Below are 61,866 nucleotides of genomic sequence, written 5' to 3' on the forward strand. Positions count from 1 at the left end.
AAATGCAATATTGTCACAAAGTTTTTATCAAACTCATGTTCAGTAACAGGAGAATCAATGAAACCATATTTAATCGTCATATGTTTTAATTATTAAAATTATTTGTAGCCAATCTAATCCTGGTTTATGTTGAATGTCAGTGATTGTGTTGGGTTTTCTTTTATGTCAGATTGATTTGACAATACACAAAAACATGACTGTCAGGTTAATTGGTCTGTCTAAATTGCCTCTAGGTGTGAGTGTGTGTGTGCATGGTTGTTTGTCCTCTGTGTTGCCCTGCGACAGATTGGCGACCTGTCCAGGGTGACCTCGCCTTTCGCCCGGAACGTTAGCTGGAGATAGGCACCAGCAACCTTCCTGACCCCATTAAGGGACAAGGGTGTCAAGAAAATGGATGGATGGATGGATGATTTGACAATAAAGACATTTGATATTTTAGTGTCTTGGGAGTGCGGTGCCTGTTGGGGCGTTCACTTTTTCTTGGATTTATAATTGGCTCTGATCCCTTATATTTGGCTACATGTTGAATTTTAGTTCTGCAACACCATTAAATCTGTTTCTGCTGTGAAAGACTGATATATCTTTGCCAATCAGACTGCAAATAATAGTGGAACTTTGCAAAAGGTGAGATATTGGGAGGTGGAGGGGTTAATTATTGTTATCTAAGAATTTTATTGTGAGCGATCATCTCAAGTATTCCCAGATATCAGAGATTTTCCTCTTGCTGGCTCCATTTCAGACAATTAATCAAGTTTACTTGTGTAGTACATGTAAGCAAAAATGCAGTTCAAAGAGATTTACATCATAAAATCACAAAAATCTAATTATAAAAAAACAACATAATCTACGAATGAGAAAAGCAGTAACAAACATTACATTTTGATAACTGCCATCATCTTTACACATCAAATATGTCGGTCAATGTTCATTTTATTTTGGCCACTGAAGACAAATATTCTCCTCTGACGCGAGACCAAAAGGACAACAACCCATGATGCAGCACGACTCATAGTGAAAACCGACACGAAAAATGAAGAAGTCACGTGACCCATGCAATGCGAGGCCTCGTTTGTTGCCAGTCACGTGGTTTTCAGTAAGATGACACAAGCCTCGAAGCGGGGCTTCATCGGACACGCCCCATTTTTACTCGGTACAAGCCTCGAAGCCTGGATTCAGATAGCCCATCACTAGTTTCCGATGCTTTTTTCAAAAGCAGGAAGCAAAGCTTCAGCCGCGCTGCTCATAGAACTTCTCCATGAAGAAAAACGATGGCTGGACAAAACAGCTCTTATAAGAAAATTCACTGCAGGTAGACGAAACCTTCCACATCAACGCCGCTTGGCACACTGATTGAGAAGGCGTGGTTGAACAAATACCTAGTGGCAGAATCGTGTACTACGAAAACTGCGCGTACAGCAGCGTCATTCTGGAAACCTTTGGGTACCCCCTCATATATCCTTGTTTGGTGCTTGAGCATAGAATATAAGCCCATATGTCTGATGGATTTGGGAAACCTGAACAACATTCATGTTGACACACTGAAGTTGTGATGGAATACGAACAAAACTGGTGGGCACTGTAGAGAAACATGTGAATCATAAACATGTTCTTCACTCGACCTTCTCTGTAGAAACAGAAACAAAGATTTTATTCTCATAGCTTCAATATTTCTCTCACTTTGAACATTACTGGGGCTGATTGTCGTTCCTCCCTCTCCTGCCAGCAGAACAGTGTCGCCTCTAAAACACATTAGGAATAAAATGGAAAAATAGAAGATAACAATGTAGAAAATTAATTGTTATGAAGAACAATGAAAGAACAGAAAATAAATCCATGATCCACTGACAGTGGATCATGGATTGTCCACCTCCAGTCCACCTCCAGTCCTCAGTGACGGTGTCCTGCGTCCTTTACATGTGTCTCTGGTCCAACACACCTGAGCTAAACGGGTTCTGGTTCTGCTGGTGGCCTGATTACCTGACTCAGGTGTGCTGAAGCAGAGGCAGCAGGACTGGAGGAGTGGAGACAGAAAACGTGAAGTCGTGTTTTTGATCAGAGAAAGACTTATATTTTAAGATAATATATGCAGTCTGGTAGCTGACCAACTTGGACATCTGATACTGGTGTCTGAAGCTTCAGTAACATGTCATGCTGCTGGCCGCTGTGAGAATAAATCACAGGTCTGTCTTAGATTACCTGAATCTGCTGCCCAGCAGTCCGTGGATGAACCTTTAATGTTGCTACTTTACTCCTGAAGAAAAGGTTAGATTATAATGAACAGTTTTTATATGCAGAAAAAACTGTCTTCATGTCTCTTTCCTACCATCCTCGGATGCAACAGTGAGCTGCAGTCAGGATCCACCGAGGGTGGATCAGAGATCCTCCACAGCGGATGTTTGCTTCTTCCTTCCTGCTCTCCAGCTGAACATGATAAAGACGCTCCCTGTCATCACAGTTTCGACCTCCAATGATTCTCTTCTGCAGAAAAACACCTGAATTCACTGAAACACCTGAAGAAGAAAAAGGAGGACTTTACTCAGAAATCAGGTGCAAACATGGCTGCAGGAACAGAAAGAGGATAAACAGTTAAAGATTAAAAGCATCACAGTTTATATGCAAAGAAGTTTCAGTCTGAAACAGAATCAGAGGGAAGTTTGAGAGTCACAGAGAGCAGCAGCCTCCCTGGAACCAGTGGAAGTGTCTCCAGTTTCCCCAGTGTTTCCAGTGTGTGCAGTGTTTCCGACTCACCCAGCCCCAGCAACAGCAGAACCTTCAGCAAAGCCATTGCTGGTCCAGCTTCCTGTGAATGTCTGCAGTCCTGCAGCAGCTTTTAAACTATTCACAATTTCCTGCTGGAAAGAAAGACACCAATCACCAGACAGACACTGATCTGCACTGTCATCTGCATGTAGAGGAACTTTAATATCTCATCGTTGAATGCACGTGTGTCTGCTATTTATGCAGAAGATATCCCTCCATGTCTGTCTGGATTCTAACATACACCTTGCAGGTCTTATGCAACAGCGGTCACCTACTGAACTAATGTTATGTTTAAAGGCGACTCGGAGAAAAAAGTGACATGATTTAACTTAGTCGATGTTTGGGTAAAAGTCCGTAGACATTAGAACTCGAGTGGCGCATGAACATACAGTAAACGTGTTCGGGAAGGGATAAACTAATGACAGGTATCTGCGTTATGAAGTATTGCGAGACTTGAATGAGACATGAGAATGCTACGTCTTACCCTGATGGCCTGAAACAGGCGTAGTGGGGGAAAACCAGAGGTGTTGCTGAGCAGGCTGACAGCGGCCATGTCCGTCACCTCCACGTAGAGCTCCGAATTTGACTACCTTGTCTCACAGACTGTGCGGGAGGTAATGCGTCGTGCGTCACTGGGCGAAGGTCAAAGTTAACGAGGTGACAGGAGGGTTTGTTATGTATTTTCGGAGGTTGATTGTGGAGTAAGTGAAACCCCGGCAGGTGAGAGATAGGTGGGAGAAGCTGCTTCAAATGATTGAGGCTGGGGCCAGGAGACGCCGAGGGGCGTCTGAATGGAAAAGAAAGGGCCAACGCAAGATGCGAGGTAGAAGGACGGGGAATCACGAGGCTGTGGAGAAGCTGTGGAGAAGCTGAGATGTGCTGGCTGAGAAGCTGAGACGTGCGATGAACGGATTGAACGCAGCTGGGAAGCAGCCGACGGCTTGGGTGTGAATCCTTTTACGCAGAGCCTGATTGCTGATTGAACGCGCCGGGTGAGGTCCAGCGCTGAGGTCGGAGATGAGCATGACGTCGATGGGCGAACGAAGGGAGTGGAGTCTTCCAGCTTGAACTTTCGCTAAAGCTCCATAATATGAAGAAAGTTACAAAACAATTTGTAAAAAATGTTTTCACCAAGTTTTCTTTCATTTAGAAAATAGAAATAACTTTAGTAATTCTAACTGACCTAAAACAAGAGAGGTTTTGTCTGATTTAACTTCAGATGTGATAAAAAAAGTCTTTTTATTTGGTTGATGTAAATATCTGGTTCTATCTTTACGTGTTAAGTTATTCAAAATTGAAAACTATTTTCTCCATGTGGAAATGGTTTTGTACAAGGGGGAAATAAGGTTAATACTAGCTGTGTACAAATGTCTCAGTACGTAATATCTAACATAAACGTCAGTTTTGTTTGTAACATACATGTTTGGTATAGTAAACAAATAAGCTCTTGTTTGCCATTCTGTAAATTTTTTTATGCAAATTTAAGAATAAAAAAACTGTAGAAATGAGTATTTGTATGTGCTGGATCATCCATCCATCCATCCATTTTCTGACACCCTTGTCCCTATTGGGGTCGGGAGGTGCTGGTGCCTCTCCAGCCAATGTTCCGGGCGAGAGGCGGGGTCACCCTGGACAGGTCGCCAGTCTGTCGCAGTTTACTGGATCAAAATGCAAAAATTATTCTTATTACGACTATTCAGTTCCTTTTAAGTCCCAAAAACAAAAACAGATGGATTTTGAATGCACTTCTGATTTTTTTTTTAATAATACATGCCATTTATTTCTTGTAAATGGATAAAGATGGCCAATATTTTTCCAGAAATATGCTGGAACAAATCTCACACCTTGAAAGTCGCCATTATAACAAGTTTTCTAATGGACTCAGGCTCTAGAGGCCGCGTCCTCCCTAAGCTTCTCTTTGGTCTCTTGAACATTGATCCCAAATGTTATAAGCATATTTTCAAGACTGTGTTGAGGATTTTTACCGATCATGTTGCTTGTGCAGTGTTGTAGTCAAGGAAGTTACAGTTTCAATAAACTTTGCTGAGGCGAAGCAGCCAGGAAACAATGTTACACTAATACACAGAATCAGAGGAGTTTCAACTAACAACTCTTGAATTCTACAATTTCACACTTTATAAACTCAGCACGGATCAAAAACTTCTGCATTATTCATACCTCTAACACACGTTGCTTCAATGTTACCTTATTAGCAAAGATATTTTTGCTAATAAACATTTGGAATCAGAATTTCTTATTGCTGTTTTTAGTTTATTCAGGAAGATAATTGTTTTAGTACACAACAAAAACAATGAAATATAGGGGTTGTTGTTAACTGCAAAATTTGCATGGTCTTTGTTTACTAAATTTACAGAGAATCAGCTCAAAGAAAAAGAGCAGACTTCTTAAATGAATTATGCTTAAAAAGAAAGCATGGCAGCAAAGCAGTTGTTTCTATGTGCTTCGAACATGAGACAGAAAATAACAGTGGCACCCATAGGACCAGCAGGGGGTGGTACTGGCACTGCTGGCGCTGTTGCAGGAGTCGCCCTGGCAGTAGCTGATCTGTTCTGCATCAAACAAATCCATCAATGAAGCTGACTGATCTGAGCAGATCAAGTCAGAGGCACATCCCTTCATCGTCAGACTGCTGCCTTCACTGTGAAGATGAAAATAAAGTAGTGTCGTCAGTAACATGTTTGGATCTGGTCTTAGCAGGTAAATACAGAGTATGTAAAACATAATATCCTCTTACCTGATACTGTGATGGAGTTTTCATTCCCTTCACAGTTAAGGGTTTATATGCAGTTTTCTCCCTCCCAGATGAAGCACTTTTATCCATTTGGATTGAACTTGTAGTCTGAAGAACTGCAGTATCATATGTTTTTCTTCAAAACTCACTTTTTTATCACGAACTTGTTTCACCCAAAATATCTGCAAATGTATGGAGCTAAATTGGGGCCACAAAGGTTAGCAATTTTAATGGCATTACAGGAGTCTTTCTCAGTGACATCAGTTTCAAAATTAAACACTTAGAAACAGAATAATGTCTAAACACATAATAATGTCTTTTAATGCATTTATTTAGCAAGATTTTTTTTCTATTTTAGTATACAACAGAAATGAAGTTTTTAGTTTAGGTTCTTGGGTATTGGCAAACAAGATGGTGTATCGGCCAGGATACATGAAGGAGGACAGGAGACTTCCACTAACTGGTGATGTAAACTGCTTTATTTTTGCCTTGACACTCAGTGTTTCTAGCAGTCTGTAATAACAAATAAATTGCTATTAGGCCAAATATATTACAGCAATAGGGGTTCAACTAATACAAATCAAATATATCTAATAAGACAAAAACTCAACCATCCATGTGATTTACAAATCCACAACATTAAACAAATAATTCAGTTTACATGAAGATTACATCATTTGACATAATCAACCTCAGTGAAACACTATGAGCACAAACAGCCTTTGGCTCAATTTATCATAAGAGGTCTTTGCCGCCATTATGTGGCCACATAAAGAAATGCATTGATCCATATCCAGTGTGGATCCACTCTTCATTCACTGTTTTATTTAACCAAACTGTCGCCAGACACAGAAAAACACGGAGTATTTTGAAAGTCTTGTTTAGGAAGAAGTTGGTCTGGAATTATTTTTCTTTTGTCTGATTTTGTTATTTTAAATTGTGTTATTTATATTCATCCATCCATCCATTTTCTTCCGCTTATCCGGGGTTGGGTCGCGGGGGCAGCAGCTTCAGAAGGGAGGCCCAGACTTCCCTCTCCCCAGCCACTTCTTCCAGCTCCTCCGGGGGAACCCAAGGTGTTCCCAGGCCAGACGAGAGACGTAATCCCTCCAGCGTGTCCTGGGTCTTCCCCGAGGCCTCCTCCCGGTGGGACGTGCCCGGAACACCTCACCAGGGAGGCGTCCAGGAGGCATCCTTACCAGATGCCCGAGCCACCTCAACTGGCTCCTCTTGACATGGAGAAGCAGCGGCTCTACTCTGAGTCCCTCCCGGATGACTGAGCTTCTCACCCTATCTGTAAGGGAGAGCTCAGCCACCCTGCGGAGGAAGCCCATTTCGGCCGGTTGTATCCGTGAAGTCGTTCTTTCGGTCATGACCCAAAGCTCATGACCATAGATGAGGGTGGGAACGTAGATCGACCAGTAAATCGAGAGCTTCGCTTTTTGGCTCAGCTCTCTCTTCACCACGACGGACCGGTACAGCGCCCGCTTCACGGTAGATGCTGCCCCAATCCGCCTGTCGATCTTCCGCTCCCTTCTTCCCTCATTCGTGAACAAGATCCCCAGATACTTTAACTCCTCCACTTGAGGCAGGACGACCCCCCTGACCCGGAGACGGCACTCTACCCTTTTCCGGCTCAAGACCATGGCCTCAGATTTGGAGGCATTGAGCCTCATCCCGGCCGCTTCCCACTCGGCTGCGAACCGATCCAGTGAGAGCTGCAGATCACGTTCCGATGAAGCCAAAGAGACCACATCATCCGCAAAAAGCAGAGATGCGATCCTAAGGCCACCAAAACAGATCCCCTCAACACCTCGGCTGTGCCTAGAAATTCTGTCCATAAAAGTAATGAACAGAATCGGTGACAAAGGGCAGCCTTGGCGGAGTCCAACTCTCACTGGAAACGAGCCCGACTTACTGCCGGCAATACAGACCAGACTCTGACACCGGTCATACAGGGACCCGATAGCCCGTATAAAAGGGCCCGGTACCCCATACTCCCGGAGTACCCCCCACAGGGCACCCCGAGGGACACGGTCGAACGCCTTCTCCAAGTCGACAAAACACATGTAGACTGGTTGGGTGAACTCCCAGGCACCCTCCAGGACCCTGCTGAGGATGTAGAGCTGGTCCAGTGTTCCACGACCAGGATGAAAACCACACTGCTCTTCCTGAATCCAAGATTTGACTATCCGATGGACCCTCCTCTCCAGGACCCCTGAATAGACCTTACCAGGGAGGCTTAAGAGTGTGATCCCCCCGTAATTGGAGCACACCCTCCAGTCCCCCTTTTTAAACAGGGGGACCACCACCCCAGTCTGCCAATCCAGGAGAACTGCCCCCGATGTCCATGCGATATTGCAGAGTCATGCAAGCCAACACAACCCTGCAACATCCAGAGCCTTAAAGAACTCCAGGCGGATCTCACCCACCCCCGGGGCCCTGCCACCGAGGAGCTTTTTGACCACCTCAGCGACCTCGTCCCCAGAGATTGGAGAGCCCAACCCAGAGTCCCCATGCTCAGCTTCCTCAACAGAACGCATGTTGGTGGGATTGAGGAAGTCTTCGAAGTATTCCGCCCACCGGCCCACAACGTCCCTAGTTGAGGTCAGCAGCGCACCATCCCCACTATAAACAGTGTTGGTGCTGCACTGCTTCCCCCTCCTGAGACGCCGGATGGTGGACCAGAATGGCCTCGAAGCCGTACGGAAGTCTGTCTCCATGGCCTCTCCAAACTCCTCCCACGCCCGGGTTTTTGCCTCAGCGACAACCCGAGCCGCATGCCGTTTCGCCCGCCGGTACCCATCAGCTGCTTCAGGAGTCCCACAGGTCAAAAAGGCCTGGTAGGACTCCTTCTTCAGCTTGACAGCATCCCTCACCGAAGGTGTCCACCAATGGGTTCGAGGGTTGCCGCCACGACAGGCACCAACAACTTTGCGGCCGCAGCTCCGATAGGCCGCCTCGGCAATGGAGGTACGGAACATGGTCCACTCAGACTCAATGTCTCCCACCTCCCCCGGAACGTGTTCGAAGTTCTGCCGGAGATGAGGGTTGAAGCTCTGTCTCACAGGGAACTCCGCCAGACATTCCCAGCAGACCCTCACTACACGTTTGGGCCTGCCAGGTCTGACCGGCTTCCTCCCCCACCACCGGAGCCAACTCGTCACAAGGTAGTGGTCAGTGGACAGCTCCGCACCTCTCTTCACCCGAGTGTCCAAGACATACGGCTGCAAATCCGATGAGATGATGACAAAGTCAATCATTGAACTACGGCCTAGGGCGTCCTGGTGCCAAGTGCACATATGGACGCCCTTATGCCTGAACATGGTGTTCGTGATGGACAATCTGTGACGAGCACAGAAGTCCAACAACAGAACACCGCTTGGGTTCAGATTGGGGGGACAGTTCCTCCCGACCATGCCTCTCCAGGTCTCACTGTCATTGCCCACGTGAGCATTGAAGTCCCCCAGTAGAACAAGGGAGTCCCCAGGAGGGGCACTTTCCAGTACCCCCTCTAAGGACTCCAAGAAGAGTGGGTAATCTGAACTGCTGTTTGACCCGTACGCACAAACAACAGTCAGAACCTGTCCCCCCACCCGTAGGCGGAGGGAGGCTACCCTCTTGTTCACCGGGGTGAACCCAAACGTACAGGCGCCCAGATGGGGGGCAACTAGTATGCCCACTCCAGCCCGGCGCCTCTCACCATGGGCAACTCCAGAGTGGAAGTACGTCCAGCCCCTCTCAAGGAGACTGGTTCCAGAACCAGAGCCATGTGTCGAGGTGAGGCCGACTATTTCTAGCCGGAACCTCTCAGCCTCGCACACTAGCTCCAGTTCCTTCCCCTCCAGAGAGGTGACTTTCCACGTCCCAAGAGCCAGATTCTGCAGCCAAGGATCAGACCGTCAGGGTCCCCTCCCTCGGCTGCCGCCCATAGCACAATGCACCCGACCCCTTTGGCCCCACGGACAGGTGGTGAGCCCATTGGAAGGGGGACCCACATCTCCTCTTCGGGCTGAGCCCGGCCGGGCTCCGTAGGTAAAAGCCCGGCCACCAGGCACTCGCCATCGTGCCCCACCTCCAGGCCTGGCTCCAGAGTGGGGCCCCGGTGACCCGCGTCAGGGTGAGGGAAAACGAAGTCCAAAGTTTGTATTCATCATAAGGGGTCTTCAGACTGCGCTCTGTCTGGTTCCTCACCTAGGACCCGTCTGCCTTGGGTGACCCTACCAGGGGCATAAAGCCCCAGACAGCATAGCTCCTAGGATCATTTGGACACTCAAACCCCTCCACCACGATAAGGTGGCAGCCCAATGAGAGGCTATTTATATTAATTATTCTAATTATCTGTACTTAAAGTACCAAAATTTCTACTTAGCAATATATTTTCGTCCTTCTGATAATATTGTAATTCTTCCTTGCATAGCAAATGCAGCAGGCAGGAGGGGAAATAGAATGTGATAAATAAAAAATAAGGAAATACTAAATGAATAAGGGAAATTGGAAAATTAACAATTTTTCAAACAAATGTTAAATGAAAAAATAGATAAAAGAAAAATAGTTAAATAAAAAAGGGATGTATGAGAAATTGATTAATGAAACTGGGAAGTAGAAAATCAGGTTAATGGAAAAAGGAAATTGAAAACTTGTTAAATTAAAAAATAGTTTAATGAAAGATGGGTAAATAAAGGGAAAAATGAAAAAGAGAAATAGAGAAATTGCTAATCTGGAAAATAAAAAATGAAAAAATTGGGTTAATGAAAAAGAGAAATTGAAAAGTGCTTAAATGAAAAATAGCTTAATGAATAAATGACAAATATATAATGAAAAAGAGAAATTGATATGATAAATTGAAAAATTGTGTTAATGAAAAATGGATTAATGAAAAATGGGTAAATAAAAAATAGATAAATGAAAAGTAGATAAATAAAAAAGAGAAATTGATAATATGAAAATAAATGATAAATTGGGTTAATGAAAAACCTAAGTTATTTAACAAATTTTTTATTTATTTCATTAATTTCCTTAATTTTTTTATTTATTTTACTCATTTTTTATTTATTTCACCCATTTATTCATGTATTTAATTTTGGCTGAAACAGCTCTCCACAAGTAACAGTACGTGATTTGAGTAATTAAAGATGTGATTATATATTCATCTGATAATAAAAAAACATGTTTTATGTGGCTAAACGTTAGTTTGGTGTAAAGTGGAGCTAATGTGCTAACAAAGTTCAAGTTAAGGACAAACATTAATTAAAAAAATAGAAAAAAGCCCTGACTCGACATTGTGAAAACAAAAAAACTAATTTAACTAAAATGTCCTTTGTAAAAGAAACTATGAATCTTGTGATTTTATAGACAAGAAATGTTACAATAAATTCATAAGGAACACTCTGTTATGGACAAAAGGACTCTTTGTCTTTTCTCTATTTTATCTGCTCATGTACACGGCTGCATGCTGACATAACCACAACATTTAAGACTGACAACAGTCACACATAAATAAAAACTGATGAAGTTAAGAAACACCTTAGAGAGGAAGTAGAATGAGGAGAAAATAAAGCAGAACTCGCTCTACAATCTTTGCTTCACTTGGTGTCTCCTAAGGTGAGCTGAGTGGAACTCAGCTGGATGGTGAATGTTACTCTGTATCTGCTCCATTTGGATGACGTGGAAACATTTGATCATTTACTGCATTAAACCTGTTTTATATTTAACCAAAGCTCATTATTTCTCAAGGTAATGATGCTGGGATTTTAGTTGGGTCCTGAAACTGGTAAACAGACCTGGGTGGTGGACAGAGGGGAAAATGGATGAACTACAACAACTTTTGTCTTGGTTAGTGATTCTGACTAACTTTATTCATGAAACATGTCTTTATCAATACCAAGATGTGAAATTAGTCATTTTAAAATGGTGATTTTTAATCTCTGTGTTCGTCTGCCAATTTTATCAAGATTTGACACAAATACAGATTTTAAAAAGGACACATAATCAATTATTTACATTTTACATATAATTGCAGCATTGTTTTTAAAAAGATTCAAAAGACTTGAAATTCAAAATTTCATACTTGAGACATGACTTGGGATGTGATGAGACTTGGAAAACACTGACTTGGTCCCACTGCTGCAATAAAATAATCTTCAACATGTTGTGCTAGTCCTTGACCTGCAAGTGGGCTGCTGCATGAATGTGACTTAACAATATGCCACATGAAACCATATTACATTAAATATGTAAAATATGTCTTGAACTTACACATTTTGCTTGACAAACAAATTACAGGAACTAAGTTCACTCTGTGTCTCACAAGTAGGATCTCGTCTTCACAACCTTCTGCACAACTGAGGCTCCAAATATATTTCATGACTGAGAAACTCTGCCCTGTTAGTACCTCAGACCATGCATTATATATAACCCATTTTATGAAGTGGCAGTGGAAAGCTGTTCATTTTCATAAAGCCATTTCTTATGTTTATATGGGTTTTTATTTTGTAAATGCGCACAAACCACTAAAGTAGTCATTAGTACATGATACTATACACTGCAATGCATTACACATATTCATTGCAAACTGACCGTGATGGACAGAATGGCTTTAAAGTCCACTGCATTCCCACCATCTGTCATGGTGTGTGTGGTTGAAGTGCAGACCCAAATGCAGCAGGCAGGAGACGTAAAAGTTCTGTTGTAGATTTAATTCAAAATCAAACTTACAAAAAACAAAGAGCAAGGAACACTAATAAACTCAAACCAGAGACATGAAGAGACCAAGAGGAAACCAGGGAGAAGAGATGAGGAGCAGTGGCCTGGAGTAACAAGATAAACCGGCAAGTAACAGTCTGTGATTTGACTGATTAGAGATTGATTATATATTCTTCTAAAAGAAACTATGAATCTCGTGATTTTATATACAAGAAATGTTACAAGAAATTCACAAGGAACACTGTTATGGACAAAAGGACTCCGTCTTTTCTCTGGTTTATCTGCTCACATGCACACAGGGCTGCGGAGTGACCTTTGCGGGGGGCAGGGGCTCAAAGTTAAAAACTGGCACATTGAGATCTGGAATTGTAAAACTGAGAAATCAAGAAAAAGTAAACTGCTGGTAGGGCCCTGTAGACATTCACCCACCTCCCCTCCCCTCCAGACATGCAAGGATTCTCCCAAGTTTCAGCCCCCCGGCACCCACCAGATATTCAAAGGCTCCTAGAAATGGTTGAATTGTAACACAGTCTCATGAATGAAAGGGTTATAAAAAAGCCAAGATAAAGGTTTGTTTTAATGTGCCTTGGTAATGTAATGTAATGTAAATGATTTGTTAAGCTGCTAATAGAAATTAATCTTGATAGCGACCAGGATCGATCCAGTTCAACAGCCAAACATTTATGGTCGGGTCTTTGTGTTTGTGTGAAACTGAGTTTAAATTTTAAATGAGTTGATTCTCAACGTTGGCTCTGTATATTTCTGAGGTATTTTGGCTTCAAAACGTCGTATTTGATAACAATAATTAAAACTTCTCAATGTTTGACATTGTCTAATAAAATGTTTTCCATCAGACTATATAGCTGCTTCATTGATGAGCTGCTCTATGTTGTAGATATGTTGTTTGCTGCTGAGCAAAATATTTTTTTACATAAACTTATGTGAAACATATATCAAAGACTTTTGAAGGCATAAAATCAGTCCAGTACCGGTACCAGTCCACATTCTCAGGGGAGAAAGACTCACCTGGTATAAATTACATTTTTAGCTAATAGAGTAATGCTAAAGAGAAATGAATTTAATCAAAGAATGTCATGAATATGTGTGTAGGGCTGCACTGATAGAAGTTTTCTGGCCGATCCCTGGTTACCTGACCTTCCCATTTTGATTTTGGTTGATATGAATCCAATCCTCTCCTTGGGCTGCCACCTTATCGTGGTGGAGGGGTTTGAGTGTCCCAATGATCCTAGGAGCTATGCTGTCTGGGGCTTTATGCCCCTGGTAGGGTCACCCAAGGCAGACAGGTCCTAGGTGAGGAACCAGCCAAAGCGCAGCCTGACGACCCCTTATGATGGACACAAACATTGGACTTGGTTTTCCCTCACCCGGACGCGGGTCACCGGGGCCCCACTCTGGAGCCAGGCCTGGAGGTGGGGCACGATGGCGAGCGCCTGGTGGCTGGGTTTTTTCCCACAGAGCCCGGCCGGGCTCAGCCCGAAGAGGAGACGTGGGTCCCCCTTCTGATGGGCTCACCACCTGTCGGAGGGGTGCATTGTGCTATGGGCGGCAGCCGAGGGAGGGGACCCTGGCGGTCTGATCCTCGGCTGCAGAAGCTGGCTCTTGGGACGTGGAATGTCACCTCTCTGGAGGGGAAGGAACCGGAGCTAGTGTGCGAGGCTGAGAGGTTCCGGCTAGAAATAGTCGGCCTCACCTCGACACATGGCTCTGGTTCTGGAACCAGTCTCCTTGAGAGGGGCTGGACGTACTTCCACTCTGGAGTTGCCCATGGTGAGAGGCGCCGGGCTGGAGTGGGCATACTAGTTGCCCCCCATCTGGGCGCCTGTACGTTTGGGTTCACCCCGGTGAACAAGAGGGTAGCCTCCCTCCGCCTACGGGTGGGGGGACAGGTTCTGACTGTTGTTTGTGCGTACGGGTCAAACAGCAGTTCAGATTACCCACTCTTCTTGGAGTCCTTAGAGGGGGTACTGGAAAGTGCCCCTCCTGGGGACTCCCTTGTTCTACTGGGAGACTTCAACGCTCACGTGGGCAATGACAGTGAGACCTGGAGAGGCGTGGTTGGGAGGAACTGCCCCCCCGATCTGAACTCGAGTGGTGTTCTGTTGTTGGACTTCTGTGCTTGTTATGGATTGTCCATCACGAACACCATGTGCAGGCATAAGGGCTTCCATATGTGCACTTGGCACCAGGACGCCCTAGGCCGCAGTTTGATGATTGACTTTGTCATCGTCTCATTGGATTTGCGGCCGTATGTCTTGGACACTCGGGTGAAGAGAGGTGCGGAGCTGTCCACTGACCACTACCTGGTGGTGAGTTGGCTCCGGTGGTGGGGGAGGAAGCCGGTCAGACCTGGCAGGCCCAAACGTGTAGTGAGGGTCTGCTGGGAACGTCTGGCGGAGTCTCCTGTGAGACGGAGTTTCAACTCTCATTTGGTGGCCTTAGGATCACATCTCTGCTTTTTGCGGATGATGTGGTCTTTTTGGCTTCATCGGAACGTGATCTGCAGTTCTCACTGGAGCGGTTCGCTGCCGAGTGTGAAGCGGCTGGGATGAGGCTCAGTGCCTCCAAATCTGAGGCCATGGTCTTGAGCCGGAAAAGGGTAGAGTGCCGTCTCCGGGTCAGGGGGAACGTCCTGCCTCAAGTGGAGGAGTTAAAGTATCTGGGGATCTTGTTCACGAATGAGGGAAGAAGGGAGCGGAAGATCGACTGGCGTATTGGGGCAGCGTCTACCGTGAAGCGGGCGTTGTACCGGTCCGTCGTGGTGAAGAGAAAGCTGAGCCAAAAAGCGAAGCTCTCGATTTACCGGTCGATCTACTTTCCCACCCTCATCTATGATCATGAGCTTTGGGTCATGACTGAAAGAACGAGATCACGGGTACAAGCGGCCGAAATGGGTTTCTTCCGCAGGGTGGCTGGGCTCTCCCTTAGAGATAGGGTGAGAAGCTCAGTCATCCGGGAGGGACTCAAAATAGAGCCGCTGCTCCTCCACGTCGAGAGGAGCCAGTTGAAGTGGCTCGGGCATCTGGTAAGGATGCCTCCTGGACGCCTCCCTGGTGAGGTGTTCCGGGCACGACCCACAGGGAAGAGGCCTCGGGGAAGACCCAGGACACGCTGGAGGGACTATGTCTCTCGGCTGGCCTGGGAACGCCTTGGGATTTCCCCGGAGGAGCTGGAAGAAGTGGCTGGGGAGAAGGAAGTTTGGGCCTCCCTTCTGAAGCTGCTGCCCCCGCGACCCGACCCCGGATAAGCGGAAGAAAATGGATGGATGGATGATATGAATTCTTTGTTTTGTTTTTTATTGTCTGAAATACTGCTAAATATACCAAGAAAATCACAGAGTTGCAACAGTGGGCTGAATATTGTTAACTGTAAATGTGTAGACCTGACCTGGTGGACCGGTCTGTTGGTCAAACCTCTCACTGCAGAGCAGAAAAGGACAGAGGCTTATTTTTAAAACTTTGCTGATGAAGATAAGATTAGATGGGTTTCACATGTAAGTATCGACCAATCACAATCCCCCAAAATTAAGGAAATCGGCGCCCAGAAATCAACTGGTTGATTGGTTCCGATAAGGTTGATCAATTGGCCAATAAATGTATCCTATTATACAAGTATATAATGTAAACAGCACTGCTAAAGATGCAATAAGTTTATAGCAGGTGTGTGAATAATCTAATGATCAAGCTGCTGATTGCAGCCAGTCCACATTATTAGCTGGACTTGAGGGCCCGAAAACCAAATTTCGCTTTGGGACCCATGGGGGAAGATGATTAGACACCTGGTGTCTAAACGTCATAGAATAAATGCTTTTAAGAAAACTCTTTTTATAACTTATGTGACCTTATAAAAAGATTAAAATTTAACTGCAAAATAAGAATATTTTCTATCATTTTTATGGTACATTTGTGTCAAACAGAAGATACCATTAATTAGTTTTGCATCTTTAAAAAGATTTTCTTAAAACTTTTTTCATTACAGATTTTTATTTTAAATTGTTTTTAATAGTTTAACTTTGGGTTTCCTTTGTGTCATTAAACATGTGATGTTTTTATTACTTTTAAGTTATTAGGGTTTTATTATTTGTTAATTGTTGTATTATGTGACTTCTGTTTAGTTATTTTTGTGCACAGCTCTTTGGTTGTGTTGCAGTTTAAAGTTCTCTAGAACTAAATCAGGAATAGTAACTCCAGAGCTGCAGAGTGTAGATGCTGCGTATTCATTTCTGATGTAAAATAAAGACAAAAACTAAATAAATAACTTCTGGTGTTCCTCTTTATGTGATTTAAAACTCATGTTTTTAGACTAAGTTCAGGGAAAATACAAACTGAACAAACTGAACCACGAATGTAAAGACAATCAGCAAGGAAATGTTTCTTTTTCATGCATTTATTGATTTATTTTTCATTTCTGAGGTGAAGAGAAAACTCCATTAAGGAGGTGAAGATCAGGTGAGAAAAAACAAAACAATTTATTCTAATTGTACAAACATGTGGATCAAACTGATGAAGATACAATTATAAAATTATATGTGAGAGGAAATTTGATGAGAATTTTATTTCATGGTAGTTTGTGTTTTATTGAATCCCAGTTTTTTGTTTTATCCAGTCCATGTATTCACACACATCAATGATTGCAGCTGGACTCTGACATGCGGAGTGTGGGTGACCAACAGAAATCACACCATAAATCATGTCGTTGTACACCGCTGCTCCACCATAGTCAGCCTGTGCAAAAAGTCATAGCAATATATTTATTTATGTTGTAAAACAGAAAAGTCTTCTAATCGCTGCAGAGAAATATTGTAGAAACAAACTTACATAACATATGTATTTTTTGGGTGCGTTAACATAGAATACATGGCCATATATCGGGATGAAACCGGAAAACTTAGCAATATTCATGTTGACACACTGAAGAAGTGATGGATTAGCAACAGCGGGTACTGTAGAGAAACATGAGAATCATAAATATGTTCTTCACTCGACCTTCTCTGTAGAAACAGAAACAAAGATTTTATTCTCATAACTCCAATATTTTTCTCACTTTGCTGATTAGTGTGTGCGGTTGTCGTCGTTCCATATCCTGCCAGCTGAACAACATTGCCTCTAAAACGCAATAAATATAAAATGTAAAAATACACGATAACAATGTAGAAAATCAATTGTTATGAAGAACAATGAAAGAACAGAAAATAAATCTATGAAGGACTTCATCCACTGACACAGGAGTGTCCACCTCCAGTCCTCAATAATGGTGTCCTGCGTCCTTTACATGTGTCTCATGTCTCATGTGTCACACCTGTGCTAAACGGGTTCTGGTTCTGCTGGTGGCCTAATTACCAGACTCAGGTGTGCTGAAGCAGAGGCAACAGGACTGGAGGAGCAGCACAGAAAACCTGAAGTTATGTTATGATCAGAGAAAGACTTACACTTTAAGACGATTTTTGCAGTTTGGTAGCTGAGCAGGTTGGACATCTGTTACTGGTATATTAAGCTTCAGCAACATAATGCTATGGTGTTGGTCGCCATGAGTATAAATCTCAGGAGCTTGTTGGATTACCTGACTCTGCTCCCCAGCACCTGATGGATGAACTCTTAACTTTACTATGTTTGTCCTGCAGAAAAGGTTAAATTATAATGAACACACAGAAAATTTGATCATCTGCAGATAAAACTGTCTTTTTGTCTCTTTCCTACCATCCTGGCAAAAACTTCCAGCAGTGAGTTGTAGTCAGGATCCACCAAGAGTGGATCAGAGATCCTCCACAAACAAACTTTCTATTACCTCTCATGAACTCCAGCCGAACATGATAAAGACGCTCTGCGTTATCACAGTTTTTACCTCCAATCATTCTCTTCTGCAGAGAAACATCTGAGTTCACTGAAACACCTGAAGAAAAAAAGGAGGACTTTACTCAAAAATCAGGTGCAAACATGGCTGCAGGAACAGAAAGAGGATAAACAGTAAAAGATTAAAAAGCATCAGAGTTTCTATGCAAAGAAGTTTCATTCTGAAACAGAATCGGAGGGAAGTTTGAGAGGCACAGAGAGCAGCAGCCTCCCTGGAACCAGTGGAAGTGTCTCCAGTGTTTCCGACTCACCCAGCCCCAGTAGCAGCAGCAGAACCTTCAGCAGAGCCATTGCTGGTCCAGCTTCCTGTGAATGTCTGCAGTCCTGCAGCAGTTTTTAAATGTTGTTCACAACTTCCTGCTGGAAAGAAACCCACCAATCACAGGACGGACACTGATCTGCGCTGTCATCTGCTTACAGAGGAACTTTAACATCTCATCATTCTAAAGAAATTTGACAAAGGTTTATTTCTCTAATAACTAAACATTTCCCCCTACTATAAATTAAATGATCAGCCAATGAAACAAGATCTTTTTCATCAATGTTAAGAAATTGACTAAAAACAAGCAGCTCATATATTTTGCTGCAAAGTTACTTGTAAGTTATTTTTACCTTATCTCAAGTGAAGGCAATAAACTAAAAATAATTGGTTGATTTTTTTTAAGAAAAAACTGTTTGGTTTCCAATCAACAAGAATTCACATCTGCCTTTGCTCCAGAAAATAGAATCATTTCATTTATTGATGAGCTGTGAAAATGGTCCACTTTAGAAACAGAAAATGGTTTGCTTCTTTAATTTTGAAAAGATCAGTATTACAGTGCTGGGTGGTGAAGAGCATTTGAATTTGTTGTAAATGCAAATTGCAACAAAAAATTTTAACTCACAGAAATTCAGCCTATTAAATGCAAAATATTCAGATTTTTAAAACACATTTAAAGGAAAACTGTGGGATAATATTAACTGATGTGACTCTTTTTATTTAAGACACAGACCTCTTTCACCACCCCTGACTCTATTTCTTTTACAGTTTTTCTTGAGTGATTTGATACATTTGTGAACACAAGAGGCTGAACAGCAGCACTAAGTGTCAAAGTGACACATTTTATTAGCAAAAGTCTCAAACTGTGCCACAACATTTAAAATAATTAGAGACGTGATTATATATTCGTCTGCTAATCGAAGAAAATAAAATATCGGTTTTATGTGGCTAAAAGTTAGTTTAGTATAAAGTGGAGCTAATGTGCTAACAAAGTTCAAGTAAAGGGCAAACATCAATACAAAAAAGCCCTGATGCCACATTGTGAAAAACAAAATAACTAATGAAACTAAATGTCCTTCGTAAAATAAACTATAAATCTTGTAATTTTATAGTCAAGAAATGTTACAAGAAATTCATAAGGAACACTCTGTTATGGACAAAAGGACTCTTTGTCTTTTCTCTGTTTCATCTCCTCACACGTACACAGTTACAGGCTGAACATGTTTGAATACAAAGGCCTCGGCACGTTTATGGAGTTTGTCACAAAAGATTAAACTATTAATACTGCTAATGGTTTGTAACCAGTCCAGTTTATTTAGAGATAAAGCAAATATTATCTGTCTCTTCAAGAAACAATATAGGGGACATGTTATGCATTTATTCCATGGTAAAACAAATCAAATCAAATTTTATTTGATTAGCAAATTTCAGCAGCAAGCCATTTCAAAGTGCTTTACATCATAACAAACACAAAAACACAAAGTCATGTAACAGAATCAACAATCAAAAGATTACATTAAGTCAAATGCCATTGATAAATTAGTAATTGATTATGTTTCAAATCCAACTCTAAACAGATATGATTTTAGTCGAGATTTAAAGACACCCAGTGTTTCAACTGTTTTACAATTTTCTGGGAGTTTGTTCCAAATTTGTGGTGCATAGAAGCTGAAAGTTGCTTCTGCTTGTTTGGTTCTGGTTCTGGGGATGCAGAGCAGACCAGAACCAGCTAAAGTAGAAGTTCACCTGCTAATGGCACATAGAGGTAGTAAAACAAGATGGGAGAATATGCCTGCATGTGTATATTTTTCTCAAAAAAGGAAGTATGTCAGTCAATCAATCCTAAGTTTATGGAAGAAAACCCAAAACATTTGACCCAAGTAAAAAACAGTTATCTGAGATACTGATCAAATACAGGTAAACATTTGAATATGAGGAAAGTTACGAAACATTTTGTAAAAAAAAATTTCACCAAGTTTTCTTTCATTTTTCTTCAATATTTAAGAATACAATAAACTGTAGTAAAATCTCATTGGGTAATTTTACGTCTTTTGAGTATCTTGGAATCGAGGTAAAAGGCCACAAACGAACTTTGACACTAACTCTATACAAAACTCCAACATATGTGGAAAATTTCTTTACGGACTTCAATGAGCTTCTGTTTCTCATACGCATTGATTATGATTGTTTAATAATTGTCGGTGATTTCAACATTTATGTTTACAACCCCCAAACCGAGGGGCAAAAGAGCTACTTACTATATTAGAGAGTTTTGGTCTAACATGTCAACCAAGCAACACACACTCATGGACACACACTGGACCTGGTTATCAGTAAGGGTGTGAATATTTCCAATGTCTCTGTAATGGATGTCGCCCTGTCGGATCGCTTTGCTGATATCTTTGACAGTTCTTTATCCGTTAACCTGGACAAACAGCTACTATCACAAAACGTATTTTCACAGAAAACACAGCAGAAACATTTAATCAAATCTACTCTTCTTCCTCGCCCTTAAGCTATAATGATGTAGATAAGTTGGTAAATAATTTTCAGTGCAAATTTTCAGAAATTATTCATTCCATTGCCCCCATTAAAGTGAAAGTTGTGACTGATAGGAAGAAATCTCCATGGAGAAATGCACAAACAGTTCAATCTGCAAGACTGAACTGTTTCTGCCGTGGGGTCGAACGGAAATGATGTAAAGCTCAACTGCACATTTATTATGACATCTACAAGGAAAGACTGCGTAAGTATCACACAACACTAAAATCTGCTCACATACATGGCCACAGGCTGACATAACCACAACATTTAAGATTGACAACAGTCACACATAAAGAAAAACTGATGAAGTTAAGAAACACCTTAGAGAGGAAGCAGAATGAGGAGAAAATAAAGCAGAACTTGCTCTACAATCTTTGCTTCACTTGGTGTCTCCCCTAAGGTGAGCTGAGTGGAGCTCAGCTGGACGATGAATGTTACTCTTCATCTGCTCCATTTGGATGACATGGAAACATTTGATCATTTTCTGCATTAAAGCCTGTTTTATATTAAACCAAAGCTCATTATCTCTCAAGGTAATGATGCTGGGATTTTAGTCGAGTCCTGAAATTGGTAAACAGACCTGGGTGGTGGACAGAGAGGAAAATGGATGAACTACAACAACTTGTGTCTTGGTTAGTGATTCTAACAAACTTTATTCATGAAACATGTCTTTATCAATACCAAGATGTGAAATTGGTCATTTTAAAATTGTGATTTTAATCTCCTTGTTCATCTGCCCATTTTATCAAGATTTGACATAAATACAGATTTTATAAAGGACACAATCAATTATTTGCCTTTTACATATAATTGCAACATTGTTTTTAAAAAGATTCAAAAGACTTGAAATTCAAAGTTTCATACTTGAGACATGACTTGGTCCCACTGCTGTAATAAAATAATCTTGAACATATTGAGCTAGACCTTAACCTGCTGCATGAATGTGACTTAAACATAGAGAGTATAATAACCATTTATTTGTTTTACTGTCTGCAGCCTTGCTGTTTGATTCTTTACAATATGCCACATGAAACCATATTGCATTAAATATGTCAAATATGTCCTGAACTACACATTTTGCTTGACAAACAAATTACAGGAACTAAGTTCACTCTGTGTCTCACAGGTAGGATCTCGTCTTCACAACCTTCTGCACACTGAGGCTCCAAATATATTTCATGACTGAAACTCTGCCTGTTAGTACCTCAGACCATGCATTATATATAACCCATTTCATGAACAGCAGGCAGTGGAAAGCTGTTCATTTTCAAAAAGCCATTTTCTTGTGTTTATATGGGTTTTTATTTTGTAAACGCGCACAAACCACTAAATTGGTCATTACTACATCATACTATACACTGATACAGATTACATATTCATTCCAAACAGAATGGCATTATAATCCAATGCATTTCCGCCATCTGTCATGATGTGTGTAGTTAAAGTGTGGACCCAAATGCAGCAGGCAAGAGACATAAGAGTTCTGTTGTAGATTTAATTTAAAAAAAAAAACTTCAGGGAACAAAAATAAACCCAAACCAGAGGCATGAAGAAACCAAGAGGAAACTAGGGAGAAGGGATGAGGATTAGTGGTGTGGAGTAACTAGACAAACCATCAAGTAACAGTCTGTGATTTGACTAATTAGAGACATGATTATATATTCATCTAAAAGAAACTATGACTCTTGTGATTTTATAGACAAGAAATGTTACAAGAAATTCATAAGGAACACTCTGTTATGGACCAATGGACTGTCTTTTCTTAGATGTATTGGAGAGACTTTAGGGAAGATTGAAATTTATAATCTTTCTGACCTAAGGTATTCTGTTTCTGAATTGGCTTTCCCCAATTGGCCTTGGAAGGACTGCATATTTCCAATCTCCTTGAAGATATGTAAACACAACACTCTTCCCTCCCCACCCCGCTCCTAAGGACATCAATCCTCAATTAACAACACCTCTATTGATCTTTGCCTGGTGTGTCAGCGATATCATTTCATGGCACTTTCATGTCATGGCCTTCACTTGTGTCTTTGTTTTGCCTTTGTCTTTGTTTCTTTCCTTTGGTTTGTTGTTTTGTTTGTATTTCCTTTTAACTCATGTAAAGCACTTTGAATTCCCTTGTTGCTGAAAATATTCTATATAAATAAAATTACCTTACCTACCTTACAAAAAGTTAACATTAAATGTAACTGCAAGACTAGAATATTTTCTATCATTTTGATGATACATTTGCGTCAAACAGAAGATACCATTAATTGGTTTTACACCTTTAAAAAGATTTTCCAAAAACTTTTATTACAGATTTGGATTTTTCAATTGTTTTTAGTAATTTGACTCTGTATTTCCTTTATGTCATTAAACATGTGACATTTTTATTATTTTTTACATTGTTAGGATTTTATGATTTGTTAATTGTTGTATTATGTGACTTGTTTCATTATTTTTGCGCAGAGCTCTTTGGTCGTGTTGCAGTTTAAAGTTCTCTAGAAATAAATCAGGAATAGTAAATCCAGAGCTGCAGAGTTTAGATGCTGCATGTTCATTTCTGATGTAAAATAAAGACAAAAACAGAATAAATAAATTACTTCTGTTGCTCCTCTTGATATGATTTAAAACTCATGTTTTTAGACTCAGTTCAGGGAAAATATCAACTGAATAAACTGAACCATGACTGTAAAGACAATCAGCCAGGAAATGTTTCTTTTTCATGCATTTATTGATTTATTTTTCCTTTTGAGGTGAAGAGAAACTCCATTAGGGAGGTGAATATCAGGTGAGAAAAAAACAAAGCAAGGAATTTAATCTAATTCTACAAACGTGGATCAAACTGATGAAGTAAAAATGATAAAATTACATGCAAGAGGAAATTTGAGCATTTTATTTAATGGGTGTTTGTGTTTTATTGAATACCAGTTGTGTATCTTATCCAGTCAAGGTATTTACACACATCTATGATAATAGGTGGTCTCTGACATGCATAGACTGGTCCACCAAAAGAAATCACACCATAAATCATGCCGTTGTGCACCGCTGCTCCACCATAGTCACCCTGTAAAAAAATGTAAATTGATATATTTATTTATGTTGTAACACAGAAAAGTCTTATTGCTGCAGAGAGATATTAAAGAAACAACTTACACGACATATATCCTTGTTTGGTTCTCCAGTATAGAATATATGCCCATACGTCTGATGGATTTGGGAAACAGCAACAACATTCATGTCGACACATTGAAGATGTGCTGGAATAGGAGTACCGGGGGGCACTGTAGAGAAACAAGAGAATCCTAAACATGTTCTTCACTCGACCTTCTCTGTAGAAACAGAAACAAAGATTTTATTCAATAACTTCAATATTTCTCTCACATCGCTGATTATTGAGCCTGGTTGTCATTGCTCCCTTTCCTGCCAGTTGAACAACATCGCCTCTAACACACAATAAGAATAAAATGTAAAAATACAATGAAATAATGTAGAAAATTTCTATGAAGAACAATGAAAGAGCAGAAAATAAATCCATGAAGGACATAGTCCTCTGACACAGGAGTGTCCACCTCCAGTCCTCAGTGACGGTGTTCTGTGTCCTTTACATGTGTCTCTGGTCCAACACACTTGAGCTAAACGGGTTCTGGTTTTGCTGGTGGCCTGATTACCTTACTCAGGTGTGCTGAAGCAGAGGAGCAGGACTGGAGGACTGGAGACAGAAAACCTGAAGTCATGTTTTTGATCAGAGAAAGACTTACACTTTAAGACGATGCCTGCAGTCTGGTAGCTGAACAACTGGGACATTTGTTACTGGTGTATGAAGCTTCAGCAACATGATATCATGCTGGTGGTCGCCATGAGTATAAATCACAGGATCATGTCAGATTACCTGATTGTAATGTATAACCGTCCGTGGATGAACTTTTAACATTACTGCAAAAGTCCTGTAGAAAATGTTAGATTTTATTGAACAGACAGAAAACCTGATCATCTGCAGATAAAAGTATCTTCATTTCTCTTTCCTACCATCCTGGCTTCCAGCAGTGAGCTGCAGTCAGGATCCACTCAGGGTGGATCAGAGATCCTCCACAGCGGAGTTTTGCATCACCCATGCTGCTCTCCAGCCGAACATGATAAAGACGCTCAGTGTTTTCACAGTTTCGACCTCCAATGATTCTCTTCTGCAGAGAAACACCTGAGTTCACTGAAACACCTGAAAAAGAAAATGTAGGACTTTACTCAGAAATCAGGTGCAAACATAGTTGCTGGAACAGAAAGAGGATAGACAGTTAAAGATTAAAAAGCATCACAGATTATATACAAAGAAGTTTCAGTCTGAAACAGAATCAGAGGGAAGTTTGAGAGTCACAGAGAGCAGCAGCCTCCCTGGAACCAGAGGAAGTGTCTCCAGTGTCCCCAGTGTCTCCAGTGTTTCCGACTTACCCAGCAGCAGCAGCAGAACCTTCAGCAGAGCCTTTGCTGGTCCAGCTTCCTGTGAATGTTTGCAGTCCTGGAGCAGCTTTTAAACTCTGTTCACAACTTCCTGCTGGAAATAAAGACACCAATCACAGGACAGACACTGATCTGTCCAATCACAGGTCAGACACTGATCTGTGCTGTCATCTGCATACAGAGAAACTTTTACATATCATAATTCTAAAGAAACTTGTAAAAAGTTGTTATAATGACAAGATTATTTCACTAATAACTAAACATTTTCCCTTCTTATAACTGAAATAAACAACCAATTAAACAAGAACTTTTTCATCAATATTAAGGTATTGACTCAAAACAAGCAGCTCATATATTTTGATTCAAAGTTACTTGTAAATCAGTTTTGCTTTATCTCAAGTGAACTAAGAGATTTTAACTAGAAAGTAAACTAAAAATAATTTGTAATTTTCTGTTTTTAAGTGCACGAGCTTGCAGTGAGTTTTGCTCAAGAGAAACCTGTATTTTAAACTTGATTAAATAAAACTGATTTTTTGAAGAAAGGGCAACTCATCTTTGTTTTTAGGTTGATGGAAGGTATTTTTAAAAGAAAAAACTGTTTGGTTTCCAATCTACAAGAATTCACATCTGAAAGCAGAAAACGGTGTGTTTCTTTTATTTTGGAAAAGAACAATATAAGTGCTGTGTAGTGAAGAGCATTTGCATTTGTTGTCAATGCAAATTATAGCAAAACATTTAAACCAACAGAAATTCACACAATTAAATGAAAACATTTCTGAATTTTTAAAACATATTTAAAAGAAACCCGTGGTAAAATTTTAACTGTGTTAGGATCTGGGTTTTTTGGTTTTGTTTGTGGGTTTTTTTTCCTAGTGATGTGTCCGGGAACACCGATGCGTCGGCGCATGTCTCAAGCCCATACACCAAAACCCATGTCGGTGTGCGTATTGGTTTCTGCAAGTCATGTGACCAATGCAGGAACTGTTTCGAAATGACATTAACATGCCAAACTGTTTATAAGGAAGCGAATCTGTTAATCTGTCAAATGCATTTGCCAAATGAATTCTTGATCTTTTACAGCGTCAACTACAGAGCAGCTTCAAACAAAAGGTTTCCGCAGTAGTGTGAGTCCATTTTGATCTTATATTGGAAAATAAATTTGTTTTCATTTTTGTTGTTTCCTCTGGTTCTTGTCAGTTTCTACTTGATCTATCTGAATACAAATTCAGCTGAAATGGACTCTTAGTTTACTTTCATATTTTGTTCTGCAGATTAAGTGTCACATATGTTTGACTAAACTGTCTTATTTAAATAAATCCACCTTTTCAATGTTGAAGCATTATAAGGCCAGTCATGAGAATGAAGCCCCAGATACACCTAGATAAACTCAGATATGCAGCCATTCTACAAATTGCTCAGTTGCTTTTTATAAATTATTTAATATACAGTGACCCCTCGCTATAACGCGGTTCACCTTTTGTGGTCTCGCTGTTTCGCAGATTTTTTTGTGCAGTTTTTTTCCCCAGAGTGTTCTGCGTCCTGATTGACCGTATAATTGGTAAAAACAGTCTCCGCACTTCTCTACCTGAGCGCCAATAACGTTACGGTATTTAATACAGATTGACCATTCAGGAGATGGAAACTGAAACTTTGAATGCCAGCTGGAAATAAACTGTGGCCAGAGGCAGCAAAACCTGACCGGAGGCTCGTTTGACGAGATCCATTGCTCTGCCGTAGAAACAGCTGTGAGTCTCGCGGGGCAGGTTGGAGGACAAGCTGTAATGAAATGACTCCGGATCACATTAAGGCCCGATTGATGAACACGCACATCCGCTGATCTGAAAACAGGTTTTGTTATTTGGTTTCAATGTAGAGTATTTATTTATGCTGTGTAATAACTGTAAAAACTAAAAGGTAACTACTTCATGGATTTTGCCTATCACGAGTTATTTTCAGAACGCATCCCCTAAGAAAAGGGTTCGCTGTAAATGTAGTGTTTACTTCATTTTTTTCTACAGGAGAAGTTTTGTCAATAAATATATTTTAAATTTAACTGAAGATATGACATAATACAATATATAATATTCAATAAAATACAAAGACTTAAATCTTATTGTATAGAATAGGTCATCAAATCACTACGTTGCCTGTAGGAATTTTTAATGTTCAGCCGGTGTCAGTATTGAGTGACAGTATCGACAGAATCAACAGTTTTGCTATGTGTCGAAACGATACATGACGCCTCATCTACCCATCACTAGTTTTTCCTTTTGTTTGCAGTTTTCCCCATCAACCACTAGATGGAGCCATGGAGGTGGCCGACAGGAGGGTTGGATGGCTGACGCCATCTTTCACACCAGTGATCAATCATCTTGTTACCTGGAGCTTCAGAGAAGCAGAGGATTGTGATTATCAATCCGCTTGGTGGCGGTAAGGCCCGGCCAGGTTGTGAATGGTTGGAAGATGTCTGAGAGAAATAGGGTTGCCACCTTTCAGAAATCAAAATAAGGGACGTCCACCACTGCATGTCACCCTACTTTTATGGGGTGGGATGGCCACTGCAGATAAACAATATTTATGGCAGTGTTATTTGTTTTTAAAAAGTGATCCAGAGGGGGTGCTGTGATGGCGCAAAGCACAACCCACATATTGAGGTCTTAGTCATCGTGGTGGTGGTCACAGGCCGCATGTCTTCCCTCTCTCTCATTACCCGCTTTCCTGTCAAACTACTTCCAAATAAAGGCAACTATAGCCAACAAACCCTTGCAGAGCCCTGATCTAGCAGATGGAAATTATGGTCCTGTCTCAATACAGCAGCTAAAAGTGAAGCACGATAATTTTTAATTCATTGTTAAATTAAAATTGTGAAGGTTAAAAAAAATCCACCTCTGAATATTAATGTAACCCAAGTGAAATGTTGAGTTCCATTTTCTGGTTCGCTACTATTGCCCTCCAAAATCTATATAGTTTAGTTTGATTATATAATTCTCACGAGATTTACTAAGCAGCCAATCATTGCTGAGCGTCTGAGTCACATGTACCACCATAGCTAATTTGCTGGGTATATTAGCTGGAGTGAAAAGCATGGAGGATTAGAACGAGTTTGGGAGAGCAGAGCTGCAGGTCGGTTGAGTGTAACATTCTGTTTTTCTTTAATCTTGTATGATGCTGATAAATTGTACCAACTTTAGGAGTCTCCAGTTGTGAGCTGAGGGATAGGGAACAAAACCGATTGTATGCTTATGAACTGCGGAATTGGTGAGTCATTTATGAAGACTTAGCGTTCTCAATCCAGATGCTATACTGCGACTCTGAACAACAATTGGAGAACAATGAGATGCCTTAAATATTTATTAAAGTATTTGCCTAGCTTGATGTTTTTTATATTGTTTGTTTTTGTATGGAGCATAATTATTGACTTTTTATGAATAAGATTAATTTAGAAATGTATTTGGAAATGCATTGATTAGCAAAATGATCATTAGGATTATTCATATTGCAATGAGTGCTGATTGTATTTTTTTTGTGTGCACGCTGGAATGTTTTGATTATATTTGAGACTGGTCCTGCTTTATTGTACAGGACAGGTTCGATGGTAAGCTGAAGAATCAGGTTCAAGAGCCTAAAAGGATTTCACCTGTGGTGTGTTAAGATTTGGTTTCCCCACCAGACTGGTGGGAGACTTCCTGCAGCCCATGAACAAAACTGTTCTCACTCTGATCTGACTTTTGTTAGCGTATGAACTGCAAACCATGGAAAAGAACTGTTCCCACTCTGATCTGACTTTTGTCAGTATATGAACTGCAGCAAGCCATCTAAACAACTCACCTGATCCTGTTGAACCGCCCCAGTTCAGGGGGGGTGTATGAACTGAATAGTGTGGCTTGTTGCTGGAACTGTGGAGCTGATTTGTTTTCTTTTGATTTGTTAATTTAATATTTCTTTCTTTGTGTATTATTTCCTTTTTTTAATATGGCCATTTGAATATTTCTTTTTTTCCTTATTGTAATGTAAATAATTAATCACTGTGAATACAAGGCACTCACATCTGCAACTTCTAGTCTGTCTACTCCTTCCTGAGTTGTATCTAGACTTCTGAGAAACTAGTCCATTGACCTTGTTGGTCATGATCCATTTTTTATTTCGTAATATAGTATACTGTTTGCACAGATGCTACATTAACAAAATACATTTATTTAGCATAATTTATTCTATACCAAATCTAGATTTCCCCTGGGCAGCAGGTGTGTGTCCGACATTAATAACACATTAAATCACCACCGAATACTGAATTAATATGTCAACATTTATTAATAAAACAGAAAGCCCTCACAAATCTTTTTAAAGTAGGAACTATTTATGTATTTACTGTTAAGCTCTTAGTTTGATTTGTTCTTTAAATGGCCATTTATATGATTTTGGCTGATAATATACATTAAATAAGCAAATAGTTGATTATCTAATTATCAAACCATAACAGTCTACTAAAACCACAATAAGAAACTAAATCTGTCATAGCAAATTAAATACCTGAAAATACCATATCAGCCTCAGGAGATGATTGAGAGACGAAGGACGCCCATGGTTTTAGCCGGGTCTTCAGTTCCTCTCCTGATCCATTCTATCTATCATGCAGACATAATGAACACTTTGCCAGGATGAACACATTTGTTTTAACTGACTGTTTTTGTCTTCACTAACATGTTCAGCCTGGGGTTTGAGTCTTCCCTCTTACGTCCCTATCTTTTTGAGAGGTTTTGGTTCTAAGAATGGTGGAGAATCGGGTTGAGGATGTTTTAAAAAGACACGGGTTGATAGCAGCTCACCGCGGCTGCGTAATGTCCGTCTCTAGGCAACCATAAGAGCGTCAGTCCATAGAGTTCTCGGGTTATTTTGCTCACACCATGACAATTTAGCTGACCTTAATATATTTTGTGTTTTATTTTGGTCATTTTTGAATTAGTCTTGATGTGTGATTAGCATGTCTATGGGACATTCAATCTGGAGAGACTCAGACAGAGAAAGAAAGGGATTAAAAAATTTAATGACAAACATTAAAGTCCTTTGGCGTTCAGGCCCCGGCCAAGGACGTCGAGCTGGGACTTCTATAAGCTCGATAAACATTCCTGGGTCTGCATCCTTTCAAGCTTATTTTTTCATGGGTTTGAGAAACAACCCAGTCTACGGAAGTGGGGTCCAGCGAAGGCAGAGAGCATTGCAGCGAAGCTGTAGCCTTCAGCTAGCTGCCTAGCCTCTACCTCGGCTTTATGTTGCTTAGCAGCCGTGACACAACATGATTTAAACAATGTTTATAGGTGAGAATGTAGATGTATAAATCTCACATTTCTGTTAGGTTCATCAGTGGATCACCTAATTGCAATATTGGTCCAACATTTTCGGAGATGTCACAAAACCATTCCTCAGAGAACTGGTAAAAAATGCGCCTTCTGAGTCAATATATAGTTCCACCAACTCTGAAATAAAAATATAAGACTTTCAGTTTACAGCGACATAAACTGTGTTTAACTCATTAACTTCTACAATCTTATGAACATTAAAACAGTTCTTAAATAAATATCCATGCTTTGGTTATCACTAAGCCCGGGGTGTCCAAAGTCGGTCCTCGGGGGCCGGCATCCTGCATGTTTTAGTTCTCTCCCTAGAGGTTGTAATAACCTCCTCAGCAAGTCAATGTTCTCCTTAGGCCTCTAAAGTGCCATCATTTGATGGAGGTGTGTCAAACCTGGGAGAGAACTAAAACATGCAGGATGAGGGCCAACTTTGGACACCCCTGCACTAAGCAAATCAATGAAAAAGGACTTCCAAAATCTAAAATTTAACCTGGCTGAAATAATGTGGAATTCTTGTATTAAAATGGTTTTAAAATGTGAACCATTAATGGTTTTCAAGAGTCCAAGTAGCACTTACTTTATTAGATGCAGATGAAGGCACTGTCCAACATGGAAAAAGAAAAGACAATACAGTTTATATCTTAAATAATATGGAAACAGAAAAATTTCAAAGAAAAGAAAAGGATGACAACTAACCTGAATGAGATGCTACTCAAAGTCCCTCAGGTTTTTGATGAGGGTGGAATCCTGAACGTTGACTGTCACTTTTTATTTTAAATGGTCTTTCCTGTCTTTTTGGATACCATCTTCCCATGACCAGCTTTTGTGCCCCTTTCTGGATTAATCCCAATGAAGCGACTAAAAAACAAAATCAAAAATGGGAAAATTCCTGAGAATATAAATAGTGTGGCATTCTGAATACAGCTGGTATAATATATAAATAAAGCTGTTTTAATTATGTAAAGAGAAAACATCACCGCCTTTGTCAAATGTTGCTTTAAAACCCTGTAATTGTAAAGAAATTTATGTCAAATACAGGTCTTGTCTCACTGTCGATTTTCAACAACCCTGAGGTGGTCTGCGAAGGCGGGATGCTGGATCTCCCATCCTGGAAAAGAGCAGGCATTCAGACCTTTGGGCAGGTACTGAATGATTGAGGATCAGTGGATATTAACAAAATTTTCAGTCATTTCAGGATTTCCAGAACACCTTACAAAAGAAACATTATTGTAAAAAATGTTTTTAAAAAATCCAGGCTGCTTTGCCTTTCCACTGCTCTTCAACAATCACAGTAGTTGAAATCAAATACATTTCAGTGTTAATCTACCCAACACTAGTGTATATTGCCAAAAATTAACACTATGAACGTGATAATGTAACACAGAACTGTGTAAAGTATATATTAACATAGAAATCTGAGTTTTGAAATACTACTGGTAGGATGTGGTGATGCAGGGGTTAAGCACAACCCCCATATAAAGGCTCTACTTTTCAATGCGGCTGTCAGTTTGCTTCCCAGTCTTCCTCTTTACTCATTACCCAAATTTTTGTCAATTTACTGCCAAATAAAACACACTAGAGCAATTAAAATCTTTTTTCCCCCAGTAACTATTGGCCATCAACAATCCCCAAATTCATTTTAAAATACACTAGATGCTACAAAAACCAGCTCCAGTTGCAGTATGTAATCACTTTTATTTTAAAACAGAAAAACACCACTGACAGCAATATACAACAAAGGTCATACATTCATGGTACTTTGCACTGAAGGTGAAGTGTGCTTTGAAAGTTCATTGGAAGTGGCAATGGATGGTCTTGTGATCACTGATGGTGAAGTGTCTTTGGTGCTGCTCTTGTTTTCGCCAACATGAAGGAGGAAGACTTCCAGCCTGGAAGGAAAAACAAGAAATATAGCAGAAACATTGGGATAATAAATAAATATTTTAAAAAGGTAGTGTGAGCAAAACTAATCAGACTCACCTCTGTGTGTCACAATCATATTCATTCAAATTACTCTGTCCACCTGATTTACAAGATAAAGCATAAAAAAGTCAGAAATAATTACTAAATCAGCTTATAGAAGATAATTTGGACAGAATTAAAAGTCGTGCCTACCTGTCTGAAGAAATGTGTTGAAGTCATCATAACAGGCTTCAGATATTACATTTATTACTGACACTCATCAAAATGTAACGTTTGTTACTGCTTTTCTCAATTGTAGATTATGTTGTTTTTTTCTAACTATATTTTTGTGATTTTATGATATAAATATCTTTGAACAGCATTGTACCTGAAATGTGCTACACAAATAAACTTTATTGTCTGAAATGGAGCCAGCAAGTGGAAAATCTTTGACATCTGAGAATACTTTGAGCTGATCAGTGACAATAAAATTCTTCTTAAATAACATATAATTGACCCCTCCAACTCCCAATTTATCACCTTCTGGAAATTTCCACTATTTGTAGTCTGATCAGCAAAGATTTATCAGTCTTGCACAGCAAAAACATATTTAATGCAGTTGAAAGACTAAAATTCAGCATGTAGCCAAATATAAGGAATCAGAGCCAATTGGAAATCCAAGAAAAAGCCAATGTCCCAACAGTCGCTGCACTCCCAAGACACTAAAACAACAAATGTCTTTATTGTCAAATCCATCTATGACATAAAAGAAAACCAAACACATCCACTGATGTTCAACATATACCAGGATTAGATTGGCTACAAATCATTTTAATAATTAAAACATATGGCAATTAAATATGGGTTTATTGATTCTTCTTAACATGAGTTTGATGAAAACTTGGTGCATTTAGCAGTTTTTGGAAGTATGATCCTACTGAGTGCCAAGACTGTTACAGTTTCACCAGCAGATGTCACTAGTGAACAATGAATGAAGCATCAAGTAATGAAAATTTTTGCAAAGGTTTGGAAAGCTTCAATGCTTCATTTGCCCATCACTACTACCTGCAGCAGCGTTGGACAGCGTCTACCTAGGCTAGTGAATAGCAGCCATCTAAGCAGCATGGCTGGCTGATGTACAGCTGGTCATGTGACCCTAAAACCACACGATAATTGACACATTGAATAGTGTTTGGTTTATTTTTGAGCTAAAGAAATGAAGGAAAACAGAATTTTATTTTAAAATAAATCTTTAAATAAAAGTGAATGTAACAAAAACGGAAACAGTTATCCTGGTTTCAGTTCTTGAGAACTAAATCAGGAATAGTAACTCCAGAGCTGCAGAGTTTAGATGCTGCATATTCATTTCTGATATAAAGACAAAAACTGAATAAATAAATTACTTCTGGTGTTCCTCTTCATGTGATTTAAAACTCTTGTTTTTAGACTCAGTTCAGGGAAAATATCAACAGAAAAAACTGAACCATGAATGTAAAGACAATCAGTCAAAATGTTTCTTTTTCATGCATTTATTGATTTATTTTTAATTTCTGAGGTGAAGAGAAAGCTCCATTAGGGAGGTGAAGATCAGATGAGAAAAAAAACAAAACGATTAATTTATTCTAATTCTAAAAACATGGGGCTCAAACTGATGAAGATACAATTATAAAATTATATGCGAGAGGAAATGTGATGAGAACATTTTTATTACATGGTAGTTTGTGTTTTATTGAATCCCAGTTATGTATTTTATAAAGTCCAGGTATTTACACACATCCATGATCATAGGTGGTCTCTGACATGCGTAGTCTGGTTGACCAAAAGAAATTACACCATAAATCTTGCCGTTGTGCACCGCTGCTCCACCAGCGTCACCCTGTAGAAAAATTTAAATCAGTACATTTATTTATGTTGTAACACTGAAAAGTCTTAAAATCATTGCAGAGATATTGAAAAAACAAGCTTACAAGACATATATCCTTGTTTGGTGCTTGAGCATAGAATACATGCCAATATGTCTGATGGATTTGAGAAACCTGAACAACATTCATGTCGACACACTGAAGATGTGCTGGAATACGAGCAAAACCGGTGGGCACTGTAGAGAAACGAGAATCATAAACATGTTCTTCACTCAACCTTCTCTGTAGAAACAGAAGCAAATATTTTATGCTCGTAACTTCAATATTTCTCTCACTTTGCCGATTATTGGTGCTGATTGTCGTTCCTCCCTCTCCTGCCAGCTGAACAACATCACCTCTAAAACACAATAGGAAGAAAATATAAAAATACAAGATAGCAATGTAGAAAATTAATTGTTATGAAGAACAATGAAAGAACAGAAAATGAATCCATGAAGGACTTCATCCACTGACAGTGTCCACCTCCAGTCCTCAGTGACGGTGTCCTGTGTCTTTTATGTGTGTCTCTGCTCAACACACCTGAGCTAAATCTGTTCTGGTTCTGCTGGTGGCTGGATTACCTGACTCAGGTGTGCTGAAGCAGAGGCAGCAGGACAGAAAACCTGAAGTCATATTATGATCACAGAAAGACTTACACTTTAAGACGATATCTGCAGTCTGGTAGCTGAGGAAATGGGATATCCGATACTGGTGTCTGAAGCTTCAACAACATGATGTTATGCTGCTGGCCAAAGTGAGTATAAATCACAGGTCTGCTTCGGATTACTTGAATCTGCTGCCCAGCAGTCCGTGGATGAACTTTTAACTTTGCTACTTTAGTCCTGCAGAAAAGTTTAGATTATGAGGAACATACAGAAAACTTGATCATCTGCAGAAAAATCTGTCTTCATGTCTCTTTCCTACCATCCTGGCATCCAGCAGTGAGCTGCAGTCAGGATCCACTGAGGGTGAATCAGAGATCCTCCACAGCGGATTTTTGCTTCTTCCTTCCTGCTCTCCAGCCGAACGTGATAAAGACGCTCTTTGTCATCACAGTTTCGACCTCCAATGATTCTCTTCTGCAGAGAAACACCTGAGTTCACGGAAACACCTGAAGAAAAAGGAGAAATTTACTCAGAAATCAGGTGCAAAAATGGTTGCCGGAACAGAAAGAGGATAAACAGATTGAAAAGCATCACAGTTTATATACAAATTAGTTTCAGTATGAAACAGAATCAGAGGGAAGTTTGAGAGTCACAGAGAGCAGCAGCCTCCCTGGAACCAGTGGAAGTGTCTCCAGTGTGTCCAGTGTTTCCGACTCACCCAGCCCCAGCAGCAGCAGAACCTTCAGCAGAGCCATTGCTGGTCCAGCTTCCTGTGAATATCTACAGTCCTGCAGCAGCTTTTAAATTCTGTTCACATCTTCCTGCTGGAAAGAAAAAAAACAATCACAGCACAGACACTGATCTGCCCAATCACAGGACAGACACGGATCTGTCCAATCACAGGACATACACTGATCTGCAATGTCATCTGCATACAGAGGAATTTTAACATCTCATTGTTGTAAAGAAACTTGAAAAAAGTTTATTTCTCTAATAACTAAACATTTCCCAAAACAAGCAGCTTCTCTATTTTGCTGCCAGGTTACTTGCAAGTTATTTTTATCTTGTCTTAAGTGAACTGAGAGATTTGAACTAGAAAATGAACTTAAAATAATTGGTTGATGTTTTTATAAAAGAAAAACATTTTGGATTCCAATCTACAAGAATTCATATCTGCCTTTGCTCCAGAAAGTAGAATAATTTTGTTTATTGATGAGTTCTGAAAATGACCCACTTTAGAAACAGAAAAGGGTTTGCTTCTTTTATTTTGAGACAGATAAATTTTACAGTGCTGGGTGGTGAAGAGCATTTGCATTTGTTGTAAATGCAAATTACAACAAAAATTTAAACTCACAGAAATTCACACAATTACATATAAAATATTCTGATTTTTAAAACACATTTAAAAGAAAACTGTGGGATAATATTAACGGATGTGACTTTTTATTAAAGACACAGACCTCTTTCATCATCCAGGATTCTTTGCTTTTACAGTTTTTCTTGAGTGATTTTATACATTTGTGAATACAAGAGGCTGAACAGCAGTACTAAGGTTCAAAGTGACACATTTTATTAGCAAAAGGCTCAAACTGTGCCACAACATTTAAAATAATTAGAGACATGATTATATATTCATCTGCTAATCAAAGAAAATAAAGCATCTGTTTTATGTAGCTAAAAGTTAGTTTGGTTAAAAGTCGTGCTTTTTTACTAACAAAGTTCAAGTTAAGGAAAAACATCAATACAATAATAGAAAAAAGCCCTGATGTTACATTGTGAAAAACAAAAAGACTAATGTAACTAAAATGTCCTTCGTAAAAGAAACTATGAATCTTGTGATTTTATAGACAAGAAATGTTACAAGAAATTCATAAGGAACACTCTGTTATGGACAAAAGGACTCTGTCTTTTCTCTGTTTTATCTGCTTACATGCACACAGGTACAGGCTGCACATCTTTGAATACAAAGGGCTCGGCACTAGTGTTGAAGTACCCGAGATCGGTCTTGGTCTCGACCGGTCTAAAAACCATTTTTTAATGGTCTCGGTCTTGTCTAGGACAGCGCTGAGGACTCGACATTTTATTTAGAGACCTGTCGAGACCGCAACTGTAAAAATATCACTGAACGTACAGCATACTATCCAGTTTATTTAACATCTTTGTTTTTGGTGGATGCAAAACGCACTGATTAAAATCTAAGCAATTACATGTTTCTGTCACTCCTCCTACTCTTCCCCACCTTTCACTCGCACACAGCGCTCCAAGACATGCACAGTGGTTTTCTCTGAGCGGCAGAATATGTCTGTCTAATCGTCAGTAATAGAATAGCGCTGCATAAATCATAAGAAATTCGATGGCCATAGCTAACTCCGCAGCGCTTCGCTTTCACAAACAGTGGGGACAACGTCTAACTTTTTTCGTCACTTAGAAAAGTAGCTCAAAGAAAGGTAAGCTCCATTGACATGATGCTAGCAAAGCTATCTGTATAGAGACACATAAGCATTTGTAATGAAAAAAAGTCACTCACTGCTGAATTATTGTGCGGAGGTGTTGACTGACTTGTCGCATATATGGGATAATGCTGTGTCCAAAAGTCTGCAATATAGTGATGTGACATTCAGAAACAGTTTGATTCTTCTGCATGGCTCTTTACTTATTAGATAGAACTGGATTGTCATTGAGAGCCGTTGTTCTATTGGATTACCATATGCTGTCAGAATAACATACATTCAGTGAGTACCATGCCTGCATGCACATTAAGAAGTCCGACCATTAGAGGAGTTGTCAGTTCACCATACACAACAAGTTATGATGAAAGTAAGTCATTGAATTGTTTTTAATGATAACTATAGATATACATGTGTTGTTGTGGTTTCAAAGTGTATTTAAAGCAGGGTCTGGCTGCAGCTGGAGTCAGCTACAACACACGCCTGTGTAAAACTTATTACACAGGTGTGTAATGAGGCTTTATTTTTGCCTTTCTTGAGTTTCTAGTAGCATGTAATAACAAATAAATTGCCATTAGGCCAAATAAATTACAGCAATAGGGGTCCAACTAATAAAAATCAAAGATATCTAATAAGAAAAAACTTAACCATCAATCAATCAATCAATCAATCAATCAATCAATCAATCAATCAATCAATCAAATTTTAGTTGTATAGCACATTTCAGCAGCAAGGCATTTCAAAGTGCTTTACATAAGTAAACACAAAAACACAGTAATATAACATTAATTAAAAAATCAAAACATTAAATTTCCCACCGAGTCAAAGTCCTTCAAAACGGCAAGGGAAAAAAACGGCATTGTTTATACACATCCACAACATTAAACAAATAACTCAGTTTACATGAAGATTACATCATTTGACGTAATCGACCTCAGTGAAACACTATGAGCACAAACGGCCTGTGGCTCAAGTTATCATAAGAGGTCTTTGGCGCCATCATGTGGCCTCATAAAGAAACTTGAGGAGCCCCCACCCAGCGAGACTGAATGAAGAACAAGCTTGTTTTATTTAACCAAACATTCACCAAACACAAACACATCTTCAATTTTTTGAAAGTTTTATTTTGAACAAAATTGATCTGGAAACATTCTTCTTTTGTCTAATTTTATTAATTAATTATATTATTTTCATTAATTATTTTTAATTTTCTGTCCTTAAAATACCAAAATAAGACTTTCAAGTATTTTGAAAGTCTTAGTTTGGAAGAAATTCATCTGGAATTATTTTTCTTCTGTCTGATTTTGTTATTTTTAAATTATGTTATTTATATGAATTATTATAATGTTCTGTACTTAAAGTACCAAAACTTCTACTTAGCAGGAAGATAAGAGCAGTTGGGGGTGGAGTCTATCCATGTGAGGAGGAGCTGCATCAGAAAATTTGCATAGGTATAAAACTTTCAACTTAGGGGGTGGGGGGAAATAACTGGGTCAAAAGTCACGTTTGCAGAATTCTCTCTTTGTTTTATAAGAGCTAAATTGTATATGATGAAAGAGACATGCTCCTTATTTACCATTTGATTTAAGATTCCTGTCTGTTTTTTTATTATTATTTTTCATCCATTTTGGGTCACCATTTGATTTAAGAGAAAGTTCCAGAATCATGTCTGTTTTTATATGATAAGGACTTATATTTTACATGATGCAAGAGAGATGAGAGGGCAGCCCTGCATGTTTCTTATTTAAGAGAAAGTTCCAAAATGTTTATATGATGCAACAGAAAAAGTTCCAGAATCCTGTCTGTTTTATTTTATATGATGCAACAGAGAAGGTTCCGGAATCCTGTCTGTTTTATTTTATATGATGCAAGAGAGCAGAAAGTTCCAGAATGTTTATATGATGCAATAGAAAGTTCCAGAATGTGTTATATGATGCAAGAGAGCAGAAAGTTCCACAATGTTTTATATGATGCAACAGAAAAAGTTCCAGAATCCTGTCTGTTTTATTTTAAATGATGCAAGAGAGCAGAAAGTTCCAGAATGTTTATATGATGCAATAGAGAGAAAGTTCCAGAATGTTTATATGATGCAATAGAGGAGAAAGTTCCAGAATCCTGTCTGTTTTATTTTGATAAGAACTTAATTTAAATCAAAACATATGTTTTTATATAAGGACTTTCTAAAACCTTATTAAAACAGATGTCTTATACAATAAGCAATATATGACGCAGATTTAACAGATGTTTTATACGATAAGCGTTTTATGACGTAGATTTAACAATGTTCGTGTGCGATAGTATCGATTTATCAATTTTTGATTTGGGCGTGGCATTTTAATCCATCAAACTCGATTAATTAAAATTTGACATAAGCTTGTATCCTTATTTTTTACATCATTTGACGTAATCGACCTCAATAAAACACTATGAGCACAAACAGCCTTTGGCTCAAATTATCATAATAGGTCTTTGGCGCCTTCATGTGGCCACATAAAGAAACTTGAGGAGCCCCCACCCAGCGAGACTGAATGAAGAACAAGCTTGTTTTATTTAACCAAACATTCACCAAACACAAACACATCTTCAATTTTTTGAAAGTTTTATTTTGAACAAAATTGATCTGGAAACATTCTTCTTTTGTCTAATTTTATTAATTAATTATATTATTTTCATTAATTATTTTTAATTTTCTGTCCTTAAAATACCAAAATCTCTACTTAACAATATATTTTGGTCCATCTGATAATAATGTCATTCTTAAATGGTTGATGATTTCATCAGTTACTCAGTATTTGTTTTCACCAAATACATTTTTACTCTTGCTTGAATAATTTCTTGAATGGCAATTTTTAACTTTTACTTGAGTAAAAATAAGTTGAAGCAGTGCTACTCTTGCTTGAGTACAATTTTTGCAAAAACACATGATACTTAAATACTGTAGATTATCTTCATCACACTTATAAAATAAATCTGGACAAACATCAAGGATTTTACCAAACAATTTCTGAGAATCATATGTATCATGTAGCAATTTCCTTAAATTTGATTAGAGTACGGTGATTGGATTTTTAAAAAAGACCCGTTTTTGATTGACTGGTAGTGTGCTTCTTTTTACATACAATATTACTCCGCCAATCACAAACAGGAGGATCTGCTTAGTTAGCGATAGTGTAAAACTGAGAGTACAGCCCCTCCTAGAAAAACTTTTAAATATATTTTTTCAACTGAGAAAATTATAACTGACCTGTAAACCACAAGCAAAATGTTCCTCTTGACATTGAAGCGAAATGTGCCAGGAGTACAAATAAAATGTATGTTTTCGATCCGTGTTGAGTTAAAAACGTCTGAAAATACAGGGTGCTAAAGTTGTTATCGCCCCCTGGTGGTGGCAAAAGCCTACTGTACCCGGCATTCCCAGGCGGACTCGCATTCAAGTCCTAACCGCGTGTACAACTCACGTGTAAACAACAGTAAAATGTTTCTCTTCACTTTGGTGCTTGGAGTGCTGTTTCTACCGGAAGGTACGTTTTTAATTACAATTATTATTACATACCTGTCTAGTTTTTATCATTCGGTGCTACCGTCAGAGCGAGAGAAGGGGAAGGCAGTTAGAAGCTAGAATATAGTAGTTTCCTGGTCAAACTAGACGTGTATGATTAACGTAGCGTTGCATTTTTTAGTGTGATTTCGTGACATTTAACTGTAATTTAATCCTGTTTCTGCTTTTCTTGCTAAGCCTTTCAAACTTTTCCTTCCTATTCTGTATTTTCTGCTGATATGATTCAGCCGTTTTGGTTAATAACAGGATTTTGGCATTTAGAAAAAATGTAATATCCCTGTTTCCTTTTCATACTTTGTTGACAGTAAAAGTTCATTTTCTCTGTGTTATAATTAGCTGACAACCTGAGATGTGAATGTACATCAAACCTGCCTGGAAGTTGCACTCAGAAAATAATTGAATGTTCTTCACGGAACTATCGTTGTTCAGCAGCAACAGAAGTCAAATTTCTAGGTACGTATTTGTGTGGTTTCCAGTTGTTGGTTTTAGTTTGGGACCTCCTCACTTTAAATTTTTTGTTTTTTAATTACAGGTGGCGCAAAGTTTTCTGAGCTCAACTACAAAAGTTGCATTTTACCTGAATTATGTCTTGACTTTTCCGTCAACTATGGAGCTTACAGAGTGGTACAAAAGAGCAGTTGCTGCAATGGAGACCTCTGCAATGCGAAGATTGACTACCCAAAACCTGGTAATTAATTTCCTCATTATGTTTTTCAGTACTTTGAACAATTTGAATTTACAATGCTCACAAACTTTTTTTAAACCTATTTCAGACTTGGATTAAAAAGTATAATCCACTTACAGTGAAAAATAAAAATAATTGAACCGACTTAATTGAAATGCTTCAACTGGTAACAATTAAATTCCATTTATCCAACCTTATTAAGTTGGTTTAAGTTGACAAAATTAAGTCAGTCTTACTCAAATCATTTAGTTTATTTCAAATAAAGAAGTAAACTAATAAAAGGATACATTTTAAAGGTTTTTTTATTTGAGAGTAATTAGACTGTACTCAGTGCAGGGTTTACTAAAATTGCAATAATCTTCACATACATTTGTACATTTGATTCCTGAGCACAGGAGAATACAGCATCATGTACAAACATAAGGTTAGCTCTAATCCATCTAGGCACTCAGTAGTACCCTCACACCATCATATTTAGGCCATGTAGAGACAAACCTTGTTTTATTTCAATCAATCAATTTTATTACAAAGCCACCTTCACCCTGCTGGAGGGGTGTTTCAGAGAGGTTGTATTTTTCTCTTCCTAATCTTGGTTTGAAGCCTCCAAGGTCATACTGTAAATTAAACAGAGATCAGTTTTTGTTGAAAAGCCTGAGAAAATAACTTCCTAAGAGGAGAAAGCTGAAGGAGGTGCTGTTTGTACGTATCTGGTGCATGATAAGAAGTGATGTACTTTCATCTATTCTTCACTCCCAGGTTCTGCCATAGTCTCAATGGTAATTTCTTTCTCTGTTTGAGTCTTGATTAAAATACAAAACCAGAATGCATTCTGTTATTCTTGATTCGTTTATTAATTGAAACAGTGTCTCATATCAAAATATGATTAATTTATTTCCTTAACATAAAGTTTTTGCAAGCTGCATTTTTATTGTCTCCACTAAAAGAGAGCTCTTAGTGGAGCACAAACTGAAATTTCTGATCAGAATATTAGCTTGTGCATATATCAGATGATACTGCCTATCACTGTCATGATCATCATTTATGTAGTCACCCATGGCAAAGGTCGTCATGCTGGGAATCAAACCTGCAACAGCTTTCTCATTATGTGAGTTATGGTTCGCCTTGCGCTGCCACAGCACCTGTTCGGTACAGGATCTTTCCCTGGTGAAGATTGCGTCATGATGTCAGATGTAGGTGTGGAGTGAAAAATCTTTTAAAAGATGATTTTTCAAAATAAGGCTACTGAGAATCAAAAATTTTAAAGAAACAAATGCTTTTAATAGCATCTGCAGATTGAGAGACACTTGACAATGTCAGAGTGGGCTCTGATAAAAGTAAAGTTACATCCCAGATTTATAGTCCAGACACACACGCAGGTGTGAAAAGGAAATTTTCAGCTGCTAGACACACTTTCTGGCAGCTGAAGGAGGAACAGCTTATCCTGCTCTCTCCCGTCCTTACTGATAACTTTGCTTGTGAATTATTTTTAAAGTCACAATTTTTATGGTTTTATTCACATTATCGACATCATAACTGGATTACTTCAAACCTAAAGACCAGGAGATTTTCTCACTTTTATTTTTACCTCACTTTTCTTCACCTCCAAGTTGAACTAGGGCAAAATGCCCCCGTCCGACCCCAAGGACATTAGCAGTATTCTACAACGACTTCAGTTTTTAGAAACAAAGATTCAACGGCTGGAGGTGAACTTTGAGATCAACGCTACCTGGGTATAAAACAACTCTTCCTCAAATCAGCGGAGAGGTCGTACACCCCGCACCAAGCAGCTCACCCTGGATCGCTCAGGGCGCCAAGCCGAAACAAAAGTCTCACACTGCAAATCCCATGAGACGACTAACGGGGAGAACCCGTCACCTGGATGAATCAGCGTGGCCGGCTCTGAGCAGAAACCCACCTTCAACCTCAACACCTGCTCCGCCAAAGAATAGCAAACAAGCAGCTGGAACCAAAACGACTACACCGAGCCCACTCCCAAGGACAAAGCGACCAGCCCGAGCCTCAAAACATCCTGACTCCGTGGGAATCCCACTGAAAAACAGATTTTCTACACTTCAGTACGAGCCTCTGAGTGAAAATCCACCTTCAAACATCAGCAATGAGGCTAAACCAACGCATCCACCGTACAAAGCTCCGAAGGACAAAGTGACCACCAGGAAAACGAAAAGTATGCCAAGAGTGCTTATTGTTGGAGATGAGGCAGTAAATGGAATCAGTCATGTTTGCAATCCCAAGAAAACGAGAGTGGTTTCTTTTCTTGGTGACACTGTATCTGATTTGACCCGCAAAGTGCTCTCTCTAACCACTGATCAGCCAAACATGGAGACTTTAGTTGTGCATGTTGGAGCCAACGATCTGGCAAAGCAAAAATCCGAGATTCTTAAAAAGGACTTTAATATTCTTCTGGACACTATGGGAAAATTAAAAACGAAGTTATTTCTCATTGGTCCAATTCCATCGCCTCAATGGGGAGACGAAAAACATTCCAGGCTACTTATGATAAACAAATGGCTGATTATAACCTGCTCTGCCAGCTCAGTGACCTTCATCGATAACCTCTGGATCTACTGGCAGTGCTTTCACCTCTTTGGAAGAGGAGGACGCAATCTTAACAAACACGGAATAAGGCTGCTCACTGCAAACATTTTTCATTTTATCAACAAGAACAACAATGTGACCATCGCTTCAGAAGAACAGGCTCAAGGATGTCTGACTAGGATGGAGCCCTCCGCATATCAAGAACAAACTATTCCAATACAAACTGATAAAACATTTGCTGTGAACAGAATGACTGGTTCCCCTCCTCCTTCCCCCATCCCACGTCTTTCCCCCCTCCCTTCTCCTTCCACCCTCCCTTCTCTTTCCCCCCTCCCTCTCTGCTCCTACACTCACTCACAAGATCAGAGTTTCTCAGAAAGTGAACCACTAAAGAGAGTTGGGCTTCACCTGAGCCGCCTGAAAATGCTGGTGGAGAATTCAGGTCAGAGAGAAAGACGGACGGACTCTTTCTCGTCCCAGCTGGATAGTATGGATCAACAGGTTCGCCTCGGCACAACTCTCACTTCATCTAAGCCACCTGCCTCTGACCTCCCTGAAGATCCAGCACTCCACATTTCTGAGGTCTGAGACCGGGGTCTAGATATTATCTTTACACCCGTCTTCCTCCAGAATGTGTCTGGCCCCCCAACATTGCATAGCAGGACAATACCTGTCCGGATCACTACAAGAACAGTTACAAAAAACAGAAATACAATAAACAGTGGTCTTAATTCAAACCTCAGACTGATCCCCTGTCTAAAGGAACCTCAGACTGAAGAGCTTTCAGCCTCCGAGTCACTTAAACTGGCTCTTTTAAATACCAGATCTCTCTGTGCTAAAGCTCTATTAATTAATGATTTCATCACAGAGCATAATATTGATGTTTTATTTATGACAGAAACATGGCTGAATGACAATAATGAAGCAATCGTACTAATTGAATCAACGCCTCCTACGTACAATTTTTTAAGTGACAATAGAAAAGACAAAAAAGGAGGAGGCATGGCTTCAATATTTAAGAATACCATAAACTGTAGTAAAATCTCTTTGGGTAATTTTATGTCTTTTGAATATCTTGGAATCAAGGTAAAAGGCCACAAACGAACTTTGACACTAACTCTATACAAAACACCAACATATGTGGAAAATTTCTTTGCGGACTTGAATGAGCTTCTATCTCTCATATGTATTGATTACGATTGTTTGATAATTGTCGGTGATTTCAACATTCATGTTGACAACCCCCAAGACCGAGGGGCTAAAAAGCTCTGTAATATATTAGAGAGTTTTGGTTTAACACAACATGTCAAACAAGCAACACACACTCATGGACGCACACTGGACCTGGTTATCAGTAAGGGTGTGAATATTTCCAATGTCTCTGTAACTAATATCGCCCTGTCGGATCATTTTACTCTTTTCTTTGACAGTTCTTTATCCGTTAACCCACTTGGACAAAAAGCTACTGTCACAAAACGTACTTTTACAGAAAACACCGCAGAAACATTTAATCAAATCTACTCTTCTTCACTCTTAAGTTATAGTGACGTAGATAAGTTGGTGGATGATTTTCAGTGCAAACTTTCAGATATCATTGATTACATTGCCCCCACTACAGTGAAGGTTGTGACTGGTAGGAAGAAATCTCCATGGAGAAATGCACAAGTAGTTCAATCTGCAAAATATCTCTGCCGCAGGGCCGAACGGAAATGGCGTAAAGGTCAACTGCACGTTTATTATGACATCTACAAGGAAAGACTACGTAACTATCACACAACACTAAAACATGCCAGAGAGGTTTTCTTTGCAGATGTCATAAACAAAAACATTAACAATTCTCGAGCTTTATTTGCCACTGTTGACAGGCTCACAAATCCTCTGATGACGTTGCCACCTGAACTTCAATCTATTGCCGCCTGCAACAACTTTTCCAATTTATTTTCAGAGAAAATTCAAAACATCAGAGGATTGATCTGCACATCCACTCCAAAGACAGTACTAATGCTGTGCCCAAACAAAACAAATGCAGGAAAAATGACCCAATTTCAACTACTAAATTATAAAACCCTAGAAGAAATTATAAGTCAATTAAGCTCCAGTTCCTGCTGTCTGGATGTCCTACCCACACATTTCTTTAAGAAAGTCCTGCCTGTCGTTGCTACTGATCTGATCCAAATAGTAAACTCATCGCTCTCTTCAGGTGTTTTCCCCCAGGGTTTGAAAACAGCAGTTATCAAACCACTGATAAAAAAGAACAATCTGGACAAATCACTACTGCAGAATTACAGGCTGATCTCCAACCTCCCATTCATCAGCAAAATTATTGAAAAAGCTGTTTTTAAACAATTAAATAACTTCCTAACAATAACAAACTGCTTTGACTCCTTCCAGTCTGGTTTTCGTGCTCACCACAGCACGGAGACGGCCCTGGTAAAAGTGGTCAATGACATCCATATAAATACAGACTGTGGGAGAACCACAGTGCTGGTTCTGTTGGACCTCAGTGCAGCTTTCGACACTGTTAACCACGACATTTTACTGAATCGACTGGAGAGTTGGGTCGGACTCTCCGGTCCAGTGCCCAACTGGTTTGAATCTTACATAAAGAACAGGGATTTCTTTGTTTCAATTGGAAACTTCTCATCAGAGAGGTCAAAGGTCACATGTGGGGTACCCCAAGGTTCAATCCTAGGACCCCTTCTTTTCAATATATTTATGCTCCCACTGGCTAAGGTTATAACAGGACATAGGATTAGCTACCACAATTATGCGGATGATACACAGCTCTACATCACGATGTCACCAGGTGACTCTGAACCCATCCAATCACTGAATAGATGCTTAGAACAGATCAATGTGTGGATGTGCCAAAACTTTCTCCAGCTAAACAGAAACAAAACTGAAGTTATTATCTTTGGACCTAAAGATGAACGAACTAGAATCAATGCACAGCTTCAGTTATTACAACTAAAAACCAGCGATCAGGCCCGAAACCTGGGAGTAGTGATGGACTCTGACCTGAACCTTCAGAGCCACATTAAGACAGTCACAAAGTCGGCCTTCTATCACCTGAAGAACATCTCTAGGATTAGAGGACTTATGTCTCAGCACCATCTAGAGAAACTCATCCATGCGTTTATCTTTAGCCGCATTGATTACTGCAACAGCATCTTCACAGGTCTGACTAATAAATCAAACAGCTGCAGCTGATCCAGAACGCTGCTGCTCGGGTTCTCACTAAAACCAGGAGGATAGAGCACATAACACCAGTTTTAAAGTCCCTACACTGGCTCCCTGTAGCTCAGAGAATAGACTTTAAAATACTGTTGTTAGTTTATAAATCACTGAACGGTTTAGCACCACAATACCTTAAAGATCTGTTATTACTGTACCAACCGTCTAGACCCCTCAGATCTTCTGGTTCTGGTCTGCTCTGCATCCCCAGAACCATAACCAGACGAGGAGAAGCAGCATTCAGTTTCTATGCACCACAGATTTGGAACAAACTTCCAGAAAACTGTAAAACAGCTGAAACACTGGGTGCTTTTAAATCTCAACTTAAAACTCACCTGTTTAGAGTTGCTTATGGCTAAATTAGGATTAGAGTGCGGGTTTTGATGTCTTCCATCTTTTTATGTCTTTAATGTTTTTAATTTCTTCTTCTTTCTTTGACGTTTTAATGATGTAATGTTTTTTGTTTTTTTATATCTCTCTTTCTCACTGATTATTTCTGTTTTTATTATGTAAAGCACTTTGAAATGCCTTGCCGCTGAAATGTGCTATACAAATAAAATTTGATTGATTGACATCGATGTCACTCAATTCTGAAGAACATCTGACAAACAAGTTATTTCAGAAACACATTGAAAACAAAAGGAAGTGTGAAATGTCAAAAAACAAGTTAGAGGTGTGATCCGCTCAGGTGTTAAGCTTACTATAATTTCATGTAAAAGTTAATCTTGTTTCTTTAAGAATCTCAAGGAAGCTTCCTATGGTAAAAACCAAGTAAAAAATGAACGTATAAGAGAAAAATATTCACACCTTCATAAAACCCCGATTAGGTTTGATGTTTCTAAGGCCAGAAACTGTCATGAGGGGTGGTTGATTGCGGTGAGGAGATGACGCTTAGGCCCAGATTATGATGAAAAATGATGAATTTAATGACAAAAATCTCACAACAAGGAACCACGGGGAAACAGCACGAGGAAAACTGGCAACACGGAGACAGGTGACATCAATAGACAAGGACCCGACGAAGAACACAGACAACAGGTGAGACTAAATACACACGGGGCAATCACGGGAACGAGACACACCTGGGAGACAATCAACGGGGAAAGACGCAGAGACAGGACTAACAGGGAACAGGATCACACAGAAACTCAAAAATAAACACATAGAAACACGGATCATGACAGTACCCCCTCCTCAAGGGGCGACTACCAGGCGCCCAACAGAAAAAGTCCAACAATCAAAAAACAACCCAACAGGGCGGGGGGAGGGGCGACGGCACGAGGGCAAGAGTCCAGAAAACAAAAACTAGATCCAAAACGAAACTCCAACACCGCAAAACCCTCCGGGGGCCGACCACGGCACAGGAGGTAGGCCTCTCGTGGGAGGTCCGGCGGGCGGCGACGCAGGAGGCGGAGCTTGAGCCGCGGTGGGCGGCGACCCAGGAGGCGGAGCTTGAGCCGCGGCGGGCGGCGACGCAGGAGGCGGAGCTTGAGCCGCGGCGGGCGGCGACGCAGGAGGCGGAGCTTGAGCCGCGGCGGGCGGCGACGCAGGAGGCGGAGCTTGAGCCGCGGCGGGCGGCGACGCAGGAGGCGGAGCTTGAGCCGCGGCGGGCGGCGACGCAGGAGGCGGAGCTTGAGCCGCGGCGGGCTGGTCGGAGCGCCGGCTGCTGCAGGCGCTGGAGACTGGGGCTCGGGCGGAGCAGAGGCCGGGGGACCGGCAGGACGGCCGGGCGGAGCAGAGGCCGGGGGACCGGCAGGACGGCCGGGCGGAGTCTCGGGCGGAGCGCCGGCTGCTGCGGGAGCTGGGAGCTCGGGCAGAGCGCCAGCTGCTGCGGGAGCTGGGAGCTCGGGCGGAGCGCCGGCTGCTGCGGGAGCTGGGAGCTCGGGCGGAGCGCCGGCTGCTGCGGGAGCTGGGACTCTGGAGGGACACTAGGGGACTCTGGAGGGACACTAGGGGACTCTGGAGGGACACTAGGGGACTCTGGAGGGACACTAGGGGACTCTGGAGGGACACTAGGGGACTCTGGAGGGACACTAGGGGACTCTGGAGGGACACTAGGGGACTCGGGGAGCTGCACACCGGCAGCGGGCGCAGGAAGCTCGGGGAGCTGCACACCGGCAGCGGGCGCAGGAAGCTCGGGGAGCTGCACACCGGCAGCGGGCGCAGGAAGCTCGGGGAGCTGCACACCGGCAGCGGGCGCAGGAAGCTCGGGGAGCTGCACACCGGCAGCGGGCGCAGGATCGGGCGACCAGGCTGTGGCGGCTGGAGACTGGCAGGCTGTGGCAATAGATGGAGCTGGCTTAGGTCTCGCAGCCAGCACAGCCTTTACCGTTTTCAGCTCCAGTTCTACCTCCTTGTAAAAATCCACCAAGCCCAACAGAGGAAGGAGCGGGATCCACCTGTCCTGCTGGATCGCCATACGTGTGGCGGCGTTGAGGCGGCTGAACGGTGAATACGGTTTAGTTATTTCCTCGTCGTATCTCCTGATCTCCCTCCACAGGGAACGACGGTCTGCTGGGTCCATGATGTGATGCGTTTCTCACCGGTACTGGTCGGGTCCTTCTGTCATGAGGGGTGGTTGATTGCGGTGAGGAGATGACGCTTAGGCCCAGATTATGATGAAAAATGATGAATTTAATGACAAAAATCTCACAACAAGGAACAGCGGGGAAACAGCCCGAGGAAAACTGGCAACACGGAGACAGGTGACATCAATAGACAAGGACCCGACGAAGAACACAGACAACAGGTGAGACTAAATACACACGGGGCAATCACGGGAACGAGACACACCTGGGAGACAATCAACGGGGAAAGACGCAGAGACAGGACTAACAGGGAACAGGATCACACAGAAACTCAAAAATAAACACATAGAAACACGGATCGTGACAGAAACATCAGAGAGTAAATGATCAGACATAATTTTAATTTGACATATTATATGAGGGCAGCATTGAACTTAGTTGTTTTGAAGTTAAAGTAAAAAGTTTCTTTAAATTAAAGATTTGCAACTTCTAAGTTAATTCAACACAAAAAGCAAGTAATCTTCAATAAACCTAAAGAATTAAGTCAGATTAAAGTAAAAAAGTTTGCAACATGAACTACAGACCAAATAAACTTTTTAAAGTGTTGTAGTGAGTTTAGCTTCATCTGCATATATCTTAAGAGAAAAAAGTTAGTGAAAAAAAGAAAGTTTTGAAGAAAAAATGTTGTAATTTAGCATTTCTTGTCAATTGAATGACCATCTTTATGTCCTAGATGACAAGCTCACTTCAAGTGGCAGAAAGTGCTTCAGCTGTGTAGGAGAAAACTGCATGAAAACTCTTGACTGTGTAGGGGATGAAAACTACTGCATCAAAGTAACAGGTCAGAGACCAACATATTTACATGCTCCATATTTCTCCTCAGAAGAATGTTAAGATCAGATATAAATGTGTTGCTGACATCATAACTTAATTTTCACAGGAAATATAGATGGAGCAAGTCTGACGATGAAGGGATGTGCCTCTGAGTTGACATGCTCAGATAGGACAGCTTCACTGGTGACTCAGTTCACTGGAGCAAATTTTAGCTGCTGCCAGGGCGACTACTGCAACAGTGCCAGCAGTGCCAGTCCCGCCCTGCTCGTGTTGGTGCCTCTGCTGCTTTCTAACTTATTTTCTTAGCTCATAGAAAATACTGTCATGTTTTCTTTTTAATCACAATTCATTTGATAAATCTGTTCTTTTTATTTGATTCTATAAAAATGTTGTTAGTTAAGCAACATTTTGGATTTAACATCCAATATACTTTGTTGTTTGTTTTTGTTTTTCATTTATATTTTTTTTTTCAAAGAGAAACCGATTCTTGCACTCTCCATTTTCATACTTTTTAACTCGGCAGCACAGATCAAAAACTTTTACATTTACTGGTACCTTTGGCAGAATTTGCTTCAATGTAATCTTTCACAAAAGATATATTAATGAAAGCAAAATCTTACAGCACCTGGTATTCCCAGGCGGTCTCTGACACAGACCATTTATCTGGCCTCAACAAGCGAGAGCTGTGCATTTTGTTTCTATGTCATTTTTCATTGTCACCAGCATTTTTTCATCACTATAGCTAACATTACGCTGCTGTCAGTCTCGACGTCTCTTCCACTAAGTTTACAAACCTCATATAGGAATTCCCTCTGTGAAAACAACTGACTGACAACTGACAATTCTTCACTAGAAACACTTGAGAAAATCGTCTTCAAAAATTCAAAGCTGGGAATGCCAGGTGTTGTAAGCTTTTGTTACCACCAGGGGGCACTAACGACCTGCATTTTCACACTTTAACTCGACAGGGGCAAAAACTTGTACATTTATTCATCCTCCTGGCACATTTTGCTTCAATGTCGTCTTTCACAAAAGATATTTTAGTGAAAAAGCCAACAAAAGCTTACAGCACCTGGTATTCCCAGGCGGTCTCCCATCCAAGTACTGACCAGGCCCGACCCTGCTTAGCTTCCGAGATCAGGCGTGTTCAGGGTGGTATGGCCGTAAGCGATGAACCAAGGGCGACACAGACCATTTATCTGTTACAAAGCAGCAGTGGTGGAGAAAGTACTCAAAAAATGTACTTAAGTAAAAGTACAAATACACAGACAAAAATGTACTCAAGTAAAAGTCAAAGTACCACATTAACATTTTCCTTAAGTAAAAGTAAAAAAGTACTGGTTTTTAAAAATACATAAGTATTAAAAGTAAAAGTACTTGCTGAATGCATTGCCTAATCACTAATATCATTAAGTGTACCGATCATATGATCATATGCCACAGATAAAACATGTTTTTATTGCGTTTATTCAGTAACATAGTTTAGACTTAGATATATGATTCTATGCATCATAATTTCAGGGATGGAAACATCTCGTCTCCTGTCCTAACATAACATGAACTTCACTTTTTTTGCCACACATTTATTTTGAAAGAAATCCAACTGGCAGAGGAGGACATGGAACCAAGGAGCCACGTAGCAGAGTTGTAGTCTGGACCACCGAACCCAAGACCAAATCAAAACCAGCACCCTGTGCTACATGACAATAAAATTTAGTGCACCTATCAAAACTGCTTCTCAAATTGATCTGAAAAATTCACTTTCCCACTTAGATATTAAATACTTAGAGCTGAAATAAATTTAACCAGTATCAATTCAAACTCTTCTTCATTCTGGTTTGCTTTCATCTCTGTGCCACAATCCACAGAGGTCTCCTGCCATCCCTAAAAAAAATAACGCCCTGTGCGGTTGCCCATATTGCCAATGTCAGAAATAATAATTGTCTGCACCATTAAACATAGCAATTAACAACGCTCAAATATGAACACTGTCCAAGGCCCAATAAGCAAGAAGTAACCAAGCAGGAGCACCGTGACTGTTCTCACCCTCCCTCCTGCTGCAACGTCTGCCACCATGACAGGTGACGAAAACAAAGAGCAATGAGCATGCTCTGCGTTCCTACATTCTTGTTTTATTTATTCACCAATTAAATATAAAGATATTTTAATGAAATAAAATAGCTACTGCAGTGTACGCAGAGCATTACAAGAACAAAGAACGGCTCTCACTGAGGCTTCAGTACTATAGGACTTAGTCAAGATCCGTCCAGAAGAATCGGATCGTCCATAAATGTCATATTACAATATTGCACTTTGGTCACAGCTTTGTCCCATATCTGTGACATGCCAGTCATCGCAGATGCAACATGTGTCTCAGTCAATACAGCTAGCTTTGCTAGCATCACGTCCACGGAGCTTACCTGTCGTTAAGCTTTCCTTCCAAGTGATGTTAAAAATTGGACAAAGTCCCCACCGTCTGTGAAAGCGAAGCGCTGCTGATTTTACATGTCGCCATATCTTATGATTTATGCAGCGCTTCAGTACTATTATATCACTGACACTCAGAAGAAACCACTGCGCATGTCTTGGAGCTCCGTGTGCGAGTAAAGGTGGAGGCGATGGATGACAACAGACACGTAAGTCACGTTATTGCTCGGATTTTACGGCGCCACCTTAAGACCCTGAACTTCACATTTTAACTGAAAAAAAAACACAATGCGACTTGGATGTAACGAGTAACGCGACAGTTTTGTAGAAATGTAGTGAAGTAGAAAGTACAGATACTTACTGTAAAATGTAGTGGAGTAAAAGTAGAAAGTATCCATTATTAAATCTACTTAAGTAAAGTACAGATACACGAAAATTGTACTCAAGTACAGTAACGTACTTGTACGTCGTTACTTCCCACCACTGCAAAGCAGTGATAGACAAGCATTTCAATTATTTTATTTTTATCATTTTCATGACTCGCACTGAAGGCTAACATGGTTGCAGCTCCTGGCAGTTTTACATTTGACATTTTCAATTAATCGAGAAGCTGGTTTCAGCTCTCATTTTAACACACATACATTTGTAAAACCTTATATTTAAAACCCCTTGTTCTCTTATTTAGATCTGAATTAGCATCTAATATTCACCAAAGAACATTTTATCAGAAAGATTTCTCCGTATTTAAACTACAATAATCTGCAACCTAATGTGAAGTTCTTCAGACTAAGAATTTTTGGTTTTCCAGTTCCTCAGTTTTTGGTTCTTCACGATTGCACAACTGGAGCATTTCTTAAAACAACTACAACCTGGAAATCTAGCAAACCTGCCAAAGTGATTCAGAACTAATTCAGAATGAATGATTCTTCTAAAGCAGCTCTTAGTGTCAGTGAACGCCTCATCAGAATGAAAAGTCTTGACGCAACGACAAGAAGATCAGGGAATACTGAGAGAAACTGATCAGATACACAAATGTTTTAAGAAAAAAAAGATCAATAAAGGTAAAACAATGACATTTTGACAACTATTTAAACATTTATGCTTGCCATTAAAATATTTAGTTAGCAACCACACTAAATATTAAGTTTACCAACTAATTATTTAGCTCTAAGCTAAATATTTAGCTCGCAAAGGATATTTAGCTTGCTAGTTAAGTATTTAGCGCAACACTAAATGTTTATTTCAAGTGTTCTATAATTTCATGGCTTCCCACACTTGAAAAAGGAGGACTTGGAGACTTCAGGATTTCACTCAATCTTTTTTATTTACACCGGTGAACGTAAATCAACGTGAATGAAGAGGTGAAAAACCTATAAAACACAAATTTAAACATTTAGACATTTGATGTAAAGTTAATAACTTATATTAGTTATCAATTCCATTATTAACTTCAGAGATGCATTTCTTTCACAGTTTAACCATGGATTCAAGAATGAAATCATTTAATCCTTTGTTTAGTTGAGTCAAACAAATTTTACATGAGGTCAAACATTTTTCTAAATTAGAATTAAGCGTTTGTTTTCCTCAGGGCATAAGTTTTTGAATGAATTAAATATCTTAAATATGCATTTAATACAGCCAAACTGTAAAAACCAGCAGTGCAAACTACTTCCTTCCTTCTTTTACTCAATTGTAGTGATGGGTCCAGCAACACCGACGCGCCGGGCAATGTATCAAGCCCATAGACCAACACCCGTGTCGGTGCGCATATTGGTTTCAGCAAGTCACGTGACCAATATAGGAACTGTTTTGAAATGACACTGGGTGCCAAACTGTGTTTATAAGGAAGCGAATCTGTCATAAGCATTTGCCAAACAAATTCTTGATCTTTTACATTGTCATCTATGGAGCAGCTTCAAAGGAAATGTTTCCGCAGTGTGGGACCATTTTGATCTTACATTGGAAAATAAATTTGTTTTCGTTTTTGTTGTTTCGTCCGGTTCTTGTCAGTTTCTACTTAATCTATCTGAACCCAAATTCTGCTGAAACCGACTTTTAGTTTACTTTCATATTATGTTCTGCAGGTAAAGTGTCGCATATGTTTAACTAAACTGTCTTATTTAAATAAATCCACTTTTTCAATGCTGAGGCATTATGAGGCCAGGCATGAGAATGAATTTAGATACACCTAGATAAACTCAGATATGCAGCCATTCTACAAATTACTCAGTTGCTTTTTATAAATTATTTCACATACAGTGAGCCCTCGCTGTAACGCGGTTCACTTTTCACGGTATTGCTGCTCTGCTGATTTTTTTGTGCAGTTTTTTTTCCCCAGAGTGTTCTTCGTCCTAATTGACCATATGATTGGTAAAAACAGTCTCCGCGCTACCTGAGTGCCAATAACATTACGGTGTTTAATACAGATTGGCCATTCAGGAGATGGAAGCTGAAACTTTCCAATGCCTGCTGGAAAAAAATAAAACTGTGGCCAGAGGCAGCGCAAAACCCGACCGGAGGCTCGTTTGATGAATTCTGTCGCTCTGCCGTAGATACAGCTGTGAATCTCGCAAAGCAGCTTGGAGGAGACGCTTTAATGACATGACTGCGGATCACATTAAGACCCGATTGATGCACACGCTCATCTGCTGACCTGAAACAGGTTTTGTTCTTTGGTTTCAATGTAAATGTAGAGTATTTATTTATGCTGTGTAATAACTGTAAAAAATAAAGGTAACTACTTCATGGATTTCGCCTATCACGGGTTATTTTCGGAATGCAACCCCTAAGAAAAACAAGGGTTCGCTGTAAATGTAGTGTTTACTTACATTTTTCTAGAGCTGAAGTTTTGTCAAAAAAGTGTAACAGGCTTAATTTCAAAAGGTTGTAAAAACTTTTTTTTTTAAATGTGTGGAAGAAAACAGTCCATGCATCCTCATTCCAAACACATTCAGTAAAATTTTCACTTTGGTACATGTTCACATTCTTTATTGACTGTATATCAAATATATTTTAAATGTTACTGAAGATATGATATAATACAACATATAATATTCAATAAAATACAAAGACTTAAATCTTATTGTATAGACTTGGTCATTAAATCACTACGATGCCTGTTGGAATTTTTAATGTCCAGCAGGTGTGAGTATTGAGTGACACAGTATCGACAGTATCAATACAGTGTTGCTATGAGTCGAAACGCCTCATGACGCCTCATTTACCCATCACTACTCAATTGCAAAACCAAAGTAAAATTACATTTCAACCGAGTCCCGTAAAAGACTTACAGGTAATCTTTATTTAAGTCCTTTTCCCATGAAATGCTACTTTGGAGACTGTGTCTGCCTTCCTCAGCTCTGTTGCAAAACCAGCCAACTGCTTGGTGAATTCCTTATATAATCCGAGTTCAGGTTGGTGCTGCTGATTGGATTTCTTCCACCTGCTGAGAAGTCCTGCAGAGTATCACAAAAATGTGTGTTTATGCACCCACATCTGCACCCAGAAGCAGATCTGCACAACAGTTTAGCTTCCTCTGATCTCTCAATACACTCAGATAGAAAATGTTTTAGTGTTTGTCCATTTAATGTTTCTAAAGTTTTAGCATTAGAAAATGTGTTGAAAATGGTTAGAATTTACCAGAATAAATCTGTTGTGGCCATTTATGCTAAATTTTGTGAATTGTAATTTCTACTAGTTTAGTTTTCTTTTTTGGGCAGTTATAATATATTTAAGTCAGTTTAGAACCATAATTGGTAATTAATTTTTATATTTGGAATTTAGATTATGTTGGTAATTGTTAGACGTTCCCATTAATTTGAGTAATTAAGAACACACCAGGTGCTGGGTGGAGGTCTGATAGGTGTTTTTCCTGAACCTTCATAAAAGAACCACAGACAATGTATATGAATTTTATGGCCAAACTTTTGCAAAAGAAGTTTCAGCAAAATGCTCCTCTGTGCCTCTCACTAAGCATTCTGTAACCTATCAGCTAGAACAGGCCTTTTATTTGGGAAAAGGAAGAATATAAGAAGATAAACAGCAAGAGACAGATGGCAAGCTCTATCTACACACACAGGTCATCTAGCCCTTTCCCTCGGGAGCGATTTCTCCCAAAGGTGGAGGGAACAATCAGTTCTTGGTGCAAAAAGTTTTAACACAGACAAGACTAAATGAAAATTATGTCAATACTGATTAATATAAGACTGATTAATGGTCTAAAGTAGTAATAAATGTATGATATATGAATGTAAAAATGATAACACAAAAATCCCTAACAAGGTCTATTGTTTGGCAAACGTTTGGTGTGTTGACGGGAGGTTTTGTAAATTATTTTTTTGACCACCTTTTTGTACATGAAACATCAAATTAAGCGTTTGGCTAAGTTGTAAGACATTCGTTGTAATTATTTTGTTTTGACAAATCAAGTCGGACGTGCGTGCAAATCAAACCACCTTTTACCACACATGGCCTTTGTTTAATTTTGGTTGTTGGAACATAGAAGGCTGCAACAAAATCCAGCATAGCCATGCAGACATTATTGTTTTCTACATGAACTATCTAATGCACATTTTAATTTTGTTTTCTTTAATGACGAGTTTAACAGCTTGCAAAATTAAAAATATGTTTAATATTTTATTGGAAATCCATTATTTTTTCCACTAATAACCAGAAATAATTACAAGAGTTACAATCTGATCAGAAAACAGACATTTATTTTCTAGTTATGTGACAGTGGATATTATTACTGATTATAACAAACAGCCGTTTGATTTATTCAGAAACAAGATATTCTCACAGTTTAATTTACAAAATAACTTTAATCCCCAAATAATCTAGAGCTTAAATATATCTCATATTCATTCAAGATTCATATTTTTTTGGTACAATTATAAATTTAAAGCTTTCAGTTAATGTCTACTAAGTAAATTTTCTGTCATCTTTATGTTAAATTTGTGGTTTGCCTGTTTTAAAATATTTTCTTAAAACTTCCTTCATTCCATTTAATTTGTTTTTAATTATTGAACATTTTATTTCCTTTATATCTTCATTAAAATGGGATGTTTTTATTTTTAACCTATTAGGATTTTATTATTTATTAGTTGTATTATGTGACTTCTGTTTCATTATTTTTGCTCACAGCTCTTTGGTTGTGTTGGAGTTTAAATATCTCTAGTACTAAATCAGGAATAGTAACTGCAGAGCTGCAGAGTTTAGATGCTGCATGTTCATTTCTGATGTAAAATAAAGGCAAAAACTAAATAAATAAATTACTTCTGGTGTTTCTCTTCATGTCATTTAAAACTCATGTCATGTTTTAAGACTCAGTTCTGGGAAAATATAAACTGAACAAACTGAACCATGAATGTAAAGACAATCAGCCAGAAAATGTTTCTTTTTCATGCATTTATTGATTTATTTTTCATTTCTGAGGAAGAGAAAATTCCATTAGGGAGGTAAAAATCAGGTGAGAAAAAAACAAAGCAATTAATTTGTTCTGATTCTACAAACGTGGATAAAACTGATGAAGGCACAATTATAAAATTATATGTGAGAGGAAATTTAATGAAAATGTTATTTCATGATAGTTTGTTTTATACAAGGCCAGTTTTTTGTTTTATCCACTCCAGGTACTCACACACATCCATGATTACAGTCGACTGCTGACATGCATAGTCTGCTCCAAAAAAAGAAATCACTCCATAAATCTTGCCGTTGTACATTGCTGCTCCACCAGCGTCAGCCTGTGGAAAAATTTATATCAATATATTTATTTATGTTGTAAAACAAAAAAAGTCTTTGAATTGCTACAGAGAGATATTGAAAAACTTACATAGCATATATCCTTGTTCGGTGCTTCAGTAAGGAATATATGCCCACGTGTCTGCAAGAAGGTGGAAACAGCAACAACTTTCATGTTGACACACTGAAGATGTGATGGAATAGCAGAAGCAGTTACTGTAGAGAAACATGAGAATCATAAACATGTTCTTCACTTCTTCTCTGTAGAGACAAAATCAAAGATTTTATTAACAACTACAATATTTTTCTCACATCGCTTATTATTAGGGCCAGTTATCATTGCTCCCTCTCCTGCCAGCTGAACAGTATCGCCTCTAAAACACAGTAAGAATAAAATGTAAAAATACAAGATAATGTAGAAAATTAATTGTTATGAAGAACAATGAAAGAACAGAAAATGAATCCATAAAGGAGTTCATCCACTGGCACACCTTCATCCACCTCCAGTCCTCAGTTACAGTGTCCTGCATCCTTTACATGTGTCTCTGGTCCAACACACCTGAGCTAAACAGGTTCTGGTTCTCCTGGTGACCTGATTACCTGACTCAGATGTGCTGAAGCAGAGGCAGCAGGACTGGTGGAGCAGGACAGAAAACCTGAAGTCATGTTATGATCAGAGAAAAACTTACACTTTAAGATGATTGTTGCAACTTGGTAGCTGACCAAGTGGGACATCTCTTATTGGTATCTCAAGCTTCAGCAACGCAATGTCATGCCACTCGCCATAAATCTCAGGAGCTTGTCGGATTACTTGATGGTAACGTATAATAGTCCGTGGATGAACTTTTAACATTGCTATGTTAGTCCTGCAGAAAAGGTTAGATTTTATTGAACAGACAGAAAACCTGATCATCTGCAGATAAAACTGTCTTTATGTCTCTTTCCTACCATCCTGGCTCTGACTTATAGCAGCGAGCTGCAGTCAGGATCCACTGAGGGTGGACCAGAGATCCTCCACAGCGGATCCTTTCATCACCATTGCTGCTCTCCAGCCGAACATGATAAAGACGCTCGCTGTCATCACATTTTCGACCTCCAATGATTCTCTTCTGCCGAGAAACATCTGAGTTCACTGAAACACCTGAAGAAGAAAAAGGAGGACTTTACTCAGAAATCAGATGCAAACATGGCTGCTGGAACAGAAAGAGGACAAACAGATTAAAAAGCATCACAGTTTATATTCAGAGAAGTTTCAGTCTGAAACAGAATCAGTAGGAAATTTGAGAGTCACAGAGAGTAGCAGCCTCCCTGGAACCAGTGGAAGTGTCTCCAGTATCCCCAGTGTGTCCAGTGTTTCCTACTCACCCAGTACCAGCAGCAGAACCTTCAGCAGAGCCATTGCTGGTCCAGCTTCCTGTGAGTGTCTGCAGTCCTGCAGCAGCTTTTAAACTCTGTTCACAACTTCCTGCTGGAAAGAAAGCCACCAATCACAGGACAGACACTGATCTGCGCTGTCATCTGCATAAAGAGGAACTTTAACATCTCATCGTTCTAAAGAAGCTTGAAAAAAGATTTTGTTCCATATACAGATTTCACTAATAACAAAACATTTTCCCCTCTTATATCTTAAACTAGAAAAATTGCTATTCCTAGTGAAACAGCTGTGAGAACGCATATTTGCAGAACTATTCCTGCAGAAATGCAAGAAAAAGCAGAACAGAGCATAAAAATCTGAAATATGTGAAAAAGCTCAAAACAAAAACATAGCAAAGGGAAAAGCATAAATTAGCAGAAGCTGAAATTAGTACAAAATCAGACAAAGTTAAAAAGAAAACATAAAAACAAAGGCAACAGTGATATATTCAGAGGGATTTACTTGTGGTAAAATTATTGTTTGATACTTTCTATGATTTCTTTTCCATTCATTCTTATATCTGCTCTGATGCCTCTCTTTTCCACATCAACACCCAGAGGCTCCCAGAAATCAGGAGAAATGTTAATGTTTTTGTCATTTTCAAGAAGAACATCTTGCTTGTTTGGCATGTCAGTGTCTTTTACAACATATATCTATCCACCTATTTCCTAGCCCCTCATGAAGCTATGCGTAATTTATGGGCACAACTATCACCACAAACCGGAACCACCATTTGTTTACATGTTAGCCACTCACTAATTGACTTTTGTCAGATCTTTTAGGCTATGAAATATGTGGGAACACCAGTTGATAGGTATTTTTCTGAACCTACATAAAAGAACCACAGACAACGTATATGAATTTTATGGCCAAACTTTTGCAAAAGGAGAAGACTCGGTAAACTGCTCCTCCGAGCTATTCACAGAGCGTTCTGCCCTCTGTCTGATAGAGCTGGCCTTTTATTTAGGAAAACAAGAGTGAGAAAAGATAAACAAAAACAGATGGCAAGCTCTATCTAACACAGGTCATCAAGCCCTTTTCCTTGAGAGCGATATCTCCCAAGGGTGTAGGGAACAATCAGTTCTCAGGAACACAGATATTCAACACAGCAATCAAGACTTTTTTGTACAACATGTCACTACTGATTAACATTAGAGTGAATAATGAACTAAAGTAATAAAAAAAAATGATAATACAAAAAATCTCTAAACACCAGCTGTCAAAGCTTAAATTTGACAATATTGGTTTACCGCAATCTATAGCTATTGCAGAGAGCAACTTGAAGAAATTGCCACATTTCAGACCTCTAGAGCACACGATGCAGAAAGACATTCCTGATCATAAAGTAGACATG

General features: G+C 39.7%; 5 protein-coding genes and 1 pseudogene across 6 annotated transcripts; 1 reads left to right on the forward strand and 5 right to left on the reverse strand.

Moving 5' to 3' along the window:
- Positions 1–16,603: 16,603 nt before the first annotated feature.
- LOC103462797 (snake venom serine protease rhinocerase 5-like) lies at positions 16,604–18,429 on the reverse strand. Its single transcript, XM_008405794.2, has 6 exons — positions 18,336–18,429; positions 17,932–18,124; positions 17,664–17,849; positions 17,279–17,340; positions 17,053–17,177; positions 16,604–16,959 (listed from the first exon to the last, which is right to left on the reverse strand). Exons 1-6 carry the CDS (start codon positions 18,373–18,375, stop codon positions 16,810–16,812), a joined length of 756 nt encoding a protein of 251 aa, XP_008404016.2. The 5' UTR covers positions 18,376–18,429; the 3' UTR covers positions 16,604–16,809.
- A 5,316-nt stretch (positions 18,430–23,745) lies between these two features.
- Positions 23,746–26,261, reverse strand: LOC103462831 (anionic trypsin-2-like). Its single transcript, XM_081604873.1, is given in 7 exon segments — positions 23,746–23,939; positions 24,029–24,156; positions 24,257–24,318; positions 24,634–24,819; positions 24,902–25,088; positions 25,319–25,421; positions 26,250–26,261. Coding segments are annotated over 7 exon segments (828 nt in total). The 3' UTR covers positions 23,746–23,789.
- A 7,832-nt stretch (positions 26,262–34,093) lies between these two features.
- Positions 34,094–35,902, reverse strand: LOC103462796 (putative trypsin-6). The gene is made up of 6 exons (XM_008405793.2): positions 35,805–35,902; positions 35,406–35,592; positions 35,138–35,323; positions 34,778–34,839; positions 34,548–34,678; positions 34,094–34,456 (listed from the first exon to the last, which is right to left on the reverse strand). The coding sequence occupies exons 1-6, from the start codon at positions 35,839–35,841 to the stop codon at positions 34,307–34,309; spliced, it is 753 nt and encodes a 250-aa protein (XP_008404015.2). The 5' UTR covers positions 35,842–35,902; the 3' UTR covers positions 34,094–34,306.
- Positions 35,903–37,937: 2,035 nt separating this feature from the next.
- Positions 37,938–53,805, forward strand: LOC103462795 (phospholipase A2 inhibitor gamma subunit B). The gene is made up of 5 exons (XM_008405791.3): positions 37,938–41,054; positions 41,429–41,545; positions 41,625–41,780; positions 50,829–50,936; positions 51,036–53,805. Exons 1-5 carry the CDS (start codon positions 41,009–41,011, stop codon positions 51,233–51,235), a joined length of 627 nt encoding a protein of 208 aa, XP_008404013.2. The 5' UTR covers positions 37,938–41,008; the 3' UTR covers positions 51,236–53,805.
- On the reverse strand, positions 51,990–52,098 carry LOC145551224 (5S ribosomal RNA; annotated as a pseudogene).
- Positions 53,806–56,433: 2,628 nt separating the features above from the next.
- Positions 56,434–60,600, reverse strand: LOC103462794 (trypsin-like). Of its 2 annotated transcripts, XM_081605288.1 has the most exons (7): positions 60,464–60,600; positions 60,047–60,239; positions 59,788–59,964; positions 59,411–59,472; positions 59,190–59,314; positions 58,995–59,100; positions 56,434–56,811 (listed from the first exon to the last, which is right to left on the reverse strand). In XM_081605288.1, coding segments are annotated over exons 1-7 (699 nt in total). In that variant the 5' UTR covers positions 60,498–60,600; the 3' UTR covers positions 56,434–56,809. The 2 variants fall into 2 exon arrangements, with proteins under 2 accessions (XP_081461414.1, XP_008404010.1); XM_008405788.3 differs by lacking the exon at positions 56,434–56,811 and having other exon boundaries at positions 58,745–59,100.
- Positions 60,601–61,866: the final 1,266 nt, after the last annotated feature.

The sequence above is a fragment of the Poecilia reticulata genome, chromosome 3, assembly GCF_904066995.2.
Source record: "Poecilia reticulata chromosome 3, P_reticulata-male-v2, whole genome shotgun sequence".
NCBI lineage: Eukaryota > Metazoa > Chordata > Actinopteri > Cyprinodontiformes > Poeciliidae > Poecilia > Poecilia reticulata.

Coding starts and splice junctions, on each gene's coding strand:
- LOC103462797 (XM_008405794.2), bottom strand. CDS start 18,375: ATGGCTCTGCTGAAGGTTCTGCTGCTGCTACTGGGGCTGG. Junction 18,125..18,335: donor GCTGCTGCTACTGGGGCTGG/GTGAGTCGGAAA, acceptor TTTTTTCTTCAG/GTGTTTCAGTGAACTCAGAT. Junction 17,850..17,931: donor TGGAAGTTTTTGCCAGGATG/GTAGGAAAGAGA, acceptor CCTTTTCTGCAG/GACAAACATAGTAAAGTTAA.
- LOC103462796 (XM_008405793.2), bottom strand. CDS start 35,841: ATGGCTCTGCTGAAGGTTCTGCTGCTGCTGGGGCTGG. Junction 34,840..35,137: donor TGCAGATATCGTCTTAAAGT/GTAAGTCTTTCT, acceptor ATTGTGTTTTAG/AGGTGATGTTGTTCAGCTGG. Junction 34,457..34,547: donor CAAACAAGGATATATGTCTT/GTAAGCTTGTTT, acceptor ATTTTTCTACAG/GGTGACGCTGGTGGAGCAGC.
- LOC103462795 (XM_008405791.3), top strand. CDS start 41,009: ATGTTTCTCTTCACTTTGGTGCTTGGAGTGCTGTTTCTACCGGAAG. Junction 41,055..41,428: donor AGTGCTGTTTCTACCGGAAG/GTACGTTTTTAA, acceptor TGTTATAATTAG/CTGACAACCTGAGATGTGAA. Junction 41,546..41,624: donor AACAGAAGTCAAATTTCTAG/GTACGTATTTGT, acceptor TTTTAATTACAG/GTGGCGCAAAGTTTTCTGAG.
- LOC103462794 (XM_008405788.3), bottom strand. CDS start 60,497: ATGGCTCTGCTGAAGGTTCTGCTGCTGGTACTGG. Junction 60,240..60,463: donor GGTTCTGCTGCTGGTACTGG/GTGAGTAGGAAA, acceptor TTTCTTCTTCAG/GTGTTTCAGTGAACTCAGAT. Junction 59,473..59,787: donor TGCAACAATCATCTTAAAGT/GTAAGTTTTTCT, acceptor ACTGTGTTTTAG/AGGCGATACTGTTCAGCTGG.